Genomic DNA, 70,941 nt, shown 5'->3' with positions numbered 1-70,941 from the left:
TGTAATATCATCATCTCTTACCTGAGGTTAAGAATGTTACTGCAATTTTTGGGCACGGTCGACTGCACTTTGTACGGCTGCAGCACAGTTAGCCTCTATAGTGATTTGTGTCAGTAACAGGGCTGAGCTGCAGTGGCTGTACCATGCAGCCGAACATGTGTAGAAGAGCCTAGGACACCTTTTTGAGTTATTATCATCTTAAATCTATTGTAACTTTTTTTCAGGGATAAATATCTTGCCTGAAACACTGAACCAAATTTGTCTGCTTTTATATGGTTGCTGTTCTATATGGATTTAAACCCAGTGTTCAAGAAATTTCAATCTTAAATTTTTATACAGTTCTGTTCACTGTCCTTTTCCTTCCACTGATATGTTTTTTAACCTTAAGGTGGGTTTGGCTCTTGTGGTGAATGGGGAGGTGGTAGCAGGAGTGATGGGATGCCCTAATTGGGCCAATGATAACATAGCTAGCAGAAAAGAAGACGGTGCTGCTGCCCGACCTGATTGTGGGATCCTTATGATTGCTCATGTGGGCTGTGGTACTTGGTCTAGGCATCTGTCTATCGAGATTGGCCAGTTCACTACGGCACAGGATACTTGGCACAGATGCTTAGTGGATTCTTGTTCATTTGTGCATATGGCACGCTTTTGCATTCCTGATAGTCAAACCTGGGACATGATACCACTATCTGTTCTCTTCAACCCAACAATGGACGAATCCAATCCTAGAGATGAGAATGAAATTCTCCTCTTATCTGTTTACTGTGGCAGGTTTGTTGCCCTTCCAAATTCCAATTACCTTTATGTTACTTACATATGACTCGTGTTACTATTCCAGTTAAAACATGGTGCAAATGAACAGGTAAAGTTATCTTTAATAGTGATGAATATTCAGTAAAAAAAGAATATTGGGTATTTCCTCCCATCCTAAAACAAATGGAATATTACTCTATTATTAATTTGTGATTGCTCTTCGTTACTTGCTATTTTCTATCAGTACAATACAAAAAGTGAAATACAGTATCAATTTTGTTTTCTTTGCTCTCTGCTGCTGTCACATTACTTCTGCGATTTCCTACATAAGTGCATGTCTTATGTTGATAGTGACTATCTTAAATGATTATGAATTGGTCGGTGCATGAGTGATCGTGATGCGCTTCTTGTTGATCTTCCGTAGCTTGTGCAAGTACCTAACTGTAGCTTCCGGGAGAGCCTCAGTTTTTGTCCTTCGAGCACGGACGAAAAATCTCAAGGTGATCACCTGTCTGCATTTCCATCCAGGCTGAACAAATTGTTGACTAAGTTTATATCTGCACTAATCCTTTCTTTCCCACTGTCTGTAGTCTTGGGATCATGCTGTCGGAGTAATTTGTGTGCAGGAAGCTGGAGGTCAGGTACGTAACACCTGTTATGCCAGAATTCGATGAAATGTTCTTCAGTTCACCAATGTTAACAATATTAGCCGTATTGATTTTATGATCTGTTCAACTGGCAGATCAGTGACTGGACTGGGAAACCGTTAGATCTTGCAGCTGACCTAACTGGTCGCAGAGACATTTACCCTTCAGGCGGTGTTCTTGTCACGAACGGTGCTCTGCACGGCAAGCTTGTTGAAATGATCTCAGCAAATCACAAGTAGCTGCAATTTTGCATAACTGCACACATAACACAGATTTTTTTTTTTGGGTTAACATTTTACCTCATCGACCCTCAAATTGTATTTGGTCTCTCATTCAGGAGAGAAACCTTGCAGACTTGTTCAGATTACTTCCAATATCATTACAACATACAACAGATATACATGACAGAAAGCACTGCTCCCCTCTGAAGATACATGGTCTAAGTCATCCTACATCAAATTGCTTCCAGAATTATACAACCTTTTGCCTTCACAATGTGTGAATATGTTGGATAATCCTGAAGGTTGCATGGTCGCATAACATCCACGCACACCTGAAGCTTGCTACGAGGAGAAAACTTGGACCAATCTGACAGCAATGCACCATGCAGTGAATCGGGGATGTATGGTTTGGCCACCAATTTTCAAACCGAAGAAAAGGACACCCAAAAGGTCTGCATCTTTGCCAATTTGGCTCCATTTCAGGATAACGACCTTCAGGTCCTAATGCAGAATTGGCAGCTTCTAATTATGATTAGCCCAACAAATTCCATGATCAGCAACAATGCTGCTTACGGCCTGAAGATCTTGCCCTCCAGTGACACGTCTGCACCAGCTACGAATTCAGTAGATGGCCTATAGTTGGATTCTTGTTGTAATATATGTTGACTTTGTGAGGCATAATTAATTAGGTGACATCATCCCAAGAGAGAATAAGAGGAAATTAGTTTCATACCCATGAAATCTTTAGGCACCGTTATCAAGTGCTTAGTAACACAGTAAAACTTTTATTGAGGGTTTGAGCCATTTTATGCAATTAAACCCTCTCTGCATGCAATCAAATTTTCAGCAATAATTAAATACTTTATTTAGCTTTGAAAATGGTACAATGAAACGTTGCACTGTGAGTAGCTGTTTCATATATCGTTTTATCGAGGTAGCTGTTTTGAAAACTGTACAGTGAAACTAAGCATTGATACTGGTATAAGAAGAGCTACTGATAATTGCGGATGATTCTCCTCTCGCCAAAAGTCTCAATTACGCGTTGATCAGAAACATTAATTCTGCTATGTAAGCAACCAAAAGCAAAGCACTGTGAAATTTAATTCCTGGACCATGGGAGGGTTCAGAGTTTTTTTATCTTGATCTGAAAACGCTGGCGAGTATCTGTCGCTTGCTGCTGCAGGAATCTGACTGTTTCTTGCCGGAGTCAACGATTTCGGCAAATCCCTGCCTACTTGACGAACGGAAATCACATGTGTTGCCAGTACAATTGGGCCAAAATGAAACGGGATTCAGACATCGTGAAAGTGCACGTAACAGTACAGAGCTTTTCCGCCGTTGTCGCCCACCGAAATTATGCAGGAAAAATTAATGCCGAAACTGAAAACTGTCATTATCTCTTCTACTGTTTGTCTGACAACTCAGTTTTTCAGATCAGTACAACTTTTTTGGCCATTTAACAACAGAAAACCTCTCGATCTGAGTGCATTAGTGGGAGACCAAAAAGAAGCACGCGGGAGTAGTTTTTTGAGTTCTAATTATTGAGCTACCTAGCGAGCAAAGATTCTTCTTCAGTCCCCTCGTCATGAGCACAAGACCAGCGTGTATGATCAACTGAGAAAACAGATGTCAAATGCTCTGAATACAATACTCCCAATAATTCAGGCGCCGTTCTCAGCAGACACGCATCTTCAGTCATCGCACACACACCTGAAACCTGATGAGCATCTCTCCATTGTCCATTCTTGATCTAAAAAACACATCTCTCCATTCTTCCCAAATCTCAGGAAACTTCTAAAGCTACCATTGAACAACCTGAATTGAAAGAAGAAGGCCAAACTGTGCTGCTGGCTGCTGCCCTCTCAAGCTACCAACTCCCTCATCCAGATGGCAAATAAATCAATAATGCCTCATGCATTAAGATATACACACACAAATTATTGTTGCCATGCATTTCTAGCTATCTAGGGCATGCAATAAATTAATTAATGAAACATTACTCCTTAACAAGTACATGCTGTCGTCGATGCATGGGCCATGCATGAGGTGACAAGCAGATTATAATGCTTTTTCCCGCCATCTGCTCCCTGCTAGCCATAGGCGGAGGCGATCCAGGTCACAACCAAACACAACCACAATGCGCCTCTCATTCCGTCTCCAAAACCTGCAGAATTATTTGTTTATTACGTCCTGTGACGACGACGCAATCGCCTGCACGTACATATGCAGCATTTGCAACAGCTTAATTTGGGTTGGTGTTGTTCAGAGTTTGTTGCTGCTGGAAATCTCTGGACACCCCCCATGCATCCACGTATGTAATTTTAACTACGCGTATATGCTTCAGCGACGATCGATCACCATGCGTTCATGATTAAAAATTAGTACATGAAATGGTGACAGCTATTGTACTTAACTAACCCTAATCATATATATATATATATATATGCTGATCACCAGATGAATGTTCTAGCAAACACTGGAGCTAATTAATATACGTTTCGGATCAGTTAAACAATGTGGTATAGTATATGCCGTGATTAATTAAAGATTTGCTCTGCTGGTACCTACGTATGTGATCAGCACTTGTTTACTAATTTCACCCTAGTTGTGAGTCAATTGTGACGTTCACTCAGATGTGGCAACAAATTAAAGCAAAACCCTGTGATCCATGGTGACAAGTGTCATGTTAAACCCAGATAAAGAACACGATCACACAACACACGATCAAGCGCTGCAAACTGCACGCAATTAATCACCACAAAGTCAGAAGACTCAAAGCTTAATTTGCCTAAATGGATGCAGCTTTCCCGTTCGATCGATCGATCGATCTGTCCACGCCAATAATAATCTATAGTATCTACTGATCACCAGATGATCTTCTTCAGACACAAAAGCTATCTATCTTTCGTTTTGACTCGACAAGTCACCATGTCTACACCAATATATAAACAAACCTCTCTCTAATTAATTAATTAACCAATTGGTTTGTCATCGCATCGATCAGAAAACATATATACAGACACACAGTCTCTCTTTTGAGGTCATCTGCGCCCAAATTTTCAAACCATTCCTGGTACCTTTCCACTCTACACAAACCCAAAACAAACCAACAAACATATAATTAATCAATGGCCATACGTAATTGAATTAAGCAGCAGAGAACAAGACGCTGGACCATTATTTGAATAACTTAAACGTCAATGTTAGGATGAAGCAGGCGAGACCGGGTGACCTCAGGGGAGATCTCTTGCGGATCACCGGGTCGTGGATTAAACTATATACGCCTTGTGCCCGCGAAGCACACACCACACAATCATACGCATACACTCGCGCGTAGTACACACTAGATTATTACGGTGAAAACGTACATGGACACGTGGCCATGTGAGCATTCCCAACAGATTATCATCCATATTGTCATTTGGATGACCATTCGAAATAGATTTTCTATTTATATCATATATCACTCTAACGTCCATATTGCATCATCTATATATTTTTATTAATATTTACAACCACTCTTCATATGTTGATATTGCTCTCTCTTCTTGTGATTATATGTTGAAATATGGATGGAGGAGAGAGAACATTTATATTTGGAGTTTTTCTTTCCAACATGTATGATGCTATATTTTTAGATAATGAGATAGATGACCTGCTGGAATCTCTTTTTTCTCTCACATCATCTATTTTCAGGATAGATGATATTATAGATGATTTTCTAGGTTTGTTGTAACGAGGCATATGCAAATCTTAATTATTATTGATAATTCACGGCTCTCGCTCCATTTGGTATAGCAAACAACGGAGATGATGATCGACCACTCTCATCGTCTATGGTCCATAAAAACAACTTTGAAACATAATCTTAAAGTTAATATTGAGTGTTTTTATTCTAATTTATTTTTCAACAATGCCTTTAAACCCCTAAACACGAATATAAAAAAATTATTCATAAATTATTATTTATTTATTTATATATGGTTTATCAGCGAGCAACCCATATTGTCAAAGGTCAAACCGGGGGATGTAAGCTAGCGTACTCCATTTAATTTCGGACAAGGAATAATACGCCATGGATTCCTTGGCGTGCGCCACGTAAGGGCTCGCTAATGGAGAACTTAGGGCAAGTGAGATTGTGATTAGTTGGTTGGATGTTAGTTAATTTGGGCGCTGACATGGCTGCCTTTGCTTAAAATGGATAGCTTCCGTTTGTGAATTTGCGCATAATGCATGGAAGGTGCATGGCTGGTGTCTCCATGGCAAGAGACATGGAGGCACTATAATAGAAGTTGAACACTAATTATCTTATAACCTACGGCTACTTTAATCCTCCTATGTGTATAGAGTGTTAGTGTGTTGGAGTAAATCCAGCTGCTGCCTAGATTTGTAGGGTAATTTTATACGCTATGTGTACGTATCAGTGAGCGTATGTATGTGCTAGATGGTGTGTTACTTTTTTTTTATTTGATATCGTTGACTTTTATGTTTATGATCATTCTCTTTATTTTAAAACTATAAATATTTAATTACTTTGTTATATTTAATTTATTAAAGGACTTTAAATATGACTTATTATTTTTTATATTTTAAAAAATAAACAATATGAATGGTCAAACATTGATCAAAATGCTAACGACATTAGATAAAAAAGAAAAAAAAAGAGTATTCTCTCAGTTTCATATTATAAGATTTTATGGCATTGTCTAGATTTATTTGTGTGTTAATTAATTTATATACATATACGCTGATATATGGATGAATCTAGCCAAACACAGAAAGTCTTATAATATGTAACGAGGGAGTAATAAACAAAATTACTAAAAATGATCAGTAGAATATATATATACTAGAGAGCTACCTATATATGACCGATCTATCTCTGTCTCTCTGGATAGTCAACAGTGTTCGATTAATTGTTAATTCTTGCACTAATAAAATTACTCGTGCTCCATGCATGCATGTACGGATCGGGTTAATTAATTAAACAGTACAGTGCGTTTGCATGTGTGTGCTAGCTAGCTAGATATATGTGCTCCGAATTGTACGTATGCAACCAAGAGATATATATATGCAGGTTGGATGCGTCTGCACGCATTGCTACCCGGTGCTTCACACGTCTGCTATCTTAAGCTAATTGACGCTGTCATGCCAACGCCGGCCAATCTGTACGTCGAATTAATCTTCCAGTTAATTTTCCAGGAAATCTGTTGAATGCTGGCACGTAGTATATACTCTGTATTAGGTTTGTGAGAGTCAAACTTTCAACAGGAAAAGAACTAACTTACTTGTGAAGGTTACTCAGATATGAGATCGATCGAGCTAATTACTTAATTAGCCGGCAACTGCATCATTTTTGTCGTTTAAAAAAGCTGCATTTATCATTTCAGTATTTGAATGTAAATTATTCACACGTACAGTGCTATGTATTATCTGAAATATATTACTGAGAATAATTGTCACATTTTGTCAGAAAGATTAATTTGGCTGCCAAGGTTACGTCTAGCTCTGTATGCGTGATTATTATGCCCACTAAACATTTTCTCTTAATTGAAAGCCAATTTGACATGCTAGAAAATGCGATAAGTAATGGACGTCAACCTCTCGATTATGAATAATATGCTCCGATGTTTTTTTTTTTTGCAAATAGTATGCTCCGATTGAGAAGGACGTTCCCGGATACTAGTCCAAGTAAGCACGGTAGTTCAATTAGATGTAAGGCTGTTTTCATGAAGTATTTTTAATCAGCGTGTACACATTTGGAAATAAACCACCACAACTGGCTCTGCAAAATAATATAATAGATGTGTACGTGAATCCGTACCGTCAGTAGAGCGACTTGTCTACTTTTATGCTTGCCTAATTAGGACTTGGTCCCATGATCAGTTCTTGTTTAGATTTCTTAAGTGCTCATTAGTTGGGAGATTTAGGCCATGTTTAGTTGCCAAAAATTTTCTTCCAAAAACATCCCATCGAATCTTTGGATACCTAAATAGAGCACTAAATATAGACGAAACAAAAAACTAATTGCACAGTTATGTAAGAAATCGCGAGACGAATCTTTTGAGCATAATTAGTCTATGATTAACCAACCCACATACGCTAACGATGGATTAATTAGGCTCAAAAGATTCGTCTCGCGGTTTCTAGTCGAGACCTGAAATTCGTTTTTTCATTCGTGTCCAAAAATTCCTTTGAAGATCCGATCAAACGTCTGATGTAAGACTAAAAATTTTTATTTCCCCAACTAAACACCCCTTTGGCCTAAACTAGAAAAGAAGTAAGGTCCAGGTCTCTGATTGGTCAAGGAAGCAAAGTAATCAAACACAGCTATACTACACTAACCTCACGCTAGGGAGCATGCATTCTGTACGATTTGACAGTTTTAGTTGCGAGTTTGATGGAGTTGATGAGATACATGAATGACTCCTCACCGAGGTCTCCTTCCGCTCTGCCAACGTTCCAAAACAAATCAATATTTCGGTTTTCGTGTTCAATGTTCACCGTCTTAAAACAAATCAATTTTTTGGTTTTCGTATCCAACGTTTCATCATCTATCTTATTTGAACTTTTCAAGAAATTAAAAAGAAATTAGTCACACATTAAAGTACTATTTATAATTTATCATCTAATAAAAACAAAAATATTAATCGTAAAATTTTTTTAATAAGACAAAGAGTTAAATATTATAGGTAAAAAGTGAAAAGATTGGTTTCTTTTGGGACGAAGGGAGTACTTATTACATGTAAATTAAGCTACACTATTTAATTTCTATATATGTGGCCACTCATTTTTTTTTTCAATTTCTATAAACATCAAACAAATAAAACAAAAATGTCTTGGCGACGAACCAACCTTAGGCTCCTTTGAAACAAAGAGGAAATGGAAGAAATCTAGATGATTAAAATCCTATGGAAAATAATTCTGCCTATAGTCCTTTGTAAGAAAGGATTGGCTTCCACAAAATTGTTTGGAATACCTAAAAAGGACTCATTTAATTAATAGGAATTTTAGAGGAAATCTACATGAGGTAGCCTCGTGTTTTCTCTTCCTTGCGTGTATCTGAACTACTTATGATTTTCCTTTACTAGGCCAAATGGCATTTGTTATAAATTTTCGTCGCATCAAATTATTTTAAGTTTCAACAAGCTAGACATGGTATCATGTTCTTTTTTTCCTTATTCCTGTATTTTTCTAAAGAACCCTAGTTTCTTTTAAAATGGAGGATTTTTAAAGAAAATTTTCAGAAATTGAACTGGCTAATGTAAAATCCGTTACAGCATTCTAAATGAGCTCCCTGAGTGTTCCTTCAATTGATTTCGCGTAGTAAGGAAACATTTTGACGGTCAAAATTGTTGAGGCGTGCCGCATGTTCTGTAGCATCCATGCACAAATGGATGTGTGCTGTGTCAAGCAATTATTGTGATCTTGTCAAAGGGTCAGCTGACATGGACACTTGAGGCTACGTGGACACGCGGCGCCATAGAAGAGGATTGTAGATGCATGCCAGTATGCCACCAGTAAAACAGAGCTTTTAATACCACCAAGTGGCCGGCCGGTCTTCTTTATCTTGAAAGATCATTACCAGGTGTTCTGAGGAGTGTATAGGAGTTTAGTGTCACTTTCACCCAGTTAACTGGGCTCTTGCAAAACCAATTATTTAGTTGAGAGCAATTTTACAGTTCTCGAGTGGATACCAAGAGATATTAAAATTAATTTTAGTGTAAAATTTAGTACCTCCGAGCACATAAACACCAAGAGGTACTAAATTTACGTAGAAAAGTGGCACCTCCTGATTACCTTTATAAAGACTCTAAAATTATTCTTTAAATAAACATACATTTTATTGCACAATCCTAGTGTATACTACAGCATATACTAAACTTGCCACACCAAATCGTTCATGCTGAGGTCATTGGACTTTTTCCTGCATCATATTGAAATTGAAAGAGAGGGAAAAAAAACTTGCTCCTGCTTACTATTTTGCACGCCTCTAGGTGCCCCTTTTTATGTCACTCTCAGTTACCTTTATACCTATTTGCTTTCCATATGTTCAAACTTTTTGACATGTTATTTTCACTAACTTTATAGAGTAAGATCAAGTTTAATAGTATAGTCAGTTGTTGGCTATAAATTGTTTATAGCTACCTAATAGCTAATTTATACAATAGTTATCTATAAACACATACTACACAATTAATATTTGGTCATATATTTCATATACATATGTGTTTTTGAGTCTATACTGCAGCTATCTTCTCTTTGCTTTTATCTACTTAAAACATGCTTATAGGTAATAAGAACTCGCATTATCGGCGAAAAGAAAAACTTTTCCGCGCACCTGCTGGCCGCGCAGCGACATGCCACGCCAGAGCACGCACGCGGTTCGTCCAAACACGCCTCAGTACTGTGCGGCCCTCCAGTGCGCACCGCCGCGCACACCACAGATCAGCATGTGTTACACCTGACGCCAGTACAACGCATGTACATACGTACACCCCATGGCCGCCGTCTGTCGTTTTTGCCATGGCCGGTCGGCCGGCCGGCACGCACGCTGCAACACGCAGTACCACGTCGCATGCATGCGATGGCCTAGCAGAGACTCGAAATCTTTTGCCAAAAAAAAAAAGAAGCAGAGACTCGAAATCTACAGGGATACGTACGCAGGTTAGATACGACGCGATACAATAGGCAATGCGTACGCGGGCGTACGGCTGCACCCGTGCCGGAAAAAGCGAGGAGAGAAACAACGACCGGACAAACGGCCGGTGGAGCGAGCCGCGAAAAGGCGGAGGAGGGGTGGGGAGACACGCGCTGGACGGATGGATGGATGCAGGGTGCAGTCTTTTTCTTCGGCACAGTAGTTTCACCGCGCCGCGCGAGCGAGAGCGAGCGCGCGTACGGGCGGCAAAGCTGCAGGGGGCGGGGGCGGGGGCGGGGGCGAGGGGGTCGTGGCGTAGTGCGGCTGCATGCATGCCATCGGCAGCTGCCGCTGGCGGCTGCGGGGTCAGAGGCAGCAGAGCAGAGCGGGGGCATTTTTCCGTGCGATAGGGTGGGGGGGGGGGGGGGGGGGGGCGCAGTTTTGAGGCAGTTTCTGGCGAGGAACGGAAGGAATTGGCTTTGGATGGGGGCCGCCCCCGCGCGCGGCGTGGGGGCTGGGGACCCGGCGTCCCGGCCGGCCGGGCTAGATCGGCGCGGCGTGTGGTGGTGCCGATGCCGTCATCCGTGCGAGGTGGCACTGGGTGGTACGGGTAATGGGCGGGCGTCAACGCCAGCCAGGTGATTGGGATGGATGGCTGGCAGGAGGAGGTGCACGACTCCGTGAGTAACTACTACTACTACTCGTCGTGTCGATCTTTTTACAGCTGTACTTGAGTTTCATCTTCCGAAAAAAAACAAGCCAAGTTTGAATAATTTAGAAAGATATTAGTAAGATCATAGTCACGATTGGTATTTTATAATAAATAATTAGCTTGTAAATTAATCTATTACTATAAACGGTCCACATATATTACGCGGCTAACATCCTTATTTATATATAGGATCTCTTATCTTCATAAATTTTTTAATTGTTAATTTGAATTTAATTTTTTCTAAATTATATTTTTCATAAAACCTCATTTACCAGTATTCACTTGTACATAAAAATATTTAGCGTGCTACTTTGTGGTGTTAAAAAATGTGAGATTACTCTGGTTGCATGCGTTTTGCTAGGGTATATATGTTACTAATTTGATGCTACATCCATGCATGAATACAAATATGATTGGGCTTCTACCTCAGATTTTTCCTAGTCCAATTCTAAAAAACCTGCTCTTTTATTTTAATTGTTTAATTTTTAATTTCTCTTATAGAAACACTGAGATGTTTCTATTCCACAAAATCCAAATCTCTATCTGAGACGTGTACAATTTGCAAATCCTGATCTGGGACATGTACAACTCGTATGGTTTGTCCTTCTCCAATTCCAAAATACTTTTCCTTGTCCAATTGATATTTTCTTTTTTTCTCTTATTTTTCTTCGATTAATCTAAGAATTTCTAACCCTTAAGAGACAACGTGGAGACTCCTTTTCCTATTAATTTATATATATAATAGATTGGTTTAGAAATATTTGTGATGTTGGTGTGAGTACATGTGACTACTGTGGGTTAGGTTACGATATATGTACCCAGAAACGGTTGGTTTGTCTCTATGTGTACATCCTGACTTAAGGTCTATCATAGTTAATGGTGAGAATCAGGACAAGATTTAGGGAGCAACTGAGGTCTAGATAGTCGGGATGGCATGTGACATAGTTGAACTAACGTCATGATTATAGGTCAACATTGGCCAACGGTGGGATCGGTATTAAGCTTAGCGAGGAGCTGAGTTCCAGATGGTCAAGAACGTCGGGTGACGATGTTTAATACAAGGTGGCACATGGTGAAGAAACACCGTGCGAGGATGGATTTATAACGTGCTTCATAAGTTGTGTGTGCAAGCATTAGACAATTTGTGAAGAACTATGGATGGAAAATTGAGAAAGAAAAATATAAAAAGTTAAGAAATTTGAAATTAGATAATTTAATTTGATAAATTAAATTTGCTTTTGAAAATTAAGGAGATGGTCCTGCTAAAACAAGAAATCCAACTATTACTATAACTACTTCTAGTTGATGATTAATTGAGTTTTTAGTATAAATACATAAAGGGTTCTGGACATAAAGACAGGGTCGTCGAAGGCCATGAGCGGTCAGAGCGACTGCTCATGGCCCATAAACCGAGGGACCCCACCAAATCTACGGTTAGAAAGTCTATTGTTTTCTCTTGTTTATGTTAATTAATTAGTTAAAATTTAAATTTTTAACCTTAAAAACATGTATGTAAAAGTTTGGGGCTTTTCATTGTTGTTTATTTTTCAATCTCTTCTTTTAGATGGTTAAGAACATATATATATAAAACTTCTATTTATAAATTATTTTTCATTTTACAACTATATTGTTTGACTTTTTACGGAAAAGCCAAATGATAAGGGCCTAGATTTCTAAGATTTGGCCCATGCCGATCGATGATAACTGAAACGGCGTGTCTCCGCGATGGTTCTGACTTTCGCCGTGCCGCTTTGTATCTCACCTCCATTTACATTTTAGGACCTTCATTTGAATTCCACTCACGGGCCTTCAATTCCTAAAGATGGCCGTGCATAAAGATAGAACCTTTGTGTAACTTTTGGAAGAGAGAAAATCAGGGTTTTATAGGAGTGATTTGTATGCATTTTATAAACACAACTTGAGAAAATAAAGTTGATATACTTTTAGTGCAACTTTAGATTGTGTTTTTGGCGGTGAGGCAACGATGACTTCATCAGATTGGAGGCTTTTTTCTTAATTCCGCTAAAAACATTTAGTTGATTATTTTTTTCTAACATTTTAACTCTCTGCGATAGACTTGTCTTTGTGTTTAGATCCTACGATATTCAGTGAGGTTTCAAATCCAACCCAGGCGTTTTTCTGTTCCGTATACCGATCGCTGCCTCTTGCTTTGTCGGTCACTGTGCTCCATGCAACGAAACAACTGGAGGCTGCTCCGCTGCTGTTGCCTGTGCGCGCGGCACTGGCACTGGCACGCCAGGTCGCCCCAGCCATGTGTGGTAAAACGAGGCGGCCCCCCACGAGCACGCAGTAGTACGTACCCACAGGAGCTAGCGCCGCTCGATCGCGCGCGGGGCGCGGCCACGTCGCGGGCGCGATAAACAAAGGCCGGCACCGAATCCTGTTGACTTCGCCGGCCCGCGCGTCGCGCTCTCCTCCCCCCCTACCTTTATAACCCCTCTCGCCCCCACACCCTCCCATCTCCTTGCCCCCGCGCGCCTCCACTTTCACACCTCCCGCACCACGAGTTCTCTCTTCCTCCCGCGACGACTACTACACGTACCACTACGACGCAGCCTGGCTTGGCTGCGCCGGCGAGACAAACCGAGCCTTTTTCTCTCCCTGCTTCCACACGGTACCAGCTAGCTAGCCCAGTTACAGCGGCGCCTAGCTAGCTCGATCCGGCCTCCGTGTGTTGAGCTGTTTCTTACGATCGATATCGATGGGGCGCGCGCCGTGCTGCGAGAACAGCGGGCTGAAGAAGGGGCCGTGGACGCCCGAGGAGGACGAGAGGCTCGTCGCCTACATCAAGGAGCACGGCCAGGGCAACTGGCGCACGCTCCCCAAGAATGCCGGTGAGCGATCGATCGAGCTAGCTCTGCTCGGCCATTGATTAGTTAGCTTGTAACTTACTGATGATCGAACCGCGCGCGCGAATTTTTTGTTTGTGTGCAGGCCTCTCGCGGTGCGGGAAGAGCTGCCGGCTGCGGTGGACGAACTACCTCAGGCCGGACATCAAGCGCGGCCGCTTCTCCTTCGAGGAGGAGGAGGCCATCATCCAGCTCCACAGCATCCTTGGCAACAAGTAAGATCGATCGATCACCGGCCGGTGATGAACTGGCCGGCTAATAAATTATTTCACGTACGCAAGCATAGTAGACTACTTGGACTAAGCTTGTACGGTTGCTGATGATGATCGCTGCGATTCGTTTTTCCGTGCATGATTTGCTTAGGTGGTCAGCGATCGCGGCGCGGCTGCCCGGCCGGACGGACAACGAGATCAAGAACTACTGGAACACGCACATCCGCAAGCGCCTGCTCCGCATGGGCATCGACCCCGTTACCCACGCGCCGCGTCTCGACATCCTCGACCTCACCTCCCTCCTCAAGCCCGCCGCCGCGTACTACCCCACGCAGGCTGACCTCGAAACGCTCCGCGCGCTCGAGCCGCTCGCCAGCTACCCGGACCTGCTCCGCCTCGCCTCCACCCTCCTCCCCGCAGCCACGACCGGCGCCGCCGCCGAGCAGACGCAGCTTCTGCTTCCGTGGCTGCTTCAGGCGCAGATGGCGCAGCAGGCCGCCGCCACCATGGCGCAGCAGCAAGTGACGCCACCGCCGCTGGCCACTGCGGCCGAACAGTTCTTGCAGGCCAGCACCGCCTGCCAAATGCCAGGCTTGGTTCACGCCAGCCCGACGCAGCAGCTGGCGCAGCAACCGCAGGATCACATGGCCGCCGCCTGCCACGGCGCCGTGCAGCTACCGAGCTACGACAACCAGCTCGACTACGTGCCGGCGCTGATGCAGATGGCGTCCGACGCGTTCAACCTGCAGCAGTGGAGCAGCACGGTCTCGAGTAGCAACAACAACAACAACCACAACGTCAACTCCGGCGTGTCCACGCCGTCGTCGAGCCCAGCAGCAGCAGGGCGGATGAACTCATCCTCTACGACGACAACAACAACGTACGGCTTGAACTTGAGCGGCGACGTCGTCATCACGGCCGACGACGACGCCGGGCTTCTCAACAGGCACCTGTCCGAGCTCCTCGACGTGAGCGACTACATGTAATAAGATTTTTCCTTCTGTGGAAACTGAGCCGAATCGAACACTCCACGCCATGTACCAAAGGGGCAAAGCATGATCACAAGGGCAATTTTTGTACAGGATTGTACCGCCATTTCTATCCAGTTCTTGGCTATCATTAGAAGCTTCTCATTTTTTTCCAATAATTATTACTATTGTTATCCGTATAATCACAATTAATTTTCATGTGTGGTGCTTGTCAGTGTGGGGAAACATGGCGCAGGTGGCTTCCTATGATTGGTGGAGGCGGCTGCTGTCCCTCTCCCTCGCCTCATAGCCTTGTCTCCAGTGAAGAAAAAATTGTGCACTCCGGTTGCTTTTCTTATAGTGCTAGTTTATCAATTAATTGTCCTTTGTTCGTTTCTTGTGACTGTAGCAGAATATATAAAAGGCATAAATCAGCTATGGAGGGAGAAAAAACAAACTAAAACAAGGACACCAGTAACTGTCAAGGTCACTGATTGTCACATGATAAGCAAATAATTCTTAAATGGTTGAGAAAAAATAGACTAGTATATATAGTGTGAAACTTAATGATTGCTACTGCCTGCTCCCACTAATGAGCGATCCACAATCAATAGACAAAAATGAGTGTTGTTGAGTTTTGCAAGTCAAACAAAAGCGATGGTGAAATTAATAGGTACCATGTTGCATCAAGTTGCATATATGTGTATAGTATTAGTGTTGATCTTGGTCAGGTCAATGCATAATTAAGTTATTGTGTCACTGCCCCTTAATCTTGCAAAAGCATGTGCTTATTAGTGTATTGAGAAGGATAGACTTTAATTTGATCAATTCTAGCTGACCCGGTATATGTGAGTGCAGACTTATTAGCAGGTCAACGCTTGCATAGTTAAGTTGCATGCATGCATGTATTCATGAAGCTGTCTCCCTAATGGAGATCCATCACGAATGAATGGTAGCTCACGTTAATTAGATAAGGTCATGGCTCCATTCGTGACTGTGCATTTGTACATATGTTCGAATTTTGAAATTGGGCCAAGTGGAAACTTTACTGATGTACAAATATATAGTACGTTTCACACAGACAGACCATCAAGTTCGTATGGTTATGAAAATTTTTGAGTAGTTAATTTGGTAACATAGTTGTTGAATATAGAGCTGGTGGTGGTTGTCACAGTAGAGTACGTATGCCATTCGATCGGTCAGCTAGTTGGTCTACTACTAGATCTACTATACACTATACATATGAACATTACATTGACAAGATATATATCCACAAAGTGATCGAGATCAATGAAGCTGTAAACTATATATCTAGCTTCAGCGAGTAAAACGCAATTAGTTAAGAACTGATTAAGGCATAGTCGTCACCTGTACTGTGTTATCACTGTTTCACGCATGTCCCTCGGTAGCGCAAGAGAGCAGCCAAAATCAGCTTGTGACCAGCGTTGCTTGAAGAGAGTTGGACCAAACTGTACATGTGCGGAGCCGCGAATGGACGTATGTCGATCGCCGTGTCGGGGCGAGAGAGCGGCTTAAGCTAGCGCACGGCGAGGCGTCACCACACGAGACGTCCGAGAACGCGCGATAGAAGCGTCCGTCCGTACGCGCGCGCACGCGGCCATGCGTTTCTCCCAGGCCGCTCGCTGCAGATGCAACGTACGACGCGCGCGCGGGTGCGGGTGCACGGGCGGCGCGGCGGCGTGTATAGGGGGTGTTTGCATCTCTCTCACTATCGCATCGAATATTTAGACACTAATTAGATGTATTAAACATAGACTATTAATAAAACTCATCTCATACTTTAGACCATTTCACGAGACGAATCTATTGAGCCTAATTAGTCTATAATTAATGAAGGTGATGCTACAGTAAATATTTGCTAATCGTGAATTAATTAGACTTAAAATATTATCTAATAAAATAATATTTATTTATATAATTAGTTTTCTTATCGGTTTATATTTAATATTCTTAATTAACGTTCAATATGACGATATACCTAAAAAGAGTCTCATAATAGACCGCGCGGTACTGCAACGTACGGAACGATGTGATCGATACGCCGGCGACCACACATGCGCGCGCCGCGCCGCGCGGCTGCGCGAGCCAACGCGGATGCGCGCGGCTGATCCGCGGGGGGGGGGGGGGGGGGGGGGGGGGGGGGGGGGTGGGGGACGTGTGCCTGTCGCGGGGCCGTCCAGGTGCGCCTCGGCGGGGACGCGTGGGCTGCCACCTCGACGAAGGGGCGGCGGCCATCCATCGCTGTCGATCGGCGCCGCCCCGGCCATTGACTTCACCCCCAGGGGTCGACACGGATAAGTTCATCTCAGTTCGCCTCCTAGCTGGGTGCGACGTAGCCCTTACGTACTACCGGACTCAACGCAGTGTTTAAGGCCCCCATTTAGTTCCCGACAGCATGTACCGTAACATGTTTAAAGTATTATTAAACGTAATTTAATTATAAAATAAACTTTAGATTCCGCCTAAAAACGCGAGACGAATCGTTTGTCTAACTATCCATCATTAGCACATATTGGTTACACACAAAGGTCTGGGAGTCACTTCTTAGAACGCTCAAGTGCAGCAACTAAACTTTTAGAATGCGCGGCGAGAGCGGAGCTAGGATTTAAAGGTATTGGTGTCACCTCTATCATAACATTGAATTATTTCACAAATATATATTAAAAAACATCAATTTGTAATAGAGATTATAAGAGATCATTGGTGTCATCTGACACCATAAAATGCTCCTGGCACCCTGTGTGCGGACGTGCCAGTCAGTTTGATCCCGCAACTACCAAGATAAAGAATAAAACAAGCTGATCGGCTATCGAGTCGATAGGTAACAAAAAAATCTAGTCGATCAGATGTTGATGTAGTAGTGTTTAGCCGATAGGCTGAACAATCGGCTATTAAGAACTTGGATCGGCTGATAATCCGATACGGGCATATTTAATAGTAAATAAACAATAGATTCTTTGCTATGATCGACTTAGCCAACTTACATATAATAATCATAAGTTGATGCAACATAAATAACTACTTATCTAATTAAATCAAGTTGATTGGTGTGTAAGTAGTAAAGTAAAATAATCAGCTACTTTGTTAATAACGAGCATGTAGATCGGGAAAGATCATCAACTATAACCAACTGATAGTCGAATAAGATCTATAAAATATCTAGTCTAACTTATTGAAAATAATATCAGAAGATCAGACAAAACCAACCTAGTCCAACACTAGCAATATCAAACTACATAGGATGGCGATGGCCACAGGCAGCGACACGGACGGGAGGCGAGGCCGGTGGAGCGGACGCCTGTGGGGGTGACTCCAGTTGCTGCTGGAGAGGAAGGGTGGCGAGGAGGCAGGGGCGCGGAAGGCGCAGGCTGGTCGACGCCGCCGGCAGCCACAGACAGCGGGCTCTATTCCGACGAGGGGGTGCTGCCGTCGCCTCGCCATAAACAGGAACACCGATATGTGTTCGTGCGACGAAAAGGGAAAAGGAAGAGGCCAGGCGCAGATTTGAAACAATTTTTTTTTAAAAAAAGAAAAAAATAATTGTTCAGCCCCTTAAACAATGAAAATGTCAAACTAGCAAATTATACCACCGTTTAAATGACATTCCAGCAAAGCTCATTTCAGTAATGGTATTTAACAAATTTATTCATTTGCGATGATAGATGTGCATTTTTCTCTCGGGGAGAACCCACGGGTGCAGACTGTCCCCAAGCCCCTGACCCAAATCCCCGCAAGGTCAAAATATTCCCTGCCCCCTTAGGAGCGCATCCCTACCAGGGCTCAATCTAACAAGGTCACCTAGCCACATCGAAGCATTATGCATGTCCTTATATGAATCAGCTCATTGAACAAAATTATCCACAAATATATGTATCCTTCGTTCTAAACACAACATAGTAGTACTAATATTCAAGATGTTCTTATTTCTTCCGAGAAGATGGACATTCGATTAGGGATGGCAACGGATAAATACCCATCGAGTATTGGTACCCTAGACTCATACCCACCAGCAAAATTTCATACCATCAAAATACCCATACCCGTTATGGGTAGGAAAATTTTCCCAGACCCATACCTGCTTAGGTAAACTTTATCCGTCGAGTCACCTATATACCCGCAACAGTTTAAAACAATATAAATTGTATAGTTTTCATATAGTATATTACATTAGACACTAATACTCAAGATATTACACATTCATATAGTGTGGTGAAAAATGTATGGATGGTTTAAATACCTAAGGTTTTAGTTAATTGGGCTAGGCTAATTTGATATTTGACCATGACGTGCATTTCAACTTGCGGGTATTTATTACCTGTGGGTAAACGGGTATGCGATTATAAGAACGTTTCCATGCTTGCGCACCTATCGGGTGAATGTATTTATTTAATTACTTATCTATGGATGATATATTTAGCTCGTACCCGTACCCTAATAAAGTAATACACATCAGGTCTGGGGTCACGGTCCCCGTTGCCATCTTCACATCCGATACAGAGCAGCCGCGGCCGTCGTTCCTCACGCAGAACTGCAGAAAAAGGAAAAACCTTCGGGGATGCATTTATGCTTCCAATGCAAATGCATGACGTACGATGTGAGGCACGACGATGGTTTTGACTCCAACTGGACGAAGCACCCTGCTCTCCCCGCAGAGAAAAACACAGAGGCAGGCAGGCAGCCAGCCCTGCCAATCTGCCGCGCCTTTGACCTGCGCGAGAAGCGAACAAAACGGCCCGGCACGAGTGCCCACCACCACCACCACACCGGTGCGCGCTGCCAATCTGCGCACGGAGTAAATTCGTAGGACGTACAGCACGGCGAACCCCGTGGGGGGTACGGTGTGTGGGGGCGCGGCGCTACGCAAAGCTGCCGCCTCCTGCTCGCCACCGAGGCGGGCGGCGCGCGGCGACTTTTTGGGTTTCTCCCTTTTTTTTTTCTTTCTCGTTTCCGGCTCGTGACCCATCGGGAATTCGGGATCGACTAGAAAGGTTGCACGGCTTTGCCGTGCGTAATTAAAGATAAGCCAGTTTAGTTTTATAGCAACTAATTATAAAGGCGTAAATGTAACTATTGGGTGGAATAGTAAATAATAGAAAAAATATTTTTTAAATTTTAGTGGGGTGAGAAATTAAACATGATGAAAATGTGTTTTATTTATTTAGATAATTACGAAAATAATAGTCAATATTATTGTTTGCAAAGATTATTTCATAATTGGATAGAAACATAGAGACTGTTTTGCAAAATAACGGTAACCTGGGGTCAAGCTTATTCACCATTTTGTCCACTTTAAAGCCATATGACTCTGTGGACAGAGGTTGTGATCGATCGTTAATCTAAAGATTAAAACCGCGCGTAATTCTAGATAATTTTAATCTCGTATTAGTATATGTAATTTAATGTTGGATATTGTTTACATGGTTTGTTTATATTTTAAAAATTCAAAATTTATATTTAAAGAAAGAAAATATGGGGAAATTTTGAACTTTCATTTTAAAGAATTCAAATGTTTTAATTATAGGGTAATAAATATAAAATGAATAAAATATGAGCCAAAGCCTGGATGTCCTTTCCGCTCCACGGGCGGGTCTACTCTCCAAGCCCTCTTGATATCTTTTAGTAAAAGAAATTATGGTGAACAAGTATAAAAAAAAGGAAGGAGAAGGTGTGGGAGAGAGGCCAGAGCCGCAGAGGACAGTGAGGCAACATTGCAGACCGCCGGCGTGGAGCAGGAGCTGAAGCAGCACAACAGCAGCAGCTTTCCGACTGGGCGAAAAGCAAGCGCTGGATGGGTGCATCCCTGAGCGATAGGACGTGCCACATGGAGAGATTCATCAATCCGGCCGCCTCCGGTGGCCTTTTCCATGACAACGGCCGATCGATCGCCTCCCGCGCGGTGGGCCGTACGCACGCACGGCACGGGCCACGTGGGAACGGCCGGCCGTGGTCGTGCCGCGGAAAAAAGGTCTCTTTTGTCTGGTCCCGTATGTGCGATCGATCGATCGGCGCTGGTTTTACTCCTACTCCGGTTTGACTGCACGGCAAGGTCGCCATATGTGCATGTTTCGCCCGCCGTCTGCTGCTGTTGCGTTTGGGCCCAATGCTAGCTCCGTCGTCGTCCACACGCAGGCTGCGGCGAAGGTCCGCGTTACGCTGATTGAATGGACGACAACGACCTATGTACAGAATTGGTTTATATTTATGTTTATAAGCCAAAATTTAAATTTTTAATTTAAAATTTAAAATTTAAAGTAAATTTTAGGGTTTTTAATCAAAGTTTATTTTACAGGCGTGACTTTTAGATCGCTAAGATACATATATAAAAGTTGTACTTGTAAGTTATTTTTCATTTTCAATATATGTCATTTGACTTAAACACTTAGTGACTGATAGGCGATAGTACCGCGATAACCAATGTAATGTTACTCATACGAGCTAGTGGAAGATGCTAGCAAAGATGCGCACTCTGATTTTTTCGCTTATGCTTCTAATTATAAGTCAAAATTTGAATCTCCAATCTTAATATTGGAGTTGATTTTAGGTCTTTTTCACTTAAGTTTATCTTTAAGTTTTGATTTTTAGATCGCTCAGAATATGTATATAAAAGTTTTATTATAAATTATTTTTTGTTTGTAAATATGATGTTTATAAAAGGAAAAAAGTATGAATTACCCCCTGAATTATCGCGGTCAACCGAATTACCCCCTAAACCCGAAAACCAGACATCATGTATCCTGAACTTCTAATGCTAGGCAAATTAACCTCCTTAACCCAATCCAAAGCGGTTCCGTCATACGTGACATACACGTGACAGTCCAGTCAACATTTTCTTTTTTTAAATGGTGGGGCCCAGATGCCATAACCCTCTCTCTCCCTCTCCCTCTCTTTCTTGGGTGAACAAGGCAAGGCCGGCGGGCGAGGGCACGCGGACAACGGGCAAGGATGGCGGCGGCGAAGCGAGGGACGACAACCGCGGGCGGCGCCATCGAGCTCGGCGTGTGGGGGAGTGGGCTTGTGGACGGCGTGCGAAGGATGGCGGCGGCAAAGCCAAGGATGGCAGCGGTGTGCTGCACCATCGAGCTTGGCGGGTGAGGGCAAGGACGGGGGGACGAGGGTGAGGACGGGCGGGGGCAAGGACGGCAGACGACGGCGCGCGGGAGAGAGGAGGTTGCCGCTGACACCGCCGCCCCCGGCGGCGCCGACCACTCGCCCGCCTGCCGCCGCAGTGGCCGCCTTCGCCCGTCGTCCGATCGCCAAGGAGGTCACTACCTCCGCCGCTGACACCGAAGTCGGCCGAGCTCGTCGACCCGCCGCCCCGCGCGGCGCCGTCCACCTGCTGCCGCCCCCGTCCTCGTCGATGCCACCGCGCGCCGCCGTCCCCGTCCCCGTCCGCCGTCGTCCCCGCGCACATGCCGTCGAGCGGCGCGGACTCCATGTCGATGCAGCCAGCGGCCGTAGCCCTCGCCCCGCTGCCTCACCCCACGTCCGTGCCCGCCGGCGTCCGTGCCACCGTGCCCGCATTTGCCCCCGCCCTCGCTACGACGGTGAGGAAAGAGACGGCGGATGATACGTGGGCCCTATATATTTTGTTTGGTGATTGGATTGCCACGTCAGCGCCACGTGTACGCCACGTAGGATTAAAACCGCTTTGGAAGTACTCAGGGGGATAATTTTTCTGGTATAAATAATTGAAGGTGTAAAATGTACAATTTTGTGGTTTGAGAGGTAATTCGGCTGACTAGGATAGTTCAGGGATATAATTCGGTACTTTTTCCTTTATAAAATATCAAACAATCACCCTGTGTTCTTCACCGACGTATTAAGGTCTCTTTTATAAAGTTTCGGACTGAGCTATCATCATATCACGAATATATAATTCGATCGTAACATTTATCGCCTTAACAAAGTACGGAGTACTTCATAGGATCGAGTACATAGCTTAGCCATACCCACGATGGGTCGATCGACAAGATGGTCACGACGATATGTATACATGACAATGATCAGAGGAGGCGCACGTGCAAGGCGTGCACGAAACGATCTGAAAAGAAGCTGACTAGTGACTACTAGCAAACACAAAATGCCTTTTCGGTCGATCGGTCTTCGACCATCTGAAAACCTTTTGATTTTATCAGATGTGCCCTGGTTTTCAACGAGGTTCGAGCCATCGACGGAGACTCGTCCTAACGAGTGGGGAATCTTGGAAAAGGAGGCGACCATATCGCTATACGGTGGATATATACGCTGCTGCGATCGTAGTGCTGGCAGAGTTTTTCCTCTGTTAGTGGTACGCCTTTTGATTTTGATCCACCTTTTACCGGCATTTTCAAACTAGAGAAAAGGATCGCCAATTTTGACATATATCTATCCGGAAAGAGATTGAGTGATCGTAACGTCATTTGCTGTAGCTAGAATAGAACATTATAAAAGGTACGGGTTGGTGCTTTTGGTCTCATTCTGCTCATTTCACTCATCTGTTTCAGTTTAATAAAGCAACCATTTCGGGTTTGATTGGGACCTGATATTAAGGGCATGCCATCAGAAACTCAAAATAAAAACTAATCCTATTTTTACGGGGGTTTTTTTTTCTGGCCAAACAAAGTTTTTTGCAGTTCCCTTATGTAGGTGCTAAAAAAAATTAGAATCTTCGCCACTGGATTATTCGCTCTCTACATCTTGAGCATAGGTCTCGTTTGGTATAACTCTAGCTTCCAACTCTAATTTATCTAGAGTCGGAGTTGTGTCAAACGGTGTAGATTTTTTTTGGAACGGAGTTAATAGAGCTACTCCTAAACAATAAACTACGGAGTGGAGCTGGATTTTTGCTGCTCCATAGCTCCACTCCACACCAAAAGACCCGCTATCCTCAAGTTTCTATATGTAATTACACGAAATTGCCACCTATCTACCTCTAATATGTTCTCTTCCTCTACGATGAACAGAATAACTATGCAATTATATGATTCTAATTCTAAACAAAAAATAATCAGTATTAGATTATATCCAAAAGAATATCTTCAATCATGAATACAATAAGTTACCAGGGTATTATTGTCAACCTATTACCGAACCTCTCTTCTAGAAGTCCTAGAACTAACACATCTAGTCAAACAGTTTTGCGCTGCTCCCCGGCTTGTACGGAAGTTAGCTTTCACTAGAGTGGGAGTTTAAAGTTAAGGGCCCCCTTTGAATCCCACGAATGAAAAAAAAAAGAGAAATAGAAAAAACATAGGATTTTGATAGGAATGTAAGTGTAAAACAGAGGATTGCAAAACACAGGAAAAATATAGGAATGACCATTTGATTGGACCATAGGAAAAACACAGAAATTTGAGGAGAGATATAGACTTAAAGGATTTTTTCCATGAGGTTCAACCTCTTGTTAAATTTCTTCTAAAACTTATATAGTAAGATGCATTCCATAGGAATTTCATAGAAGCTCATAGAATTCATTCCTTTGATTCAAAGGGCTTTATAGAAAAATTTTCTATAGAAATAGAATCCTCTAAAATTTCAATGAAATTTCTTTGAATCAAAGAGACATAAGAGCCGGTGTTCGCAGCCCTCGCATACGGGGCCATAGATAGCCAGCCACTCCCAATACATGATTCGTCTTGGCTTTAATTCGCGGAAGTCGGGGAAGAGAAAACGTGTGGGATATTGTGGCGGACGAGAGACGAGGAGGAGATATTTTGTTTCTATTTTTATTCGTACTTTGGAGGTGAACCGATTTTATTATTGGGAGCTCATTTTTGGGTATCTCAAGGAAATAATCCATCCATACCTTAAATCTCATCAGAAATCCTACCCCACCATGCTAAAAAAATTCTTTTGATTTTTGAGAGAGTTGTACATTTGAGAGCACTGAATAGTGACTACTGAGAATATAGTTTCTTTCAAGCTACTTCCGTGGCCCAAAGCATTCGAGGTCTGCAGTCACTCTTGGGCCTACAATTGGCAGATGATTCTTCTTCGGGCCTGCTTATACATGGATCTCTTACCCGAGGATGCTATGGGCCAGCATGCTCTATTTGGGCTCAATAATCTATTCGGCCTCTTAAAAATGTTGGGCTTATTCGTATTATCCACTCTTCAAGCTTCTTCCATGTGTCTATATAAGAAACTAGATGATTGGGATTGTACAGTGATATTGAAAACATGCAAATCGGTCTAAAAGTTAAATTTGGAACCAAAAGGAGATGGTATAACATAACATAGTTTTTTTTTCTTCGACGAAAGAAATCTATATTACAAAACTCAAGTGCTCATGGCAGCGGTTAAGACTATAATAGAGGGGAAAATGATCTTAAGGGTGTTGGGGTTATGCTCTAACCCTAGGACGTGTCCCTAATGGACCTAACTTAATACACGGTCCATTGGGCCTAAATAAGGTGACAACATCATGGATAGAGAATGGTCTCAGCAGTAAAATGATGATCGTGGCTTTTACAAAACATATATGGACATGAAGCAGTGGACGTGATAAAATCTCCATGAATTACTTGCACGCCTAAAACGAAGTTTTGATAAAATCTCCATGAATTACTTGCGCGCCTAAAACAAAGTTCGTATGAAGTTATGGTCATCGTCACAAGTTTGTATTGTCCTGTAGTCTAAATCCTACCCATGCGAATCATCGCTTTTGATCTTTTCTATCATTCCTAAGTACAACAATAGTGCGATCGTTTCTAGGTATAAATAAGATCATGGACTCAAAAATGAATTCAACTGATAATTAAGTTGACGTGCACGAGAACGAGTAATTGAACCACAAAGTTGTAATTGTAGACAATGTAGGTGTTTCGATGTTATTGATGTCCTTGTCGTTTCCATTTATCTCTCATCAGTCCAACTATCTAACAGACTAAACAACACTTTCCTAACTCTACCACACCGAAATTCGATGCACTATCCAAAAACATTGCAGTTCTGAAATTTGGTTGGGTGATGAACCAACCATACCAGAGGCAGTACCAAGCGTGGGGCAGCTTAGGGCCCATGCCTGGCCAAAAAATTTACTAGAAATTTACTATTTTTAGTTAAAATTTACTAAAAATTATATTTCATTGTTAGACCTAGACTTAATAAATTTCTGATTCCATCTACCATACCGCTAAGTATCTCCTCACCCCATAACGTAGCCGGCCCCGACCAGGCCAATCCGGCAACTCTCACACGAGCTGACGTGCAGGATGACAACTCCAATTTGGCTCGGTGCGCCACGACCCCGCAACGTAGACACGTTCCAATTTTGGGCATGTTCAGTTTAGAGTCCAGATAAATCAGGTACCTACTGGGAAAATCAGAATTAATTTGGTATTCCCAGAATCTTACCAAGGTCAAGTTACTTTAGTTTGATACTTTACCAACTTTTTATGTTTGTGGGTAGAAGCTTTTAGAAGTATCTGCTATTAAATGATTTCTTAACGTCCATGATTTATTGTGCATAAAAATATTAATATATTGCCTAAAACATAAAAAAATATCTTTTCGATGAAAGTTGCACATTTTTTCCTTTAGGGGCTATTCAACTTAATTTGATTTTATATGGAGCTATTCTTTTGGATTTAATTGTTTATTAATATTAATAAGTTTAAGGTAATATATAAAATTCAAATAAAAGTAAGGGGATGATATATTCACTTTCTTAAAGGTGTATAGTTTGTTAAGGCTGTGATAAGAGAGATATTTAGCTATTTGTTACTCTTAGAATTAGACGACAACATATTTATCGTTTGATGTAGACACTAATGTGCCTATGAAATATGATTCTAATGATAAATCTATTATCACTTCATGTAAAAGTGAAAAAATGTTAATAATTCCGTGATGGGGCATCACAGGGAACTTTTGGTTAGTTTGTTATCTCTAAAAAGAATTTTGGGAAGGCAAAGTTTGGAAGAGAATTTTGGTAACGACCGAACGGGCCGTTGTAAACTCGGGCGCATTAGACCTTGGTTGGCACGCCTGGGACTGGGAGTCGGCGCGGTCTCGTTGCCTCGTTGGCACGCCTGAGATGAGTTGACACCGACCCCGCGCGCGCCGCCCCGGGCAGGTGGGGAATAAACCCTCGTGGATACCCTCGTCTCCAAGAAAAAGCCAACGACACAACAAAAATCCCAAGAAAGGGCACAAAATACTCGCGCAAATCCGAAAATATAACAGAAAAAGAAGGGGAAAAAACTCCTCGCCGCCGACCCCCGCAAGCAGAGGAGCACCGCCCCGGGGGCAACCCCTCCTTCCTTGACCGCGGGGGATCGCGGATCCCGTCTCCAAGTCCGGCCATCGATCTCCTCGGCTCACCACCAGACCTAGGCGCGCGGGCGCGGCAGCGTCGTGGGTGGGGTTCCCGGCGGCGGAGCGTGGTATGGTCCGCGGCGGCGGCGGCGGCGGTGGCTTGACCTGGTGAAGTTTTTTTTTTGTTTTCCCGATGCTACGGCTGTTGGGGATCGGCGAGAGGTGCGTTTGTTCGATTCATCTCCCCCGTGGCTTCCGTCCTTGTGTTTCAATTTCAGATTGGTGGATCTTCGTCGGGGGTTTCGGATTTCGTTCGGAGCGGCTCCGGTTTTGGCCGAACTAGCTACTTGTAGGCCCGGATTAGTTTGCTGCCTCGCGAATTCGGTGCTAGCTTCTCGTTTTGCAGGAATTCGGAGATCATGAGATAGTGATTTAGTAAGATCAATTGGGCTTCCAATGTAGCGTAAATTTGAAAGTACATTGATTGTACATTGGGGGAGCTAGTAGAGCTTAGCTAACAAAGTTAGGATTTCATGAATTCGTTGTGCATTGCTGGAATTCGGAAACTGTCCATGTATGCTTGTTTTAATCCCATGTTGTTGGGAGAATCACAGAAACATGTAAGCAATTATTGTCATAGTGAATTAACATTTTGTATTACATATGCTGTGCCAGGTTCTTTGTTTTAACTGTTATAAACATAGGATTCTAGCAGGTGTGAATTAAGCTCGAGAACCAGCAAATTCTTATGTTCTGTTTTACCTTTGTAAGCAGGCTTTTGGCAGTTGGAACAAATAGACAGGCAGCCTATTTTTCCCAGCCGAGCCACAGGAGTGGCTACTACACAGCAGTGAAGGACAATGGATTGTCGACAAAGCGAAAGATTCCTGCTGTCTTCTCTAGAATGTTCTCGCATTACAAGGTAATTGTCAGAAAGAACAAAGCTGGGGATCTCAAGGGCAGAAATAGGATTTTAAAGGGATACCGTACCTTCTCTGGGACAATCGCTAATGCGCAGGCAACACAACAAGCCCAATTGGCATGGAAGCGGCTCAGTCATACATGTTCATACAGAGGTCCCAGGTTTCCATTCATCAGCCAAGCAGCATATGCTCTAAGCTTCTCCTTCACAAGGTTCCATGTTGTCCCTGGGGTCATGGCTCTAGCACTTGGCAAGTTTGCGTTGTCACGGCCTGTCCTGGCAGATTCACCATACATGCCCACAATGGAAGGCATAGTCACAAATGCGAGGGATACTCGCCATTTTCTGTCGTCCATGGTTTTGTCAATCTGGGAAGGTGTCACTTTGCTTATTAGAGCTGTGCACTTGGCATTCTTGTTCTTCCCTGCAACTGCACTGTCTCCATTTGCTGATAGTTTCAGTATCGGGTTTAGAAAGAGATGGCTTCGTCTTGTGCGTCATACCCTTGAAATAGCTGGGCCAGCATTTATCAAGTGGGGTCAGTGGGCTGCAACACGGCCTGATCTTTTTCCAAGTGATCTCTGTGTTGAGCTTGCCAAGCTTCATACCGCAGCTCCAATGCATGAATTTGCTTACAGCAAAGCCACCATCGAGAAGGCATTCGGTCGTAAGCTTTCTGAAATATTTGAGACTTTTGAGGAGGATCCTGTAGCTTCTGGAAGTATTGCACAAGTACATCGTGCTACATTAAGAGATCAGCATCCTGGAAAGCATGTTGCTGTTAAGGTGAGGCATCCTGGTGTGGGTGAATCAATCAAGAGAGACTTTTTGCTCATCAATCTTGTGGCAAAAGCATCAAATGTTGTCCCTGGATTGAGCTGGCTGAGGCTGGACGAGAGTGTCCGTCAGTTTGCTGTTTTCATGATGTCTCAAGTTGACCTTTCAAGGGAAGCTGCTCATTTGAGTCGTTTTATCTACAATTTCCGCAGATGGAGACATGTGTCTTTCCCAAAGCCATTATATCCACTTGTTCATCCATCTGTCCTTGTTGAGACATTTGAGAATGGGGAAAGTGTTTCTCGTTTTATGGATCAGATTGAAGGAAATGCTCGGATGAAAAGAGATCTTGCCCACATTGGCACATATGCATTCTTGAAGATGCTTCTGGTATGTATATTTACTAGTTATGTGTTTCGCTCTGTTCGTCTTTTCACTTGGGGTGGTAGTGTTCATATGTGACTGTGTAGGCTGGTATTGAGGTTTGCATTCATAAGAGCCTTAGTACTGTTTACTATCAGTTTTTCTAACTAGCACATGCTCCTCTTGGAATTCTGTCACTAAAGTTTCTGTTATCAATTTCTCCCTCCAGGAGGACAATTTTATTCATGCAGATATGCACCCTGGGAACATTCTTGTCCGTCTAAATGAGAGCAAGCCTAAGAGGAAATTGTTTTTCAGACCTAAGCCCCATATTGTGTTTCTTGATGTGGGCATGACCGCTGAGCTCACCCGAGATGACCGTGATAACTTACAACAGTTCTTCAAGGCAGTGGCCACCAGGGATGGTCGTACTGCTGCTAACTGTACTCTGCAATTATCAAAACAGCAAGGCTGTCCAAACCCAGTTGCCTTTATTGAGGTAAAGTCTACAAGTATGCTCTTGGAAACATTTAGAACTTCATATGCTATATTGCTATGTAAGTGCTGCTAGCTTCATTTCTTAATCAGGTACATCATATATCATACACAGAATAGGGGTGTGGTGCAGTTCTGATGCATCTTGTGTCTGCATACATATACATTACGGTATTAGATGGGGTTTGGGACTGTTCAATATAATCTGTAGAAAGGACAGGGCAGAAGTTTCAATGAGTTTTTGGACTTTGGTTAGACAGAAAATGGCTTCTTCAGTAGGGTAATCTTTGCTTGATGTAGTCAAAGATCCTCTGCCAGGCTTCTTTAGATTGAAGCAAATTCAAAGGAACTCTAGAGGATTTCAATTCCTAGGAATTTTTCCAACATATGTTTTTTGTTGATGCTAAATTCTTATGGATTTGTCTAATATATAACCCAATTCCTAGGAATTTTTCAAATGAGCTCAAACCTAATTTGAAATTAAAAGAGATGTGTTTTTTTGTTTTGACTATTGGAAGATTTTTTGTTATTATATATTCATACGAAGTTCCAAAAATGTAATGGTCAAAGTTACACCCAATTATCCAATGACCTTGAAATGTCAGTACTGTCAAATAAATAAGAACGGAAGGAAATGAGTATATTTCGCCTTCTCAGCCTTTGAGAATTGCATGTTGATTTCTAAACTATTGTTGTCATTTAGATACATATATTTTTTGTGCATAATAATAATGTTTTTATGTTATTGGTAGGAATTGGATAAGACATTTTCATTCTGGGGAACGCCTGAAGGGGACATTTTCCATCCTGTTGAATGCATGCATCAACTACTTGACACAGTTCGGCGCCACAAAGTCAACATTGATGGGAATATCTGTACCGTAATGGTTACGATTTTGGTTCTTGAGGTAAAATTACGTGGTAACACTTGAGATCTATAAATTATTTACCATATGTCATTTATTGGATTTTACAAAAGTGCAAAATTACAAAAGGATGCTAAGATAAATTAATCTAGGGAGATAATGACTTGCTAATGGGTGTGGTTAACACTTAGCAACTGCAACACCCTTTTCTGTGCTACAGGCTAATCTGACATCCCTAGCCTCCTAATACCTCGATGTGCCTACAGGAATTCACATGATGCTTATTGTGGCTATAATTCTTTTGTAGGGGTGGCAACGCAAGTTAGACCCAGGCTTTGATATCATGCACACGTTGAAGACTCTACTAATAGACAAGGATATAAAGCAACCAGTTGATTTTTTCTCATAATCAAGTTCATGCTTATAAGTGCCAACTCTACGAGCTTCAGGTAAGTGCATTTGTGTGAACAAGTCATCTTTTCCTCAAAGTTTGTGCTCCTCTCTTGAGAAAATTTTAGTATGCTTGTTCTGTACTTGTGTTCAATGAATTACACATGGTAATAACTGCCCTTCAGCATTATCATGGGAAACATGGTGTGTGGGCTTGTTTTTTAGAACACACAAACAACTTCTTTACTGACCAGTACCCCAGCTGGTTATACAGAAATTTAGCAAGTACATTCAGAGTAATGGTTTCTATATTAACTACCAACCGATTAGATGGCTGTTCTTTACAAGAAGTTGGGATATCGTCTCACTTGGGAAAAAGGGGAACCTCTTTTGTGGACTACTGGTGGCCAGGCGCAGATGAAGAATCCACTTGGATTTCCTCTGCAACTTTGGCTGCCACAGTATGTATCACATGGCACCGGTCACTACTTGGCAGGTTGACAAGATTTGGTGCTGGCCATATGCCATCCTCGTATCTGTACAGGCTTTAGAAATCTGGCCGTGCTTTATTTGCTTTTCCTCGTTTCATGCCTCAGTGTACATGCTAAACTGATATAATCCACTAAAATACTAGATTATTCAGCAAATTTAACATTCTAATCAGTGCATCTATCTCTCCTTGACAGAATACGTCAAATATAGCAGCAGCTAAAGGTGATGACACCATGGACAGAAGTTCAAACGTCAGGCAAATCTATACTAATTCCTTATGCCATGTTCTGCTCTCTTTTTTGAAACAACCTCTACCTGCAACTTTGCACTGGGTTCACGTTTGACAACCTTCAGTGCGAAAATTTTGTCCAGTACCTTGGTGGAGTAAACCATCAAAGTTCCTGTGTAAAAAATTCTTGTCAAGAAACATATCTTGTAGATGTAGCAACTGAATCATTCTTTATAACAAGCATAACTACGTTGCAGACTACAGAGAAGTATACGTCCAGCTATACTGCCGCAATCGTGATCTGAATCAGTTTTCTTCGAGTGATGATGAGTTAATATAATTATATAAATGGCATGGTTCGGTGTATGGTTGCCACAAGCTTGATCATTTTGTATGTATTAGCCATTCTTAATCTCACTGCAGGGCTGAATGGTTGGGCTGGAGGATCGAGGACGGTTATCCTCTTGGGTCCCCGCTTTCAGCTTTCTTTCCATGTTTCATCTGTGCTGTTTCATTGCGGCTGCCGGAGGACGAAGAAGCGAGAAAAGGTGCCCCCCCAAAAAGGTCTATGTTCTGTAGGATTAGCAGGATCCACTACTACACTGCAAGCAGAGAGTCCTGTCCTCCAGTGCAGGTTGTGGATCTGCTCGTGCAGGCTTTGGTCACTGGCGGCCGAAAAGGCTGTTTTTTGCCGAGCTCCATTCAGTCGACGGGCCATTGGGGCCAGCCTTTCAGTTAGGTAAAAGAAATATTGGTAACAAATTGCCATGGTCATGCCCTTAGCGAGTAGACTTCCCCTTATATATATATATATATATATATATATATATATATATATATATATATATATATAGCGATTTAAAAGTTAAGTCTAAAAAATAAACAAAATCTTAAATTTTATTCTAAACTTAAGGTTAAAAATTTAAATTTTGACTTTTAAGCATAAGCAAAAGTTAAAAAATAGAGGTGATACAAGTAAACCCTGGATATGCATGAAGAGATCACCAAGCTAGCTTGATCTGCGATAACACACCCACAGTCTAGCTTGAAAAGTCGAAACCACGTTTTTAAATAAAAAATAATATATGCATAAAATAAAGGTTGTAAGATAAGAAAAATCACAAAATCAAGTCGAAAGTTAAGTTTTAACATTCAAATTTTAGCTTATAATTGGTTACAATCTTTGCGATTTAGAGTTCTGATGTGTTAAAAAAGTTAGAAATTGCTCGTATTTACTGCTCAAATATATGGCATCCCGTCCCTCGTTTGGTATCATTGAATGACTTGAGCGAGGAATAAAACTATGAACTCCACTAAATTCAAAATGGTATCCTTTAGTTGTTGATATTTTTTCCCATTGCTCCCGTCTCTATTATTATATCATAAATATTAGGATCCCGTACGAGGGACAAGACACTTATGACATTTCTAACTTGCTCTCGACTTATGTCACAAGTTTGCCTCCAATCCTTACATCCTCCGCCCTCCTTCGAACTTTCCACTTCTTCCTCAGTCGTGAATGGATAGAAATGGTATGTTGCTCCTCGGTTCTTTAACCAGTCCTTGCTCATCCCTTACTATCTGCTTCATGTTGTTGCTACATGCCCCCATCCCTCTGTCATAGGGTGAAGATGGTGGTGGTTGTAGTCTAGTTCCTGGTGGTTGTCGAGGTCAGGGATATGATGTTTTGCATAGTTTTTAGGAACGGAGTAGTGGTCTGACTGGGAAAATCAGAACTAAAGCCTTCATCGGTCTGGTCCAATCAAAAGACCACTTGTACAAACCATAGAGACGGATCCATCCTTAATTACTTGGACTAGATCGGTGGTCAAACAAAAAACTCAGTGGAGAAAAAGGCTGGCAAGTGGGGTTCAAACCTACAATATATTGAAACAATGTGAGCTTCCTAAATAGTGGACTACACTATGCCTGTGTTTGAAGAGAACAAGTCATCCATTTAAACCTATTGAACTTCTTTAGATCGGTGGTCCAACTAATCAGACCAGTTAACCTATGGACCAATGACCTTGCCTGTTTGATGTTGGTCTGGTCTGAATAACTATTGTTCTCTCTCATTCCTTCTTCGTAGTAGATCCAATAGAGTAGGATGTCAAAATAACTACATTGGAGGTTTGGTTTAGCAGCCAACATGGTGGTGCAGCCATCATGCGTCAACAACACTTCATCATGCTTGGTTACCATCCACAAGTATCAAGCTCGATACCTACATGTTTCAAACGTGGTACCTGTATTACCAAAACCCACATGTATCATGCTTAGTATCTACGGGTATCAAATATGATACCTATGTAGGTACCATAGATACTAGGTCTAGTATCTATGGATATCAAGTATGTACCGCATGATACTGTAGGTGCCTAGTAGCAAGGCATGTGTTGTTGTTGTTTAGATGGCGAGGTGTCTCCTCTCCTCTTCTTAATTTCTCTTCTTGACAGCTACCTCTCCCCTCGCTTGCTGCGGCCGACTAGGTAAGGAACATGTGAGAGCCTAACTGGGTGAATAAAAGGTGGAGGGGATTCTGCAACCGAATCCCGTCCCCTAGCCATTCTCCTATTATGGCCGTGTTCGGCAGCTCCCACTAGCTATCTTATCCCTCTCGTTTTCCATGCGCATGTTTTCCAAACTGCTAAACGGTGTATTTTTTATAAAAATTTTCTATAGGAAAGTTGTTTTAAAAAATTATATTAATCTATTTATATTTTTTTAATAATTAATAATTAATTCATCATGTACTAATCTATTACTCCATTTTTCGCGCCAGATAACTAACCCACCTCTCACCTCTACCGAACGGGGCCTATATTCAAGACACACTTGATTTAGCAGCCAGTACAATAGACTGATACACGGTGTAGCAACTTTGCTAGGGGATGTTAATACCAAACAGCGTGACTGATGTTCACAATGGTGGTGTTCAATCCGTCGTCATACTGGATCATCCGATGAATTTGCGTTCTACTAGCACTGCTGCTGCTGCTAATCTCTACAGAACTGCTTATGAACAACGACGTCGTGGCCAACGAAACAAACTCAAATCAAGCAGCCGATTGTTTATTTGTTGTTACAGGGTTGTGGCATCTGATCAGACATAAAGAAATGCAGTTTGCTCCTCATTAAACAACTCTGGAAAATGGTCTTGTTATAGATACAGCCTGCAACTTCTCTCCACAAAAAAAAAAAGAAAAGAAAAGAAAAAGAGGATACAGGTTCTGGCAACAAGTTTTGTCCATTTTCCTCTTATAAGCCAGACTAATGCCCAATCCAAGCTAGTATTGATCTAACCAATGAAGCAACTCTCCAATCAAAATATGCATATCCAAACCCAAACAATCCATCCAAACTATCGCAGTGATACTTTCATGGACCACTTCTGGAGGTTCTGGTTTATAAAACAGATGCCCTTTATCACTATAACATAGTATACATGCTCATCATTTTTCTCCAAGCTCGGGTATCTAGGGCATAATTTCATCCTTGTCATCATCCTCACTGCATTCACCATGCACACACATTAACAACTCCATAATCCAGAGCCCTCTGCTTATTCCCATGCTGCTAGAGACAAGGGTTTGGAGCCCCATGACAAAGACTAAACAGAGCAAACCACAGCTAAGTGACAAACAAACACACATGCCTGGTGCCACTCCTTTCTCAGATGCAGCTAGCTAGCCTTGCATTTGCATTTGCAGCCTGTGATAGAATATTTCAGTGTCCTGCTAATCCTTTTCTTATAGGGCTATGCACCAGTAATAGTACTGTATTGTTATGCAGCAAGATCAAAGACAGGAAGGGGATCCTTGACAGTTGACATGTATATTCCCTACGCACAAGCATACTGAGAGAAAGGCTCTGATAAAGAAGCTGCAAAGTGTGAAGGGCCAACTCACATCTCAAAAGGGGGAGATCTCCACAAGGATTTGTGCTTGCTCATCATACAGTTGTCATTAGCTCTGTAGCTTTCAGTTCAGGAAAAACAACAACCTGGCTTCCTTCAGAAAAAAGAAAAACTTCTTTGCAACAACAACCTGGCTGGATTTTTATTGTTTCCAAGAAAAGATGAGAAAGTTTCTGAACTTTGGATGTTATTGGCTGTTGGTCTATGTGGTCCTTGTGATGAGAAAGGCTTTGGAGGCAAAAGCTTGACTGTCATGCAGAGCTGATTTCCCCATATCTCTCTGCCGTAGGCACAATTGCACATACCACATTTTTCTTTTGGCTTCATTCTCGCTAATACTATCTCACTCTAATGGACAAACACACGCACAAGAAGACACACAGCTCCATCATCAAGCTATGTGAGTACAGCAACTGTACAATGGCAGGCATGCTGCTGTGCTGCCAGTGTGAAGCTAGCTATCCACCCATCTCAATATCCTTTGCTGAAGCTACCATACCATAGTGCCACCAAAGGATTTCTTTGTTTCACCAACCAACTTGGCATGGTTACAGCACATCAGGCTCTTTTGATTTACAGTAAAAACATAGAAAACGTAGAGGATTTTACTAATATGGAAAAATTTCTGAAAAGATCATTGAAAGAAAGGATTGAATCATCACTCTCTTTAAATTCCCATAGTGCCACCAAAGGACTTCTTTGTTTCATCAACCAATTTTGGCATGGTTACAACACATCAGTTCCTTTTCAATTTGTAGAAAAAAAAACATAGAAATTGTACAGGATTTTACTCCTATAGGATAAAACACCGAGATTACATGAGGAATAGTATTACTAGCACGTTACGTACTATGATAATGACAGGATGATGAGCAGGATTAGTGCACAGGAGAGGCAGGAGACAGCGTCGCTGTCCATGTTGCAGAGTGCAGAGAGCCACGGAGCCCAACGCCCGGGCTGCCTGCCGGCGTCGTCGTGGCTCGCTGGCTGCGGCCGATCGCCGGAGTCACGTGAAGGGGTTGGTTGGTGAAGACCGAGAGAACCCCACAGCCGAAAAGCCTCGTCCTCTTCCCCCATCTGAAAACTGTGAGCCTGTGACCTACTCACTCACCACTCATCACTCATCACTCATCAGTCTGTGTCTACTTGCCGCATCTTTTTTTTTTTTTCTCGGAGCTCGTTGCTTGCTTCTTTGAATCCTGGTGCATGGTGGATAAACATTGCCAATACTAGTTGAAGCTACTAGAATTATCTTAGCTGTGGCCATTGCAAAATGTTGCTTCCTTCGTAATAAAATACAGTTTAAGTGCTTTTAAAATATAAGTATTTATAAATTGCTTAAAAATACTAAGATTATTTTGAAAGATTATCTTTTGGTTACTTTAGTGGTTATTTTTTGAATTTTAAATAGCTTAATTTCCATTTTCAAGGACCTGATGGACTCATCATTGAAATAATTGAAATCAAAGACACCAATTCAGAATGCTTATATTATAGCTATAAAATTTGAATTCTAAAAATACTTATGCCCCTATGTTTGCCTTTTTTCTGGTAAAATGCTAAACGAAATATTTACAACCAAAAATAATTTATGAATAAAACTTATTGTGTTATTAGTGATTGAAAAAAGCTGAAAAATAAGTTACGATGAAAACACAATATTCACTCTAAATTTAAGGTTAAAATTTTAAATTTTAATTTATAAGGAAAAGCAACAGAAAAGGACAATCAGTTTGCAAATTTTGTTTTAGAATATAAGCAACCATTAGCTTCCGTCTCTTGGATGTCCATAAATAAAGAGACGGAAGCTAATGATAGTTTTATCTCACTAAATTGCTACTGAAAACAATTTTTCTATATAGGTTGCATTCTTTTACATAGATTATTCCTAACTTTTTTTCTCGGCTTTTACATGTATGATTACTGAACTTTAAACTATGGTTTTTTGCCAAAAAAATCTATAGATAAGTTCATCATCTCGCGATTTTAGCTTTTCTGGTTAAATTCATTATTTACACCATTTAATAACTATAAAAAGTTAGATAATCTTTCATCTATAAAAAAACATGGCCTATGTTTAGTACAAATGATAGAAGGTTAAAAAAGTCAAGGCTGAAAAATAAACTATGATAAAAGAATCCCAAAATCAACTCAAAATTTAAGATTAAAATTTTAAATATTGACTTATAAACATAAACAGAAGCGAAAAGATGATGGTGCAATACAAATATAAAACGACTAGAATACATCCATTTTTTCAAATTTCAATATAAGCATCATGCAATTTATCTATTTTCAATGTATTTATTTACTACTTTCATAAAATCCAATTTAATGATTGCCAAAAGTGAATTTATTTTAGGATAAATAAGATAGAGCAAGCTAGAGTGATCTTATTTTGAGCCAAATGCAGTAGTAGAAGGATAAGTCGTAGTAAAACGGGTAATGATTTTGAATAATAAATAAGTACAAGAGGTAATGACCGAAGTAGTGATTTTGAGAAATAAATGAGTACAAAAGATAATAATAGAGGGAATAAATTGGTACAAAAGGTATTCGGTGAAGAATAAATTAGTAGTACTACATGAGTTGATAAATATGGAATAACATAGGATTATAGAATGACCTAAAGGAAACCAAAAAGGATAAAATCCCTTATATATTTAGATGGTGGAGTAACATATTACTCACTCCGGTCAAAAGTATTTATCATTCAAAACAAGATTTAATCAAACTACTAAAATTCTAAAAACAAATTTTCAAATAAATTTATAAAAATAATAAGTTGATGTTATATGACATTACCTCTCGAATATATTTATTTTAAAAAAGATTTGGTTGTCAGAGTTTCAGAATTACAATAAAATCTTATTTTAAACGACAAATTTTGACAGTCCAGGTATACCAGTAGAAATGACAGCCAGGCCGTGGGACCCGCGTGCAGCGAGACTAGCCGCTCTCGATGGTGAAGAACCTCATCCCCGTTGTCCGCCAGCGACGAACCATTTTCGCTTTCGCGCACGGAACATTTTTTGTTTTGAGTCGTGGATAGAAATGATGGGTGTACCTGGCGCCGCTCGTTTGGTTCTGCCGTGCGTGGTGCTGTTCCGCCAGTGTACGGGACAACCCTCTCGATCTTGACCTTGCTGTAGCACCGTACCACGTTACAATGTAACGGTGTACTCGCTCCTTCCTACGAAAAAACCGACATCGTGTCAAAGCATTTGATTATCTGTTTTATTAAAAAAATAAATTTTAAATTTTTTTTAAAAATTAGTCGCACATAAAATACTATTTATGTTTTATTATCTAATAAAAATAAAATTATTAATCGTAATTTTTTTGAATAAGACGAAGAGTTAAACATTATATCAAAACTGAAAAGTTGATTTGTTTTGTGATGTTTTGTGACGGAGGGAGTAGGGGAGAATAATTAAGCTCTACACGTATCAAGGGTGATTGTTTGCTATTTTTTATAAAAAGCCCACACAGCATATATATGTAAAGAAAAATAATTTATAAATAAAAGATTTATATACATATTTTTAACGACCTAAAAGTTAAGGTTGGAAAATAAATTTCACTGAAAAACTCAAAATCAATCTAAATTTAAGGATAAAAATTTAAATTTTGACTTGTAAATATAAACAAAAGCGAAAAATTATGGTGTACGTACAATATATAGAAATACATGAATGTGTGTTATCACTTGGGAAAAAAATTAAGGAAAGATAAAAATTTATAGTAAACTTTTTATGATATTAGACCTTATGTTAAATTTCCTCCAAACTTACGTGGGAATAAGTCATATCAAAATGTTGTACTAACGTCGTCCAAAATACGGTTACCTTTGACTAGGCACCTAGACATAGCTGCTATAAGTTGTAACAGAATGAGTGTGGTTAATTCGTGTCCAATACTACTAATAAAGGGTCCTTTTTTAGTGGATTTCCATAAAGTTCTTACGTTTTTCATTCGAACCATAAGAAACTTAGTGATTAACAAACTCAAAGTTCGGGGTTAACTATAGATAACTTGCTGAGACTCATTTCTAGAATTTTATTTATTTTATCAGATGGAGTGAGTACCCCGGTATAAATACAAATCGAAAATAATAAAGTACATAAAATACGGTATCATCTCACAGGATGGGTGGTTGTTTGGAAAACACTGAACATCGTATTTGTAAAAAAAAATGTATAAATAAAACTTTTATATATATTTTTTTTACATCTAAAAATTAAGGCACTAAAAATAAAAATACAATAAAAAAATCCTAAAATAAAATTTTAGAATTTTAAGTTCGTTGGTCTTGTGGTAATAGAGTACCTTTTGATTATCTCCAAGCCCAAGAAACCCTGAAACAAGGAGGCAAACATACCCACCCACCCTATGGCTTCATATATAAAAGATCCAGTCCCCAATGCCCACACACACCTGCTCAGCTCAGCTCGCCTCCGCCTCGGCTCTTCCCCACCACCACCACCTCGCCGCCGCCGGCCATGTCGGCGCACGTAGCCGTCGCGCTCTTGCTCGCGCTGCTCGCACCCGCGGCCGGCACCGACGTGCCGTCGTACCCGCTCTCGCAGGCGCAGTCCCCGGCCAACACCTCCTCGGGCGGCTCCTCCTCCACGTCCCCGCCCTGCCACCTCGACCTCTCCGCGGAGCTGTTCGGCGGCGTGGCCGCGGCGTGCGGCGCGGGAGGCGGGCCCGGCTCGCTCGACCGCGGCAGGTGCTGCCCGGTCCTGGCCGCCTGGCTGTTCGCGGCGCACGCGCGCACCGCGCTGTCCGTGCCGGCGCCGGCCCCGGCGCTCGCGGGCGAGGGCCTCGACGGCGGGGAGGACGAGCCCATGGTGCCCTACGACAACCAGCGATGCGTCGACGCGCTGGGCGCGGCGCTCGAGCGGCGCGGGGTGGCGCTGCCCCGCCCCAACGCGACGTGCGACACGGTGCTCTGCTTCTGCGGCATCCGGCTCCACCAGATCGGCTCGCTCCGCTGCCCCGCTGCGTTCGCCGTCGGCGGCGCCGGTGCCAAGAACGCCACGCCCACCGCCGCGGTGAAGGAGCTGGAGAAGAGCTGCCGCAACGCCTCCTACGCCGGCTGCTCCCGCTGCGTCCAGTCCCTGCAAAAGGTTCACCCCTTTCTTGCTTTCCCCAACAATGGCGTTCTGTCTCATCTTCTCCCACTAAAAATCTTTGATTTTTTTTCTGCCTCTTTTATGTTCGATTGTGTAGCACTACGCCATTTCTTGGTTTCATGGATTCCTCATCATTGGTGTTTTTCTTGGTTGTGCAATTTTTAATTTTTTTTCCATTGTGCTACACTCTCTCATAGTTTAATCTGTGCTTAGTAGCTTTGACAAGTGTTGTCATTAGTAGTAGTTGGGTCTTGTGATCTTATACTAGGAGCAAAACCAAATCAGCAGTGGTTTAGTACCTTTTCTTTCTCTGCTTTTAGATGCTTTCTTTTTGGGTTAGCAACTTAGCAGAAAGAGCCTATTTGACATCCAGGAGATCCCCTTTCTACAAAGCAAGCCCCTTTCTAACCACATTATTGCTTCATATGCTCCATGGTAGCTTGCTGCTTGTTCTTGAGCTCATCACTAATCATTAGCTACTTAATTGAAGCATACTACTTTTTTCTGAAAGCCTTGGGGGAAGAAGAACACCCACTAGTTAGTTACCATTGCCAGTTAATTACAATTTACAGGACCATTCCTTGCACATTAATAATAGAGTTGGGGGCATGGGAGAGAACCAAGACTAGTAGCAATGTATAATTGTATCAGTGTTCTAGACATGGTCCAGTGCCTTTTCAATGGAGAATGCTTTAGTCAGTAAAACCACCACGTTGTGTGATCTTGCAACACATTGGAAGTTGTTGATTATTAATTGTGGAGAGGTTGTCCTCAAACAGTTTGTCGGACATCCTCATTGGCATCTTAATGACTGAACCGTACTGTAGAGCTCTTCTTTGGACAAAAAGACCGTGCGTTAGGAAATTAAGCTGTAATCTTTGGCATTGCTCAGCTGCATCCGTATCTGTAGAGTGGAGTAGTAGTAATAGCTCGATCGAGAGAACGCGTGATCTTGCATGAACAAGTTGGTGTGCATGGGGAGCATTTAGAGCCTACCAACTTGGCAACAAAAACCTTCGTTGCAAGAACGTTGCTTGCATGGAGTACATTAAATGCGTTTTCTTCAGGTGCATTCGCCTTGTGTTCTTCATTCATGTTCTTCAGTGGTTTTCACCTGCAGTTTGTTTGTTTGATGCAACAGCTGAAGGGGAACGTGAGCCGGGAGGTCGCCGGCGGCGACCGGGCGCGGCGGATGCTGGGGCGGGACTGCCAGCTGATGGGCCTGACGTGGCTGCTGGCCAAGAACAAGACGGTGTACATCCCCACCGTGTCCGCCGTGCTGCGCGCCATGCTCTACAGCGCGCGCCCGACCGAGTCGGCCTCGGCCGGCGCCGCGCCGCCGCGGTGCAGCCCCGACCAGGAGAACATGCCGCTGGCCGTCGACTCGCTGCAGTTCGAGCGCGCCAGCGCCACCAGCTCGGCCGCCGCCGCGCTGCCCCGCGCCGCCAGCCTCCTGCTGCTGCTGCTGCTCGGCTGCCTCGTCCGCGACGTGTTCTTGTAAATTATCATGGAGGCAAGCAAATCAAGAACCTTAAGCCTTGTCGATAATCGATATAGTAGTGGGGTATTTTGTAGGGTTCGTTAGTTAATCAGTGCTAGCTTCTTCTATTGCACAGTGCCTGCGGATTAGCAGACGTGGCATTGGATGTCATGAGAGGGATGTGACGAGCTAGCGTCTCTAATTAAGGTGGTGGTTTGGTTTTATGCTGGGCTTGCCATGCCTCTGCTTGTCTGCTTCTCTCATTTTTGCGTGTGAGCAGTTTTCGGCATTGTTTTTTCTACGTCTATATCAAAATCTAATCATTTGCAATAGTTTGTGCAGAAATTAAGTTTAAAAAATTATATCGCCGGTTAATAAATAAGAAATATATAGACGTGGAAAGGTAGACAGATAAAATAAGAACAAATTTAAATAAAACATGATTAATGAGATAATGGTGGTATAATATTTGATCTTACAATACAAATATTTATATTTTAAAAGAAAGTAGTTCTCTCTTCAGCTTTTGAACCGGGTTTAGCTGCAGATGTGACGAGAAATCGCCTCCTTGGGCAGATTACATTAGCTGTACATGACGAGGAGGGCTTTTTTTGGGGTTGGAGGGCAGCGGCAATTCACGTGGTAGGTAGTAGTCGTCACGTCTGCGTGTCCGTGTCCTCTAGCCGGTCAGCCAGCCAGTGTGCGGGCCGGGCCGCCTCCGCCTCGGCTCCTCCGCTTCGCTTTCCTAAACTTTGCCCGGCGACCGGACGTCGGGATTCGGGAAGGGGCCCGTCACTTTTACGAATGATGCATCTCAAAGCCATTTTCTGTGGGGTTCTCCGCTTCTCTCCCTGCGTCTCGTCGTTGCAGATGAGGCTGGTGTTAGAGCAAATCTCATATCTATCCCGAATACAGATGATGCAAAGGGAAATAAAAGTTTCAGCGCATCATGTATCTCAGGTGGTGTCTAGGAGAAGAGACTTATTTTTAAGTAACTTGTTCCATGTTTGGACGTTTATTATAAATAGTAAACGTAAATTATTAATAAAACTCATTCATAATCTTGGACTAATTTGTGAGATGAATCTATTGAGCTTAATTAATCCATGACTAGCCTTTGTGATGTTACAGTAAACATGCTCTAATTATGGATTAATTAGGCTTAAAAAACTCGTCTCGTGGATTACTACTCATTTATGAAATTAGTTTTTTATTAGTCTATGTTTAACACTTCAAATTAGTGTTCAAACATCCGATGTGATATGGGGCTAAAAAGTTTAGTCCCATCTAAACAACCCCTCATTATCTAAAAATAAAGCATCATTCATATTGAAAAGAGAAATTCCAAATATAAATATTCTTTCTCCTCTGTCCATATCTCAACGTACAATCACAAGAGCAAAGAGCAATATTAATATAAGAGAGGTGGTTGTAAAATAATAGTAAAACAATATATATGATGCAATATGGATGTTCTGTTAAAGTGATGCATGATATGAATGAAGAATCTACTTTGAATAGTCATTCAACCGACAATATGGATGATGAAATTTGGATGAGCTATTGGGTTTACTCTTAGAGCATCCCAGTAGATAAAGTCATCTCATTCTTTATCTTAAACATAATAGATGATGAAGGCTAAAAAAGTAAGCTTCAGCAGATCATCCATCTCGTCCAACATTTTTAGATGACATCCATCCTAAGAGAGAAACATCATATTTAGAGTATTCTCAACCGCTCATCTAAATTTAATCATCTATATTGCCATTTGGATTACCATTCAAAATAGATTCTTTATTCATATTAGTTATCCCTCTACCAAAGCATCCATATATATTTTGTTAATATTTTACAACCACATACTTTCATATTGTTATTATTATCTTCTCTTGTAATTGGATGTTGATATATGGAAGAAGGAGAGAACATTCATATTTATAGTTTCTCTTTCCAATATGGATAATGCTATATTATAGAGGATGTGATGGAGTATCTGCTAAGAATGCTCTCGCCATTGTCGTGGCTACTGGTGGCTACTGTCGTGGCTACTGCAGGCCAAGAAGGCGAGTACTATGTCACTCTCACCATTGTAGTATGTTTTTGGACGATGTGGGTGTTGGTGGTGACAATGTGGGGGTGGGTGGCTGGCTAGATCTGGAGGCGTACCATTGTGGAGAGGATGTGGAATACGACGGTGGCTGGTTGGATCTCTGCTCGCACGTTCTCACAAGTCGCTAGCTACACGGGCCCCCGCCCTCCGTCCGCTCCATTAGCGATAGTGCTCACCTGGCCTCGCCCTTCTCTCTATCCTGGTATGCGCCATTGCCTGTCTCCTCACCCGTCTTTGCACCACCTCCCGCCGTCTGCATCATCACCCGCCTCCGCGACCTCTCCTGCATGCCTCCGTGCCCACCTTCGAACGACATCATCTGCTCCCTCGCGAGCTTCCAGGCTCAGGCAAGTCGTTGTCTGCCTTCCCCACTAGCCTTTGCACCCTCGCCAACCTCTACTCCTAGGAAAGTCGTCGCCTGCCTCTCTTGTCGCCAGTTTGTGTGTACGCATTTCTCTTATGCCAGTGTGTATGCATACCACCAACATGGGTAGTTAATATCTATTAGTAAAATATAATTAAGTGGGCTATAGAGGATGTAATATGGATGCCTGAATTGAAATTGATATTGATTGGGTTGGATTCTAAGAGCATCTCCAAGAGAATGTTAATACTTTACTCCCCAAAATCTTGTATTGGATCCATCCAAAAATATCAATTTCAAAAGTATTAACATTCTTTTAGAGGAAGGTGAATTCTATTTCAGCCCAAACAAAGCAATCAAATTTCTTCGGTATGAATTTGATTCACTTTCCTAATCAATATCAATTCACTCAAAACCCACCCTGATGCTCGTCGCTCGTCATCATCTAGCACCAATTGCCATTGTGGTCGCCATCGTAGCCGCCGTTGTCAACGATCTGATTGAATATGGTGATCCCCCCGGCCGTCCATGGCAACTCCATAGGACTCTCTGACCTAGCGAAAAGGACAAACAAAACCGTTGTTGCCTATGCGACACTCCGGCATTGTCAGCGATGTTGCACCCACTGGCGATGACCTCCTGTTCAAGATACTCCTCCGCTTGCCCCACAACCACACTCCCTTCCTCTTACCTCCATCCTTTGCAAGCGCCAATGTAGCCAGGTCTTTGACCCCGACTTCCTCCGCCACTTCCGTACCAGCCATCGTCGTCGAGCGATCACTTCTTGTTGCAGTTCAATGACGGTTGTTTCTCCATGACGCTCGGTTCCCATGGTTGCCCCGCCCTCATCATCAACAGTAGGCAGCACCACTTCCTAGCGGTTGGCCATGCATGTTTGTTGCTATGTACGTCCATATCAACTAATGCAGAACAATTCCCTGATGCAATAACCAGGACAGAGTACTAGAAACGGTGGTGCTCGTGGGTGCCTCCGACACCATTATTGGTTTTAACAACACTATTGAGTGAGTGTCTACTTAGTAAGCGTGAAGAATATGAGAACAATCCAATATAGGAATCTATGGATTAAACCCATTTGTGCCCAGTGTTTTCTTAATAAAACTATTGCAACCCAAACCATTTTTTAGCTATGCCCAAACCACTCCAAGCTATTTCCTGCTTTAATCCATTTCCACCCAACCAAAGGCTATCCATACTAAAATCCAAACCATTTAATCCCATCATGCCCAACCCATTAACATGTCTAATTTCATTCTGATCTCGTTGCGAGGAAATAGGCAAGGCAAAACTCAAAAGGCCAGTCTTCCAAGTCAATGAACCCGATAAAGATAATTGTTATTTTCATATATCGAGTAGATTGTTCAGTAATAGACTAAAAAGTGATAAGAACCTTAATTTCCCTACAATCCCTTTAAAAAAGAGAAAGGTTACCTCTTTTTTATAAGATTTAATGAGAATTGAGTTTTAGGTTATGGTTTTTCTGTACCTAGATCCCCCAAAACCACAGTAATCTTTACCATGGATTCCAATGAATCTAATTCACATTTTTCAAATGTAAAAATGGCTATGGAGAATCCCTTAACCATTATTAAAACTAGGTCAACTAACCTCACTCAACTGTTTTGAAAGAAGTATTGCTCTATATGTTGGGCTTAAGTGCAATTACACTAAACAGAACAATAGAAATCTTAATGAACCCATATTCTAGTGGCAATTCTACCATTAAAGAATAAAAAGAGCCCACGAGGGCCTAGATGTTTGTAACAACGTGGAGCCTACGTGTCAACCTCGATACATTCCTTCTTCCTCCCTTCTCACGGTCTCACCTAGAGGTGAAACTTGAACCGTGCTTTCATAGGTCGGCTCGAGGCACGGCGGCCTAGCACAACAGAAAGCACGGCATGGCCGAGCATGAATTGGGTCAGGCCTAGGCCTAGAACACAAGCAGATTGAGCGGCATGACCTAACACGGTTGTTGGGTCGTGCTTGGGCTGGCAAGGCACAAAACATTCACGTCAGGCCTATTTTCTTCATGTGTCGTGCTTCCACAATAAGCTGATTTTCTTTCTAGGTCATTGATCGTGTCACCATGAGTACATCCGTCACTAAATGCCATGTTCACGTTAGAACTGTGTACGACGCGACACACCTATCTCGCAAACGTTGTCACACAATCACGCATAGATGCGACTGCTTTATCAATCGGGTGATTCCTCTAGTTTAGTGCTTCAGCACGCCACGGCATTGACGGCTTGACGCATAGGCTACCGCAATACGACATGACAATACGACAGTAGAGCAGACAATCGGTACTGAACCGACATGGCCCAAACATGCCCGACATGCTTTTAGGCTATGTTTGGGCTACGAAATCACCCTTGCGTGCTGACATGGCGTGGCATGATGAGCAAGTCTCGGCAGGACCTGTTTTAGCACGAAGCACGATGGGCCAGTCCGTGCTAGCATAGCACGACCCAAGTCCCACCTCGCTCTCACCTCCTCATCTCCACGGTGGTCCTGACTCAGGAAATCCAGTCGTTTGTCGCCCCTGGGCTGCTTCGTCATCGTCGTTGATCCGGCGAGATGGAGGTCGATGGACAGGCGATGACTCCATATCTGGAGGACGACGCTATCTCTACCGGCTCCATGTTCGGTGGTTTCGCGGTGGCGGCGGTTGTCCTTCCACCGCACTCACAGCGGGGATCTCGACCCGCCGCGGACTCCCCTCGTCGTGCTGAAAAGAAAGAAAGGGAAGAAGGTGGGAGCTCGCCGGACCCCCGAGCTCGTATTCTGTTCCAAATCTGGCGGCCAGCTTGAGCTCACCCAATGCAGAGCATCGTCGAGCCTGGATGCATGAGTTGCCTCAGGATGAGGCGGTGGCGACGGACACCGGAGGTGGAACGGCCGCCTCTGCCGTTGTCAAGCCCAGACGAGGAGCGCACAGCCCTGGTGGCGACGCTCGATTTTACGGTTGAAGGTGAATCGAGTTTGGCCTATAGACGCTGATGATGACCGATGCCGACGTAGTCGCCGCCACCGCCGGCGGGGCTTAGCTTTCACCCTAGCTCCAGGCACGGAGATATATAACAAGTTGAGGGCGATAATTTGTCATCTGAAATAGCAACCGCAGACAAAAAGGCACCGAAATGGTGGCAGTACGGCCAAATAGCCAATGCAAAGCTCCAACCAGATGTTAACTAAAGATGGTAAACAAAGACCTAAGCCTATGTACAACCATGTCGAAAAACACAAGATTAACAGGTACGGAAAAATCACTTTGAGAATATCCACAGTTCACAGACCTACTAAAATCAACGGCCCGTATAGGCCGATAATCACGCTAAATCAGGCAATCTACCGCCTAACAAATCCGGGGCAAACCCTCACATTTCCATGCCTCAGAATGAACATATTCTTCCATGCTCATTGCTCTCACAGTTATGACACTCCCACCTGAACTGGAACAGGCAGCAGCTACTACATCAGCAGTTGCAGTTATGAGGAAACGGTCTCCTGCTGGCCAACGGATAATCTGTCAGGGCCTCCATTACTCTCAGCTACAGCATCTTTAACTCCAGAATGATTTCCCTGACCGTCTAGCTCGTCCCCTGAACTGACTTCTTCGGATTGGTCAGATGGGGGCACATATACCAGGTTTAGCAAGGAGTCGCCACATCCACCTAACTCGATGGAAGGGCAACTAATACTGCCATCCTCATGGGCAGACTCTTGCTGAAGCAACCGTTGCTTAAATTTGTCTTCAGGGGTGGTGGCCGAGATGCTCCCGTCGCGTATCTTCTCACAGCAACTTAAGCACAGCTTAAAAGGGCATCTTGGGCAGCTTCTAAGGAATTGGTGCACAGAGAGCTTGCAGTTATTGCTGCTTTCAAATAAAATTTCATAAGATATCTGACCAGATGAGAAATCCAATAGAATAACACTGCAGTCAATGATAATTTGTTTCTAAGAGTACCTCAACCAGCATAAATCAGCACATATAGTTCCAATAAAATATGTGTACGCCTCAAATAACTATGGTTTCTCTTTAAGATGATTGATATTTTTTAAAAAAAAATCCATTCACGACATCATAAAACATCAAACAAACCTGAAATTAGGAAACGTGCTAAAGCAATATTATGATTAGTTTGTTTAATAATTCATACATGGAGATTTTAAACTAGCTACTCCCTCTGTTCCAAAAGAATCAACTTCTAGGGATGTATCTAGACCCCATGTGTCCAGGTCCATCCCCAGAAATTTCTTTTTTCTTGGACAAACAGAACTGGGATGGTATACTAGTAAGCTTCTGTTACTCATTACCATAATAAGATCTTAACACATGTACAACCATAGTGATAGGTTATACTGCTTGATATTGTCATGAGTAGAGAGCTAAATGATAAATGAACTATGCCATATGCTACTAGCTCATATAATTGAGAACAGCAGAGATCAGAGCCTACCAGTCGAGTGGTCCACTTTGCTCATCAGCTACCTGGACACGGACACTTGATAATTTTGTTTCTATTAAGAATAAAAGTAGAGTGATCAATTCATGCTGACTGTCTTGAAAGTGGCAAACCAAATATTACAAAAACAAACCTTGTATTTTTGCTTCTATCTCCAATTCATCAAGTTGCTCCTGGTTTAGTTCTACAGGTAAAAGCTTATACAATTGGTGGTTGCAAATCTTTATACTGATTAGCTTGTCTTGATCACCTGACGATTCCTGAAGATTCAAGACAAGCACACCAATGAATAAATACAATGATCAAAGGATGTCAGAGATTCCCATCATGGTATTATCTAGTAAAATAATCACCTTACTAATGGCACCCTTGGTCTGACCAAGGGTGCATTGTTTACAATCGCAGCAGCCACGGCAAACTGGACAGCGTGTCTTTATATCCTTCTTAGACATCCCAGAATACCTGCATAGTATGAATAGTCAGGAACAAGATACATGGGAATGACAATACCTAGTCAAGCATTGGTTGATCCAGAAAAGAAATTGTTTCTGATGGATTTGTGTCCATAACAAATTGCTAGTGACAAGCAAAACTCACAACAATAACATTTTCTCGAGATTATTATCTGGCAAAGCATGCGTAGCCAAGGCTGTCCATAACAATGAAATATTTCGAATAAACCTGCATTTTTTTATTTACACTCACTCTAAGCCTAATAATAGATATATTACCATCCCTGTAAATACTAGGTCAATAACTAATGCCGAAGGAACATAACAATTGAAATTAGCAAACTCCATCTCTAATGAAGCCAATGAGAGGAATACTTTCAGCACAAATTCGTGTGTTAATAATAAATTATTATTTCCCATCTCATCCTTTAACTTATACTTAATATAAGCGAAATGTTTTATCAGTGATCAAAAAATAATTTATGGGCAAAACGTTTATATATGGTCTTAGCGATTTAAAAGCAAATACAGAAAAAATGAACTAAGATGAGAACCCCCTAAAATCAACTCCAAAATTATGTTTTACAATTCAAATTTTATCTTATGCTTATAAAAAAAAAGTCAACCTGCAGGGGTAAGACAGCCCCCAGGCATTAAGTGTAAAAGAAGACCACCTCATGCAGGTCAAGAAAAACCACGAACCCCTGCCCCACCCTTACACAGCGGCACCGTAGCCCATGTGGCTTATAATCTGAAGGGTAAACGATGGAGTAATTTATTTTCACCGCAATACAATAAATCAGCACATCCATGAACCGAAAACACATTGAACTGAAGTTACCGTGAACTGTTTGTTTAGCTTTTCAAACCCTTCCAAATTGACAAATCGGGGAGTGTGCACTAGCCGGTCATACACTAGTGCCATTTCCAGCTCAGGTTGAGTTGTTTGACACTGGATTGTAAGATTCCAATGGAGTAAAAGAAAAGCTACTATAAAAATCCTATGCACCTAAATGCTGTTCACTGGACCATAAGATAGTATATGAAAGACAGGTGGACAAGAACGCAAGTGGACACAACCTCATCATAAAACATACCAGGCGATGACATCAATGTTATCATGATGCATTGACATCTTCATCTCAACACGATGCAAATCAATTTCTTATAACAAAAGTGATTTTTAAAATTATCGGGAGCAAAAATGTGAATTTACATTTGAACACTACTACTCAAGATCAGGTATCAAGTAAACATGATAACACAAGACCAGTCAATGAAAAATTCCCCGTTACATGGATGGATAAAAATAGCGGAATAAATGCTAATAACGTTCTTTGGGAAGCAATGATCTGAAGATCCCCTCCCCCTTCCCCACATTCCAACCCTGTAACCAATTACACATGATCACTCTAGCTCCCCCCCCCCCCCATCCACTGCCATTTCCTCCATCCGTCTCATGTTGACTATTCAACAACATCGGTACCATCTAGGCTGCAAGCAGTGGTGCTGGTGGTAGGCTAAAGATAGCTCTACCTCCCCCAATCCTTTACGTTTTCCGGTCTGGCAAAAATACTCTTGTTTCCCTTTGCCATCAGTCGGTGTCCAAATGGCAATTTAAGATCACTGGCAACCTGCAATCAGGATCCCAATCGGGTCTATGGATTGCAGGTATGATCCACAATCCTGGTAACTATAGTTGATAAATTTAAGTAAATGCCCTCCACTCTTGGAAAGTTGGCGCTACTATACAAAATTTTTAAAAAAGGGAAATCCTGAAACTCAGTCAATTCATTCTCTTAATTGCTCAATAAGTATCACCTAATTTCTCATACTTGAGTTGAAATGTTTAGCTCTACAGAGTACAGACATCTTAATCACAATACAGCAATCAACAAAATGCAAGTCTTCTAAGCAAGCAACTAAACCAATCACAAACAAACCCCACTAACCATTTGTTGATGCAGCTGTTGCAGAAGCACATATTGTCACAGTCTTTGCACTGGACAATACGGGCGGCCTTCTTCATCCCACAGTGGTGACATGTCTTTTGTGTTGCCTTAGTCATACCCATTGCACGAGGAACAACCTAATCCAGCATAAATCAGTAATAAGCATAAGACAGCCTAAATACAAAATAATGCAAAACAAACCATCAATCGGGGACAATTCAATATTTTATAGGCGACCTTAACTGGGCCAACAGGCATGGGCTCAGCATTCTTTGAGCGGTAGCAGCGCCTCGTCGGAACAGGAATGTCCACTCCAACTTTTGCCGTCACTGGTGATGGCAACGAGGCTGCAGGCTCGCTGCTCCCTGGAGAGATCCTCATCAGTCCATTCGGGAGATCCCTAGTCACGTCGCTATTAGCTGCGGGAGGTGATGATGGTGACGCATTCACGTTCCTTCTACCCTTCCTCCTGTTCTTCTTTTGCCGCTGGAGTGCAACTGCAAGGACCTCTCCGTCGGCCGGTGGCTTTTTCCCCTTGTTGGCCCTCGAGTAGTGGTACTCGCAGAAACTTACAGTGGGGAGCGCTCGGGCTTGGCAGCGCCACTTCTTCCCATCACTGCGGCGGCACCGAAGGTGGTCGGGCAGAGGAGGGGGAGAGTCGCCGCGTTCCCCTGCCTTCCGCCGGCGACGCCGGCGCGGTTGCACAGGGGTTCCTTCCTCCTCTTCGTCATCCTCGGGGGGCGGGTCGGGAGTGGCCGCGCGTTTGCGGCGGCGGCCGCGGGTTGGAGGGGACGGAGGTGATTCCTCCGAAGCATCCTCCTCTGCCTCCTCCTCCTCCTCAGCCTCCTCGGCGTCGGAGGCCTCACCTTCGGGATCGGATTCCGCGCCTTCGCCTTCATTTTCGCTGGCGGCCTCAGCGGTTTCCTCCTCATCCTCCTCCTCCCGCTCACCGTCGGCCTCGGCGGCTTCCTCTTCATTATCCCCATCCGTCGCAGCGGCTTCCTCCTCGTACTCACCGTCCGTCTCCTCTGCTTCGCGCTCGGAGTCACTCCCAGCGCCTTCCCCTTCCACCTCAGCATCCTTCTCCTCCTCCTTCGCCTCCGCCTCGGCCGCACCCGCTCCAGGTTCGGCGTCCATCTCATCGCTCCTGTCCTCATCCCCTTCCGCCTCCGCCTCCGCCTCCTCCTCCTCCTCCTCCTCCTCCTCGGCGGCTCCCTCCTTGGACTCCTCCATACCCTCGTCATCGCTCTCCGACGACTCCTCCTCCTTACCCTCCTCCGTATCCGTACCGCCACCGCTCCCGGCGGCCTCCTCCTCAGACTTGGCGTCCTCCGCGTCGACCTCCTCCACGGGCTTCGCGGCGTCGGCGGCTCTGCCCCTCCCCTTCCCCCTCCCTCTCCCCCTCCCCCTTCCCCTGCCCCTCCCCTTGTACCGGCGGGGCGGCATGGCTGGCGGCGGCGGCGGGCTAGGGTTCCGGCGAGGCCGGCCTAGGGGATTGGGATTTTTGTCAGATCAAACTGGCCCGGGGAGAGTGACGCACGCAACGCAGGCGAGAGAGAGAGGAGAGAGAAAGAGAGAGAGAGGGCGATGGGGTTAAGACGTCGCCGAGAGGTGGGACCCACTCTCTGACAGCGTCAGGGGTGGCTGCCGCGTCGGATGCGATGCGATTAGGAAGATCCACGCTGTCACGGAAACGGAAGCTAATTAAGATCGCGCGGGCGTGGGGAGGTTTAGGCGGAGGGCGGATCGGCCGTCCGATCCGGATCGGACGGTGGGCATTGTACGATGCGCGGTCGTGAGCTGTTTTTGTTGGGGTCGGGGGGGGGGGGGGTGGTTTCGTGAGGGAGCTGCGTCTGATCTGGGCCGTTTTAATGCCCCAGATCCGGCGGCTGTGGGCGAGTAAACGCATTCCTGTTTGGGGGCTTTTGGATTCAGAATAAGTTTATTTTAGATCCCTCGTCTTGATACCTAGTTTCAAAATCATCCCTCAAACTCTAATATCCGAAATATTAGACCCCAACTCATAAAAACCATGCGAAAGAGGTCCCCAGACAGTTTCGCTTACGTGGCATACTAGTCAGTTTGTAGGACCCACTTATAAGTCAAATAAAAAATAAAAATAAAAACTTCCTCCGCTCTCTCCTCCCTTTCCAGTCTCCATTGCCATCGCCACCGTCCGGCTAGGCGGACGGAGGCCCCCGTCTCAGCGTCGTGCTAACGAGCTAGCCATCAACTCCTGCGCGCCGTAGCGGCGAGAGCGTTGAGTGTGGGGATTCAGCATCGTCATCGACGGTCGCCTCTGCGCCGACATCATCGCCTATGTGACGCGGGACGCAGCCAGGTACCTCCGCCGCACCGGCGTCGACTTCACCGTCCCCGCTAGTCGCCTCAATGGCGTGGTCTCCTGCAACAGGGACGCCGACACGTACCTCCCCGATGCGGCATCCAACCTCATCGACCTCGTTCGCAACTTCCGTCACAAGAACTTCACCATGGAGGAGCTCGTCATCCTCTCTAGTGCGCACTCCATCGGTATCACCCTTGCCGCCCCTGCCTCCCAGATCAACCTGGCTACCGCCTACCGCAGCCTACTCGTGTCCAAGTGCGGCAACGTGTCACCAACCCTGAGCAGCAACCTGGCCATGGTGAACAACGTGTGCGACGAGGAAGCGGCGGCGGTGGCGAGGAGCTTGCTGGGGTTCGTGCCAAGGCTAAAGAAGGCAAAGGACACAGCTACCATCACAACAACCTGGCTATGGTGGTCACCTTCCACCCTGACTGCATGGGCACTGCTCACCGGAAAGGAGGCGTGCGGCCACGTCATGGAGTATGCCGAGAACGGCACGAACCTAGACTTCGCCAACGCGCTGGTGAAGCTGAGCAAGCTGCCCATGCCGGTGGGGAGCAAGGAATGAGAGAGAATTTTTTTTTTACTTTTTTTGTTAGGCTGACAGGTAGACCCTACATTTTATTAAGTTTACTTAAGCTGATATATAGGCCCCATAAATTTTTAAAATATTTTTTGCTGACTAGGACGCCATATAAGTGAAACCATCCTCATATAGCGCTGGGGGACCTCTTTTGCATGGTATTCTTGATTTAGGGTCTAACATTTCCGGTATTAGGATTGAGGGATGATTTTGAAACTCTATGTCAAGATAAGGGACCTAAAATGAATTTATTCCTTTGGATTCCGTGTTTGGAATGGGCCTGTGGGCTCGGGTGGTCCGGCCCAGGAGAGGCCTCGCCTTTGCAGAAGTGGAGTTCACTTTGATCTGGGCCACATTTTGCTCTCGTTGAAACACTGCAACTGGTTTCCCCAACCATACGTTCTGTTGGTCAGAGATTCAGAGAGGTCTTTGGAAATTTTCAACTGTTAGCGTTGGGAAATGCTAGATATTTCATTTAATGGGTCGTACGGCCAAAATTTCTTATATTTTAGGACAGAGGTACCGGGTGGTATATTATTTTAGCTTCCATTGCATAATCGGTAAATTTCATAGTTGTTATTGGGCTGGTTTTGTTTGGTGCCAAAATTGACCTTTCCCCTTTTTTTTTGCCAATGTCAAATTTTGACAAGTTTTGGCAAAGTAAAGTTGTGTTTGGATTAAAACCAAAATAGCCTAAGTTAACTACTGAAATCGTCTTATTTTCTAGGCTTGCCAAATTTTGGCTTCAATCCTAGGCAATGCTGAGATTACCAAATATTGATAATGTTAGTTTAGACTACAAAAAATCAGCCATTAAGGCCTCATCCAAAATATTGATAAGGCCAATTTAGACCATAAACCAAACCAGCCCAAGCCCATTAAGGCCTCATCTAAGACAGATGAATTTGAGAGAATTTTTGTGAGGATTAAACAGAACCGCATAAAAATCCATGCGTTATTAAAGAACGCTAACTGTCGATGTATAGTAGTATAGTTAAATCTAACTATATATTATATATTGTTATAAGTATATTAAATATTGTATTTAAAACTTCGGTAAGATATGTTGATTAATTTATCTATTTTAATACGATATATAAACACAAACTTATCGCAATGTATTTTAGTTTTAATTTTACTTATTTTTTTTTACACATACTACCAATATTTTGTAAGAAAATCCGATCCGGTAATGGACAGCCCACGATCATTAAATTAAATAGAAAATTGCAAAAATGACATTTTCAATTGTGTGTTCGCTATTTTGACACTGGTCACACATTTCATAGACATAGATAGACCTACATGTCATCTACTCCGAGTGTTAAAATACAAATACCACATATTTAAAGTGTCATGTTTGCAGATCTGCTACCTTGAAAATATCTTTCCACTGGGTCAGCGTCGTCGCGAGTGTCACCTACTCATCTGGCCCCAGCTAACCGCATGCGATGATGCGATGGTGACGCTTGATCCATGTGCATCTTAAAATAATCCGCATGGATGCTTAGATCTGCCAGAAGCTCATGAGTGCAAGCAAACAGTATCTTGTTGATTCAACTGACCAAACGGAGATTATCTTTTCTCTCTTTAGTCTTTGCATCTCGTCTTCTCGTGATCTTCTTTTGTTTGTTCCTTCAAACTTTGTCAGAATCCAGTTCTTGTCTCCTCCTAGTTGTTATGATCAATGGGCAGCTCTTCATCCTACAGCGCTATCCCAGTAAGTTTTTTACTCCATTTTTCCAGCTCACTCTCTTAGGATGCGTCTGCATCTCAATTGCCTCTCGCTACCAGTTAAGAGAAGAGAATATATGGAGTTCTGTGTCAGATACTGAATTCTCTGATGACTAGCTAAATGTTTATGCTTTATAAAGGATAAAAATATATTATATTATTTTTAGAATAAATAGAAAAATATTTTCATGAAATATGTTACCATCTTTTTTATATAAAAAATATCCATATAAATTTGATTTTATATGGATATCCATCTCGATTTGATTGATTTTTAATACTACGAAGTTAAGGAGGTAAATTGTAAAAATCTAGTATGAGGAGCTGATGGTGACAGACCACTGTAGTTTTTTTTATAGTAGTAAAGATAGTATCATTCGTGTGGTATCTTTGGAGTACTTCTTAGTGGTTGTTTTCTTGAACTGCAGGGTAATCAACGTGAGCTAATTACAGGGTGCGATGAAGACGACCATGGATTAGCCAAAACCCAGGTTTTCCAGTTAACCTCCCATACTGAAACGGATGCTTACAGGTTATAGCATCTTCACCTTCTCAGCGTTGGGGTTCGATGGTAGGGGAAGAATTGGGGCATTCTCATCTGCTGGCTTCTCGGAAATGGATGCTTCTTCGGGTTCAATGGCATGGTTACGATCGAAGATTACTATGTTTACCTCTTCCCGGTACAGCAAACTCTGATTAAAATTACTGGTGCAAGAGGATGTTACTTGCACCTGACTGAATATACATATATGCGTTTTGATTTCTGAATGCAGAATTACCATCCCACAAGAGTGATTACTCTCGTTTATCAGCCGTTCGTCCTCACCACAACTGCTCTGTTCGCATATCATGAGGCAAAGATCAACACTAGGATGCGCAACTTGGCTGGATACGCTCTGTTCTTCCTGAGCTCATTTGGAGTGATCATTGTAAGCAATATCTGGGTTATTATCATCATCATCGACAAAGACTTGTCCTCCTGAACCTGAATTATTTGTTCTTGTGCAGCTAGACGTTGCGTCGTCAGGAAAGGGAGGGATTGCACCGTTCATTGGTCTATGTCTGGTCGCGGCGGCTTTCGGCGTTTCAGATGGCCATGTTCAGGGTGGGATGACTGGAGACCTGTCCTTGATGCCCGGAATTCATCCAGGTGATAGTTTTCACACAACCTTACAGAAGTTCATTCATTAGCTAGAAATTTTTTATCAAACTTTTGCTACAAAAAAATATGCTGTAATGTCTTCATGTTTGGATTTTTTTTCAGTCTTTCTTTGCTGGCATTGCTGCATCTGGAGCAATAACCTCTGCACTGAGGTTGCTGACAAAAGCCATGTTTGAGAACACCAGAGATGGCCTCCGCAAAGGAGCCAGTACGTGTTCGAGCATCCAGAAATATTTTATTGAGAAATAAATAAATCCAAAGATCCTTGATTACGTTTTTAGATAATGAAAAGATCCTTGATTACTGAATATCCTTTTGGCAAATGGCAGTGTTGTTCTCTTCGATAGCATGCTTCTGTGAGCTGCTGTGTGTCCTACTCTATGCCTTCGTCTTCCCAAAGCTGCCAATCGTGAAGTTCTACCGCACAAAGGCTGCTTCCGAAGGGTCTCTGACGGTCACTGCTGATCTTGCTGCCGGTGGCATCAAAAGCCAGTCAGATCCTTTGGTATGCTCTTCAGACAATTAATCATGCTCCAGTTGAAAATATATCATGGCATGCTGAACTTCTCAAATGGAATTGATTATTAGGCTGAAGAAGACCCAGATTATGCAGAACGATTAACCAACAAGCAGCTGCTACATCAGAACATGGACTACGCTCTGGACGTGTTCCTGATCTATGTGCTGACACTGTCAATCTTCCCTGGCTTTCTGGCTGAAGACACTGGGACACACAGCTTGGGTTCTTGGTACTAGTTATACTAACCTACTTTAATATCTGAATCTGATTGTGTATTTGTGTTCACCATAAGAACATCTGGAAAAAAATGGTGTTCTTTTTTACATTTTCATCTACTAATTCATCATTCAAATTGGCAATTAAGGTATGCGCTTGTCCTGATCGCGACGTTCAATGTATCTGACCTGATCGGAAGATACATTCCACTGATCGAGCAGATTAAGCTGACGTCCAGGAGATGGCTACTAATCGCAGTCACTGCAAGGTTCTTGCTCATCCCTGCGTTCTACTACACGGTGAAGTATTGTGATGAGGGCTGGGTGATCATGCTAACTTCGTTTCTTGGGTTGAGCAATGGATATCTCACCGTCTGCGACATCACTCAGGCACCCAAAGGCTACAAGGTTGGTCTCTGAATTTTTCTGAATAATACATCTCTTTTCGTTTCAGGTATCTACCGGCATTGGCTGATTGGCGCAAGTCGTGTGCTTGAATTTTTGCAGGGGCCTGAACAGAATGCTTTGGGCAATATGCTTGTGTTCTTCCTCTTGGCAGGCATATTTTGTGGGGTTGTTCTTGATTGGATGTGGCTCATAGGCAAGGGGTGGTGATCAAAATGGTTTTACTCGCAAGTTCAATAGGATTTTTTTAAATGTTGATATCACTTTAAAACACTGTCAAAATTATAGTAATATGTTGTGTTATTTATGAAGTCGGAAAGAAACAGCGCTCCACTTTTAAGCTACACTCGTATTAATTACTGTCTTTTCAAATAGAGTTTTACTCTCATCCTTCTTTTTTATCTCGAGGTACCGGCACCGATACCTTACGATACCAAATCGTTTCTGAATGTTGGATTTATCCAACAATACACATCATGCTTACCTAGATCTAATGATGAGAAACGATTTATACCTCGAGGTACGATGAGAGTAAAAGGTACAAAGGAAAGGATGAGTCTCATCCTTTCTTTTGTACCTCGAGGTACCGTTACCTCAGGGTACCAAATCGTTTCTAATCGTTGGATCCAACAGTGCACATCCTACTTAGCTAGATTCAACGGTGAAAAACGATTTGGTACCTTAAGATACCAAATCATTTCTGATCGTTGGATACAACGGTGCACATCAAATTTAACTTAAGTTGTCACACAATTGGCTAAAAATAGACTTGCGTGTTAAGGATCATATATGTGTGAGTTAAACAATTGTTATAGAAAATACGCTTGCGATTAATATAAAAAGTTAATACATTGCTTGAAAATGGCAACATGGCATTTTATGCTTTTTTTATAGAAAGTACTCACTTCGTTTCATATGCAAAATATTTTGGTTATGCTTAGATTCATCTATTAATCAAGGTGTTCGGACCCCTTAACGCCCTTCTAGATGACGGAAAAGGCATACATATAAAATTCCATGTACAAATTGGTATTTTATAATTTTAAATATGTCATATGAAATCAAATCGAGACAAATTATATATTAAAATTTTAAAGCTCCAAGATATCTACAATTTAGTAGTTGACAAAGTTTTCATTTAAAGTCATTTATTTGTTACAAAATCTTAAAGGTACATTACAAACAACCTCCATTGGAAATAAGCTCTATACTAAAGTTATAAATATCAACAAGATCTATAACATCTTAGTTGATCATTTTTCATTTGAAATTATTTATAGTGCCAAATAGTATTACTAGTATCTAGCAGTGAAAACCATCATCTAGAAATTTTTTTTATTTATACCCTTTCCGCTGATTTCGATGTTATAAAAACTAGACATGCTTATTTAATCTATTAAATAGTTTTAAATTAAAAGGAATGAACTACAAAGTTTATATATTGTTCATATGTACATTTTTTATGTATAACTCATCTCAACCGAAGATTGTTTGGAATGTAGATATGAGATTTTGTAAGAACACATTTGAAATTTTGTAACAAAAAATTTGGTCCTTCAAATTATTTTAAATAAAAATATTGTCAACTTTGTAGATTTTCGAGCGTTATAATTTTGATATAAAGTTTGACTCAATCTGACTTCATATGACATATTTAAAAACTGTAAAAGTAATATGTACCAAATTGCATGACAAATTTTACATTTAGGACTTCTTTAGTAAATAGGTCAGGAAAGTGATTTTCCACCCTCCAAAAGGTATCTCTAAATCTTAACCACCCTTTCTTTCGCCTCTTTACATCCTAACCATCCATTTATGTTCATTTCCTGATCCCACCCTTCATGGCCAATTATCAAAACATGTCCTAAATGTAGGGTGTTGACTCTAAAATTAAATATCTATTATATCTATTATATATCTATACTATTATAAAAAACGATAATGATTCTGCAAGTTTTTCGTCCGTCTGTGCCATGGGCCGATTCTGCGCTCGGCCCACTCGTGTGCGATCGCCGTCAGTCCGTCAGCCCGCTTCCGTGCCAGGCCACGCGTCTCGCTCGTCGTCTGCTATGGGCCTCTTCTACGCTCGCGCCAGGCTGCGCGTCGCGCTCGCTCGCCGTCAGGCCATCGGCCCGCTTCTGCACGTTGTATCGTATCCGATTCTGTACAACGTCCGCTGCCGCCGCGCGTCGTCTGCTTTTACACCGGTGACCAACAGTTCGATCGAAACTTCTAACATTTATAAATTGTTCAGAAATCAGTAAGACAAATATCAAATTATTGCACATTACAGAAACAAACAAGCACAGAATTAAGTTCTTGTTTAGTTTCTAAAAACATCACATCGAATTTTTAGACACCTAAATAAAGCATTAAACATAGATAAATAAAAAACTAATTGTACAATTACGGAAGAAAGGTTGAGACGAATCTTTTGAACCTAATTAGTCCATAATTAGCCATAAGTGTTACAGTAATCAAGATGTGCTGATGACGGGTTAATTAAGCTCAAAAGATTCATCTCGCGGTTTCTAGGCTAGCTGTGAAATTTGTTTTTTCATTTGTGCCCGAAAACCCCTTCCAGTATTCGGTCAAACATTTAACGTGACAATTTCTTCCAAAAATTTTATCATCTAAACACCCCTAACACACGACTGCCGTCCACCAAACATCACTGGGCCTTTAGGTACGTCACGCATGCATGGGATTGCCGGAATCGAGATTATCATTTAATCAATATTTCTAAATAAATAGAATTATCGTTAAATCGATATCACTAATATTTTAACATCCGCTGCAAATATTTGAATAGGGATAAAATTTCTAAACTTTAGTTTTCTAACTTTTTTAACGTCGCATTGAAGTTGGTATTAAATAGTTGAATTCACTAAAGTAAAATAGTAAGAATAGTTCCGCTCATTTTCATCGCTATATTTAGAATTATCTTTTTTCGTATTAGAAAAAATTTAAGCTCAAATACAAAATCATAAATGGACCTTACGGTTAGCTTATAATATTAAAAGAAGCATCAGTCATTTTTATAAGATTTCATGTTTTATTTAAGCCGTTGTAACGCACGGGCATCCTGTATAATAAAATATTTCCTCCATTGCCCACCTCTCTCTCCGCCGGCGCGGCCGCCGCCCAACCGCGCTGCCGTTACTGCTGGCGCCCTCCGCCGGTGGCGGACTGTCGCCAAAAGTGCTCCCCGCACAGGCTTTCCCGGTGCTCCTGTCTCCTTATCCGCGGCCGCAACAGCGCATCGGAGCAGATGGGGGATCCTCCTGTCCTGTCGGAGGTTTCAGGCCAAGAAGATGCAGTGCTGGGGCCTGGGCGTGGGGTCCGTTCCTCTTCTCGCCGCGCATGCATTATGCAAGAAGGTCTCCTCTTTTTGGATTTTTCAGTCCCATATTTGATCTAGTTTCTGTTTCCGAATGCATCCAATGCTGTGTGAGCTTCATGAGCAGTTCTTCGTTTCAGCTCAATACTTTGTCCCGTGTATTGCCAGTATTTGTTTGTGCCAGGTCCGGGTGTGAACCTGGCCATGAGCTCACTTGTCTCACTCAGAGAGAGCGGGTCTGCAAAAGATGAGTATCAGTGCATCATCCCAAGAATCTTCACTTTCTTGACTATCAGCGGAGATATTGCAGGCAGGCTTGCTGGATTGAGAATCCATACATCCCTTTCCAACCAAAAGATGAAGACGACACGAAACCAATGAGATATACGGCGAAATTTATAGGAATTTCGGCGTGTGTTGACTCTAAGAAGCGTGAAATTTTGCTCCGACTGGACACTGATGAGGCGCTGTCTCGGGGTTTCTATGAATCTATGGCCTAATGGGAATGCGCCCGCAAAGGAGCAGTCAAAATGTTGAATTTTTGGTTGGGTAGTCAAAATGTTGAATAGGGGTATAATTTTCAATCCCCAGATAAGTATTAGAAGTGTTTTATTTCCACTATCCAATGGCAGCTATCCCGTGAAGTTGTACACGCCCTTGCTATCACCAATAATTTTCCTCATGTGACTGTGATCCCATCTGTTGGCATTGACGCTTTGATGCAATGACGTATATAATATTACATGATTAGCATATAAAATATTTATTAGTTCATCTAATCTGACAGTATTAATCAATGCAACCCATTGCTTCTTTTATGCCACTTTCCCCCTCCAAGTTTACTCTCTTGTTCAATTTGTGTCTGTGTTTCTCCTTTCTGGCCTGTCACTATATGTCCCTCTTCCTTCTAACGTTGGGCATGCGGCTCCTCATACCTGAGTGATCACGGTAAGTTTTGTTTTGTGTTCTAAGTTCCCAATTCTGCCTATATCTCTTTTGCATTATCACTCTCCACTCTACTTAGTACTTGTTCTTCTTGATCATTAGGGCCATCCTAGTTGACTACAAACATGGCCTATGGTAAAGAAGACCAAACAGTATGCATTCATTCTCCTCACTGAAAATGTTATTAGTCCCTTCAGTTTTACTAAATATGTGTTCTGGCAATGTTGCGACTGTTAATAGGGAAAACATTGGGGTATTTTAATTTGCTGGCTCCTGGGAAATGGATGTCTCTTTGGGTTCAACAGCATGCTTACAATCGAAGATTACTACACCTTCCTCTTTCCGGTATGAATTGTATGAAGTAATATTGGTTTCTTCTTAAACATCTAATAGTGAAAAAATTGCTGACAAGAAGGAAGTCTTTTTAACATATTTTGTGTTCTCTGACTGCAGAAGTACCATCCAACAAGAGTTGTTACTCTCACCTATCAACCGTTCGTCCTCACCACAACTGCCATATTCACCTATCATGAGGCAAAGGTTAACACTAGGCTGCGCAATTTGGCGGGTTACATGCTATTCTTCTTGAGCTCATTTGCAGCAATCATTGTAAGTATTACTTACTGCAGTTATAACGTGGTTAATACTGAATCAGAACCGTATTCCACTGATCTGTTCTACATTGCAGTTGGATGTTGCAACTTCAGGGAAAGGTGGAATCGCACCCTTTGTTGGCGTGTGTATCATTGCTGCTGCCTTTGGTGTTGCCGATGGTCACGTTCAAGGTGGAATGACTGGTGATCTCTCCCTGATGTGCCCAGAGTTTATCCAGGTCAACCTTTTCGCTTAGAAACATAGACAAATCACTCCTTTTAGCTACAATTTAGCTCAGCGATTCGTTTTGTTTGATTTTCAGTCCTTCTTTGCTGGACTAGCTGCATCAGGCATGATAACCTCTGCATTGAGGCTTATAACAAAGGCAGCTTTTGAGAATTCTAGAGATGGCCTTCGCAAAGGAGCTAGTATGTTGCATCAATCATATAGCTTGTCCCTATGCAACCTCTATCTTGCATCTTACATATTCACTTAATTGATGCAGTGTTGTTCTCCTCAATATCATGCTTCTTTGAGCTACTGTGTGTTCTACTATATGCCTTCGTCTTCCCGAAGTTGCCAATTGTGAAGTTCTATCGTTCAAAAGCAGCTTCAGAGGGGTCTTTGACAGTCGCTGCTGATCTTGCTGCTGGTGGCATCCAAAATCGCCCAAATCCATTGGTATCTTCTTAGTTAGTAGGAAGTTTTGTATCATTCAATGAATCTTACAACAGGATCTATCAACACTTAACACTAAGTTTTGTATGGATTTTCAGTCTGAAGAAGACCCTTCATGTGTTGAACGTTGGAGTACCAAGCAGTTGCTATTTCAGAACACAGACTATGCATTGGATTTGTTCTTGATCTATATATTGACACTGTCCATCTTTCCGGGTTTTTTGGCTGAAAACACAGGATCACACAGCTTGGGCTCTTGGTACTGTCCTACTTTTCCCTTCCTACTTGATTTTGAATTGATCACTGATAGATACTTCTAAAACCCATCTTGTTCTTGTCGCCGTCATTATGCAGGTATGCACTTGTCTTGATCGCGAGCTATAACGTATGGGATCTGATTGGAAGATACATACCTCTGATTGAACACGTCAAGCTGAGATCTCGAAAGTGTCTACTGATTGCTGCCGTCTCACGGTTCTTTCTCATTCCTGCACTCTACTACACTGCAAAGTACAGTGACCAGGGCTGGATGATCATGTTAACATCATTTCTTGGTTTGAGCAACGGATATCTCACGGTCTGCATCCTCACCGAAGCCCCCAAAGGTTACAAGGTTGGTGAATTGAATGTTTACAACCATTTGTGTTGTCCTTTGTAGCAGTTGATGAAGCTACATCCATGAATGATCTTTCAAAGAAAAAAAAATCATATCCATGAATGATTGTGCTTGCAGGGACCAGAACAAAATGCTTTGGGCAACTTGCTTGTACTTTCCCTGTTGGGAGGCATATTTTGCGGGGCCATTCTTGATTGGCTGTGGTTGATAGGTAAAGGGTGGTGACCATTGATCGACTTGTGTAACATATTCTTCATGTTCTCTGTCCTAGTGCATAGAACTATAGATGCAATTAAGCATCAAGCAGTACTACTACTTGATTATCTCGGCGGAAATTTCACCTTGTATCTACTCCCTCTAATCACCGATATATGTCGTTTTAACATTTTTCCAAGTTAAACTTCTGAAATTTGATCAGCAAATAACTTTTAAAATATTTGTAAACTAATATTTTTGTTCGTAAATTTGTTTTGAAAATTACTTCCATAATCTTATAAATAAATTCTAGTAGAAAAAAATATGATCGAATTCACACCATGAGGACCAAAGAAAGTCAACTGACATATATTTCTGACCAAAAGGAGAGAGCGCGTAGGCTGTGGTCTTTTATCTGGTTGTTCTATCATTTATGTTATTAAATAACTATAAAAATTAAATAATCTTTTATCTTTAGCTGAAAAAGAATAAATGTTAATGCATGGTTTGAGGCCTAAAATATCATGATTCACACATATAATACTATAGTGTAATATCGGTTTTATAATGTAAGATTTTTTAATATTGTCTAATTTTATGTGAATGCTGATAAATCTAGAGATATATAAACCATATATATTGATCAACATAACATATCAAGTTAGCCGTAACTTAAAAAAGACCAGAAAAAAGTTAGCCGTAACTTAAAAAAGGTCTTGGAATATAGAATGGAGGGAGAACTAATATTAATCGATATTGCATTAAGCGTCTTTTTCCTCCACTGTCTGCTGACTCGAGTTTCAGATGCTGGATCCTTATTAGCAGATAAAACAACAGTTCAGCTTAGGTAATTTCTACTGAAGGTATCTAACGCAATCATTTGGATTAGTTCAGCAACGCAGATGACGACATGCTGTCAGCATCATCCATGCCACGTTTCTCTGGATTTTAGCAATTTAGCCATTGGTGCAAGCAAATGATTGTGTTTTTAGCGGCGGGGTGTTGATGGCCTAGATTGATTGATTAGCCCTAAACACGGGTTATGATGGGACAAAACAAGCATCCACTTTCATGTAAGTAGTAGTACTGTACTATTATTTTGTGTTCCGTCTCAAAATAAATCAACTCTTCAGATTTTAGATATAATATTTAACTCTTCGTCGAATTAAAAAAATGATTACTAATTTTATTTTATTAGATGATAAAACATAAATAGTACTTTATGTGTGACTAATTTTTTCAAAATTTTTTAAATTTTTTTTAAATAAGACGGATTATCAAATACTCGACACAACAACTGAAAAATTGGTTTTTTATAAGACGGAGGGAATATATTGTAGTGTATGAACACCACGTTCACAGGTTCACAGCGTTTGACCAGAAAAAGAGCAGCAACCCTGGCAGCTATGGATTGTCATAAAGTAACGAAAATTAGGCATGTTTAGTTCCCAAATTTTTTTTTCAAAAACATCACATCAAATTTTTGGACACCTAAATAATGCATTAAATATAGATGAACCAAAAAACTAATTGCACAGTTATGTAAGAAATCTTGAGACGAATCTTTTGAGCCTAATTAGTCCATGATTAGCCATAAGTGCTATAGTAACCAACATATGCTAATGATAGATTAATTATGCTCAAAATATTCGTCTCGCGGTTTCTAGGCTAGCCGTGAACTTCGTTTTTTTATTCATATCCAAAAACCCCTTCCGACATCCGATCAAATATTTGATATGACACTTTTCCTAAAAATTTTATCAATCTAAACACCACCTTAGTCCAAGGTGGCAAGCAGAAAGGCCAAAGCTGAGAACCTCATGAAAAAGCACGTCGATGTCGAAGTTAGTGGCGTTTTCGATTCAGGGATTTTTTTTCCTTATTACATCGGATGTTTGATGTTAATTAGGAGTATTAAATATAAACTGATAACAAAAATAATTACATAAATAGATGCTATTTTATAGACAAATTTTTTAAGCCTAATTAAGACATTATTAGTAAATATTTACTGTAGCATCACATTCGCTAATTATGGACTAATTAGGCTTAATAGATTCGTCTCGTGAAATAGTGCAGAGAATGGGGTGGGTTTTATTAATAGCCTATATTTAATACTTCAAATTAGTGTCTAAATATTCAATGTGACACCGAAAAAAAAGTCCCAGTAAAAACAAACAGACCCTAAGAAGCAAAATTAACGCATAATAAAAAAGCTATAGCTAGCAACTTGGAAGCATCTAATCCCCAAATTTCTAATCATGAGAAGGACATTGGCTCTGGTTTTTGGCGGATAAAAGAGGAAAGAGTATCTGATTTTTTTCTAGTTATTTAATAATATAAAAGATATAATTAACTGTTAGGAAGTCAACATGTTATTCCATAAAGGTAATATAATAACTTTCTATATAATTTTTTTTAAAAAATAATCCATTTAATAGTTCGATAAACGTGTGCGCAAAAGCCGATAAATAATTTTGTGTAAAAGAAGACGGCCATCCATCGTACGAGGGAGATTAGTGGACTCCATTATCACGTCACTCTTAGGTCAAAATCAAGAAGCTCCTACTTTTTCTTCCTCCTGCGACTTTATGACTTATCCATCTTGTGGCAAAATACAACTACCTTTAAGATTTAATCTATCCTAAATATGATACGGATAAAAAGATAACATTTTTGTGCTTACTTCCTACCCTCGGTGATCCATATCATACCAACTACCTACCGCTGAACTATAACAAGCGGTATTTTTTACTTGCATCATAAGCCTTAACTTTTCCAAAAATATTTTAAATAGCTTATATTTTAGAACGGATACGATGTTAACAGATCAGATAATATCCGATCTGATCCAAATCCGCTTGAATTGAGGATGTGGTAGGGGTTTACAACTATCCATATTCGGATAGTAAGTTGTAGATTCGGATACGGATATGGTATTGTTAATATCCGGTGGATGCGGATTACCGATTTTTTTACCGGATTATCCAATAGACATTTTAGCGGATAATCTAAGTTTTTAGCCCACAAAGCACTCAATCAAAAGCCCATCAATAATTCCAAGTATTTTTAATTCAACATTGGATGTCAATTTATTAATTATATGTACATATCGCATCCAGTGATAATAATCCGTTTCCGAGCTGACTTCGCACCGACTCCACACCATTTCCGACATCCGCAACAATCCGCATTCGTATACGCATCCGGAAACATCCGCACCCGCTCGCATCTGCTTAAAAAATATGGTTAGGATATGGTATAACAACTATCCGTCCGAATCCGCTCCGTCAACGTCCCTATCCGCTCCGTCAACGTCCCTAGTAACAGATAAACCATCAAGGGTTACTATCTTTCTTTTCTTCTTTTATAATCTTTATATCGCTCCGTGGGGCAATCAAAAAGTAGGGCTTTTTTTAGGCCTTGTTTGGTTTCAAAAAACTTTTCCAAAAACATCATATCAAATTTTTAGACACCTAAATAAAGCATTAAACATAGATGAACCAAAAAACTAATTACACAGTTATGGAAGAAATCTTGAGACTAATCTTTTGAGACTAATTAGCCCATGATTAGCCATAAGTGTTATAGTAACCAACATATGCTAATGATGGATTAATTAGGTTTAAAAGATTCTTCTCGTGGTTTCTAGGCTAGCCGTAAAATTCGTTTTTTTCATTCGTGTCCGAAAACTCCTTCCAACATCCGGTCAAACATTTGACGTGACATTTCTCCCAAAAAAATTTTCAATCTAAACACTACCTTAATCTACTAAAAGAGACGGCCATCGTCCAACTCGGCACGCCACCATTTCTTTGGGGGCAAATATTAATTTTCTTCTTTTGTTTTTCTGCAAGAAAAGCAATAAACTGGCAGCACGGCGGTGAGACATACCGTTTCATTAGAATCTCCACAGTTGACAATCCGGGATCTTATCTGCTATTCTCCCTCCGTTGCAGATACGGTTAAATAAAACAAAATAAAACACGTAACTAATATGCAGTTAAACCCAATTAACGAGATTTCCCAATTAGGTAGGAGCATTTTTTTTTCCTTTAATAGCAGTGTGGACGCCGCAGAGTCAGTCTGAACGCCGTCCGATGTTCCCACTACCATTCTCCGCCGTCCACGTACAACATTATTAATAATATTACTAATACAATAACATAATAATAATAATAATAATAATAATAATAATAATAATAAAAATATGGGTATACACGTCGGCGTAATCCTCTGGAGGAGATTCTCCCAGCGAGGGGGGTCAAAGAGAGAGGTAATAAAAGAGATTCCAGCTGCATCGCCCGCAAATTAATCGCGCGCTGCGCGTGCGAGCGGATGTGATGTTATATAAACGCGGATCGCGCGCGCGCTTGGGTTTACTAGTTATTAGTTGCCCGCCTCCTCCTCCTCCGGGTCACCTCGCCCGCCTTCCCTCTCGCCCGCCGCCGTGGAGGACCCGGCCGGTTAGTGCTCTGTTCTTCTCCTCCCGCATGTTCCTTCCTCCTCCTAGGATGAGAAGAGGGAGTCGCGGCCGAGTTGGGCGTCCTCGGTGGTGGTGGTGAAGCTGTTTGTTTGTTTGATTGTTTTGTTTTGTTTTGTTTACTCCGCTGCGGATGTGGCGCTTCGTAGAGTCTGGTGGTGATTTCGGCGAGCGGTTTCTTGTTAGGCGGATGTTTCTTTCTTTCTTTCTTTCTTTCTTTTTTTTGAGAGGGTGGTTCATGAGATTTTGGTTGGATCTGTTGCGCTGTTCGTCTGCTCCGCTGTGTAGTTTGTGATGGCGTGTCGGTGGGGGTGGGCAAAGTGGAAGGGAATGGCGAGAATTCTGCAGGATTCGTGGCGGCCCATGCGTTGTTGCTGAATCGAGTCGTGTCCGTGCTGTGGGCTGGTCGCTCTTTTTTTGTGTGTTTTTGCTTGTTGATGCTTCAGGTTCAAGGTATGAGCTACTAGTAAATTGGCGTGTTGGACATCTGAATTCTGGAACTTTCAAGTTTGGGTTAGCAGAGACACTGAGAAGTTGTATTGAGAAATTTCAGTACCTTGTCTTTTTTAAGTATGGAATTAGGATTGTTCGTTCTGTTTAAGTCATGTTCTCTTGGAACTAGAGGATTTTATTCCAAGTATTGGTATTTGTGAACCATCTTGCTGTTGGACAGTTCTATTGGCTGACGAAAAAAAAATTCCAGTTCTGGTTCGGTTTCAGCTCTCTGCAGTTTTCAGTTCTGAAATCAATGTCACATGACTTCTTGCAGTGCGTGCCTATCCTAGAAACTTTCTTGAATAGGCCTAGGTGAACAGTGAACATACCATGAGCATGGAGATAGCAGGTGCAGGGGCACCTCAGGCTCAGGTATTAACTTCTCCTATTCTCTAATGAAAAGTTGAGATATTTGTCTATGCAGCACTAAAAAAGTAAAAAATAATAATCTGTTTTTGGTTGTGTAATTCACAGGGAAAGTTCTTGGGTATACTTGTCTGCTGGCTTTTGGGAAATGGAAGCCTTTTCGCTTGGAATAGTATGCTAACCATTGAAGATTACTATCAAATCCTGTTCCCGGTACATGCTTATCTGAGACATTCCATTCATGCCATGAATAAAATTGGTATTTAGTTACATCCTTAACCTTTTGAATCTTGGAGTATATTGCTGCATTCAATTGATGGTTTAAATGGATAATCAACATTCAGTAGCACATCCACAGAACATACTTGATATGCTTAAACCTTAAAGTATCCTCTGCCGTTTTAGTGTGTCTGGATGGACAACCAATACAATCTTATCGGTTCAGTCTACTGTATATAGCCTGTCAATCAAATAAGTTTTCCTTTTATTGCAGAATTTATTGCATTCATACATGCAAATTTCGAAAATATACCATTATATCT

General features: G+C 42.1%; 6 protein-coding genes and 3 pseudogenes across 7 annotated transcripts in view; 8 read left to right on the top strand and 1 right to left on the bottom strand.

Moving 5' to 3' along the window:
* Positions 1-2,291, top strand: part of LOC102716890 (putative PAP-specific phosphatase, mitochondrial) — a 4,818-nt gene extending 2,527 nt beyond the window's left edge. Inside the window, exons 6-9 of the mRNA XM_040525811.1 lie at positions 389-771; positions 1,178-1,253; positions 1,344-1,394; positions 1,496-2,291. Coding sequence (XP_040381745.1) covers positions 389-771; positions 1,178-1,253; positions 1,344-1,394; positions 1,496-1,639 — 654 coding nt within the window. The 3' untranslated portion in view covers positions 1,640-2,291. The remainder of the gene's footprint in view (positions 1-388; positions 772-1,177; positions 1,254-1,343; positions 1,395-1,495) is intronic.
* Positions 2,292-13,696: 11,405 nt separating this feature from the next.
* LOC102699602 (transcription factor MYB102-like) lies at positions 13,697-15,173 on the top strand. Its single transcript, XM_006657764.2, has 3 exons — positions 13,697-13,829; positions 13,930-14,059; positions 14,208-15,173. The coding sequence occupies exons 1-3, from the start codon at positions 13,697-13,699 to the stop codon at positions 15,040-15,042; spliced, it is 1,098 nt and encodes a 365-aa protein (XP_006657827.1). The 3' UTR covers positions 15,043-15,173.
* Positions 15,174-27,154: 11,981 nt separating this feature from the next.
* LOC102699323 (probable serine/threonine-protein kinase abkC) lies at positions 27,155-32,099 on the top strand. Its single transcript, XM_040525922.1, has 6 exons — positions 27,155-27,504; positions 28,057-29,371; positions 29,574-29,843; positions 30,592-30,747; positions 31,013-31,154; positions 31,782-32,099. Exons 1-5 carry the CDS (start codon positions 27,476-27,478, stop codon positions 31,112-31,114), a joined length of 1,872 nt encoding a protein of 623 aa, XP_040381856.1. The 5' UTR covers positions 27,155-27,475; the 3' UTR covers positions 31,115-31,154; positions 31,782-32,099.
* Positions 32,100-40,179: 8,080 nt separating this feature from the next.
* Positions 40,180-42,720, top strand: LOC102716613 (uncharacterized GPI-anchored protein At4g28100). The gene is made up of 2 exons (XM_040526048.1): positions 40,180-40,864; positions 42,012-42,720. The coding sequence occupies exons 1-2, from the start codon at positions 40,235-40,237 to the stop codon at positions 42,369-42,371; spliced, it is 990 nt and encodes a 329-aa protein (XP_040381982.1). The 5' UTR covers positions 40,180-40,234; the 3' UTR covers positions 42,372-42,720.
* A 5,302-nt stretch (positions 42,721-48,022) lies between these two features.
* Positions 48,023-53,264, bottom strand: LOC102716335 (skin secretory protein xP2-like). 2 transcript variants are annotated; one of them, XM_040526370.1, is made up of 6 exons: positions 51,965-53,264; positions 51,722-51,858; positions 49,671-49,779; positions 49,451-49,577; positions 49,312-49,372; positions 48,023-48,725 (listed from the first exon to the last, which is right to left on the bottom strand). In XM_040526370.1, exons 1-6 carry the CDS (start codon positions 53,165-53,167, stop codon positions 48,341-48,343), a joined length of 2,022 nt encoding a protein of 673 aa, XP_040382304.1. In that variant the 5' UTR covers positions 53,168-53,264; the 3' UTR covers positions 48,023-48,340. The 2 variants fall into 2 exon arrangements, with proteins under 2 accessions (XP_040382304.1, XP_015694683.2); XM_015839197.2 differs by having other exon boundaries at positions 51,959-53,263.
* A 44-nt stretch (positions 53,265-53,308) lies between these two features.
* LOC102716056 lies at positions 53,309-54,636 on the top strand (annotated as a pseudogene).
* Positions 54,637-56,132: 1,496 nt separating this feature from the next.
* LOC102722875 lies at positions 56,133-59,010 on the top strand (annotated as a pseudogene).
* Positions 59,011-62,895: 3,885 nt separating this feature from the next.
* On the top strand, positions 62,896-65,269 carry LOC102722593 (annotated as a pseudogene).
* Positions 65,270-69,434: 4,165 nt separating this feature from the next.
* The window catches only part of LOC102722312 (equilibrative nucleotide transporter 3-like), a 3,580-nt gene continuing 2,073 nt past the window's right edge, over positions 69,435-70,941 (top strand). Inside the window, exons 1-3 of the mRNA XM_006657761.3 lie at positions 69,435-69,521; positions 70,308-70,405; positions 70,508-70,612. Of these exons, the coding sequence (XP_006657824.1) occupies positions 70,364-70,405; positions 70,508-70,612 (147 nt within the window). The 5' untranslated portion in view covers positions 69,435-69,521; positions 70,308-70,363. The remainder of the gene's footprint in view (positions 69,522-70,307; positions 70,406-70,507; positions 70,613-70,941) is intronic.

This window comes from Oryza brachyantha, chromosome 7 (genome assembly GCF_000231095.2).
Source record: "Oryza brachyantha chromosome 7, ObraRS2, whole genome shotgun sequence".
Classification (NCBI taxonomy): Eukaryota; Viridiplantae; Streptophyta; class Magnoliopsida; order Poales; family Poaceae; genus Oryza; species Oryza brachyantha.
This window is presented reverse-complemented; position numbering and strand designations above follow the sequence as displayed.

What these genes read in the sequence shown, in the direction of transcription:
- LOC102699602 (XM_006657764.2), top strand. Translation starts at nt 13,697, where the DNA reads ATGGGGCGCGCGCCGTGCTGCGAGAACAGCGGGCTGAAGAAGGGGCCG. An exon ending in CACGCTCCCCAAGAATGCCG is followed by an intron (nt 13,830 to 13,929) that starts GTGAGCGATCGA and finishes GTTTGTGTGCAG; the next exon opens with GCCTCTCGCGGTGCGGGAAG. An exon ending in CACAGCATCCTTGGCAACAA is followed by an intron (nt 14,060 to 14,207) that starts GTAAGATCGATC and finishes TGATTTGCTTAG; the next exon opens with GTGGTCAGCGATCGCGGCGC.
- LOC102699323 (XM_040525922.1), top strand. Translation starts at nt 27,476, where the DNA reads ATGCTACGGCTGTTGGGGATCGGCGAGAG. An exon ending in ACCCAGTTGCCTTTATTGAG is followed by an intron (nt 29,844 to 30,591) that starts GTAAAGTCTACA and finishes TGTTATTGGTAG; the next exon opens with GAATTGGATAAGACATTTTC. An exon ending in TTACGATTTTGGTTCTTGAG is followed by an intron (nt 30,748 to 31,012) that starts GTAAAATTACGT and finishes ATTCTTTTGTAG; the next exon opens with GGGTGGCAACGCAAGTTAGA.
- LOC102716613 (XM_040526048.1), top strand. Translation starts at nt 40,235, where the DNA reads ATGTCGGCGCACGTAGCCGTCGCGCTCTTGCTCGCGCTGCTCGCACCC. An exon ending in GCGTCCAGTCCCTGCAAAAG is followed by an intron (nt 40,865 to 42,011) that starts GTTCACCCCTTT and finishes TTGATGCAACAG; the next exon opens with CTGAAGGGGAACGTGAGCCG.
- LOC102716335 (XM_015839197.2), bottom strand. Translation starts at nt 53,167, where the DNA reads ATGCCGCCCCGCCGGTACAAGGGGAGGGGCAGGGGAAGGGGGAGGGGG. An exon ending in TGCCTGTTGGCCCAGTTAAG is followed by an intron (nt 51,859 to 51,958) that starts GTCGCCTATAAA and finishes ATGCTGGATTAG; the next exon opens with GTTGTTCCTCGTGCAATGGG. An exon ending in GATAGAAGCAAAAATACAAG is followed by an intron (nt 49,373 to 49,450) that starts GTTTGTTTTTGT and finishes TATTCTTAATAG; the next exon opens with AAACAAAATTATCAAGTGTC.